This window comes from Oncorhynchus keta, unplaced genomic scaffold (assembly GCF_023373465.1).
Source record: "Oncorhynchus keta strain PuntledgeMale-10-30-2019 unplaced genomic scaffold, Oket_V2 Un_contig_19212_pilon_pilon, whole genome shotgun sequence".
In the NCBI taxonomy this organism is placed as follows: Eukaryota; Metazoa; Chordata; class Actinopteri; order Salmoniformes; family Salmonidae; genus Oncorhynchus; species Oncorhynchus keta.
In genome coordinates, this window is record NW_026281343.1 from 84441 (window position 1) to 156529 (window position 72089).

The following is a 72089-nucleotide window of genomic DNA, read 5'->3' on the forward strand; positions in this document are numbered from 1 at the left end:
GAGAGGGGAGAAAGAGGTCAGAGCACAGGGTAGGGCAGTGTGAGCAGAACCAGTGGTGTCGTTTGACTTAGCAAACGAGGATCGGATGTCGTCGACCTTCTTTTCAAAATGGTTGACGAAGTCATCTGCAGAGAGGGAGGAGGGGGGAGGAGGATTCAGGAGGGAGGAGAAGGTGGCAAAGAGCTTCCTAGGGTTAGAGGCAGATGCTTGGAATTTAGAGTGGTAGAAAGTGGCTTTAGCAGCAGAGACAGAGGAGGAAAATGTAGAGAGGAGGGAGCGAAAGGATGCCAGGTCCGCAGGGAGGCGAGTTTTCCTCCATTTCCGCTCGGCTGCCCGGAGCCCTGTTCTGTGAGCTCGCAATGAGTCGTCGAGCCACGGAGCGGGAGGGGAGGACCGAGCCGGCCTGGAAGATAGGGGACATAGAGAGTCAAAGGATGCAGAAAGGGAGGAGAGGAGGGTTGAGGAGGCAGAATCAGGAGATAGGTTGGAGAAGGTTTGAGCAGAGGGAAGAGATGATAGGATGGAAGAAGAGAGAGTAGCGGGGGAGAGAGAGCGAAGGTTGGGGCCTACCACCAGATGAGAGCTACGCCGCTTTTTAGGGATGTTTGGCTACTACTGTAGTTTCTGTAAACTTCTCTGCGGTATTTGCGCAATTGACCGATATGCTCAGTCCTGCTAGATCATTTGAATGGTCCCCTGATTGTCAGGTAGCTTTTGATACTGCTAAAGCACTCTTATGTAATACCCCTGTACTTGCTGCTCCAGATTTTGAGCAACCGTTTAAACTTGGGTTAGATGCTAGTGGTGCTGTTCTACTGCAGCAGGACAAGAGTGGAGTGGATCATCCTGTTTGTTATTTTTAGCTATCTATTTATCTATAAAAAAATACAAAAATAAAATAAATAAAGGGAACACTTAAACAACACAATGTAACTCCAAGTCAATCACACTTCTGTGAAATCAAACTGTCCACTTAGGAAGCAACACTGATTGACAATACATTTCACATGCTGTTGTGCAAATGGAATAGACAACAGGTGGAAATTATAGGCAATTAGCAAGACACCCCCAATAAAGGAGTGGTTCTGCAGGTGGTGACCACAGACCACTTCTCAGTTCCTATGCTTCTTGACTGATGTTTTGGTCACTTTTGAATGCTGGCAGGGCTTTCACTCTAGAGGAAGCATGAGACTGAGTCTACAACCCACACAAGTGGCTCAGGTAGTGCAGCTCATCCAGGATGGCACATCAATGCGAGCTGTGGCAAGGTTTGCTGTGTCTGTCAGCGTAGTGTCCAGAGCATGGAGGCGCTACCAGGAGACAGGCCAGTACATCAGGAAATGTGGAGGAGGCCGTAGGAGGGCAACAACCCAGCAGCAGGACCGGTACCTCCGCCTTTGTGCAAGGAGGAGCACTGCCAGAGCCCTGCAAAATGACCTCCAGCAGGCCACAAATGTGCATGTGTCTGCTCAAACGGTCAGAAACAGACTCCCTGGGGGTGGTGTGAGGGCCCGAAGTCCACAGGTGGAGGTTGTGCTTACAGCCCAACACCATGCAGGACGTTTGGTATTTGCCAGAGAACACCAAGATTGGCAAATTCGCCACTGGTGCCCTGTGCTCTTCACAGATGAAAGCAGTTTCACACTGAGCACACGTGACAGTCTGGAGACGCCATGGAGAACGTTCTGCTGCCTGCAACATCCTCCAGCATGACCGGTTTGGTGGTGGGTCAGTCATGGTGTGGAGTGGCATTTCTTTGGGAGGCTGCACAGCCCTCCATGTGCTCGCCAGAGGTAGCCTGACTGCCATTAGGTACCGAGATGAGATCCTCAGACCCCTTGTGAGATCATATGCTGGTGCGGTTGGCCCTGGGTTCCTCCTAATGCAAGACAATGCTAGACCTCATGTGGCTGGGGTGTGTCAGCAGTTCCTGCAAGAGGAAGGCATTGATGCTATGGACTGGCCCGCCCGTTCCCCAGACCTGAATCCAATTGAGCGCATCTGGGACATCATGTCTCGCTCCATCCACCCACGCCACGTTGCACCACAGACTGTCCAGGAGTTGGCGGATGCTTTGGTCTGGGAGGAGATCCCTCAGGAGACCATCCGCCACCTCATCAGGAGCATGCCCAGGCGTTGTAGGGAGGTCATACAGGCACGTGGAGGCCACACACACTACTGAGCCTCATTTTGACTTGTTTTAAGGACATTACATCAAAATTGGATCAGTCTGTAGTGTAGTTTTCCACTTTAATTTTGTGTGACTCCAAATCCAGACCTCCATGGGTTGATACATTTGATTTCCATTGATAATTTTTGTGATTTTGTTGTCAGCACATTCAACTATGTAAATAAAGTATTTAATAAGAATATTTCATTTTATTTTAGTGTTCCCTTTATTTGTTTTGAGCAGTGTGTGTGTGTGTGTGTGTGTGTGTGTGTGTGTGTGTGTGTGTGTGTGTGTGTGTGTGTGTGTGTGTGTGTGTGTGTGTGTGTGTGTGTGTGTGTGTGTGTGTGTGTGTGTGTGTATATATATTACACACACACGGTGAGGAGCACAAGTATTTGATACACTGCCGATTTTGCAGGTTTTCCTACTTACAAAGCATGTAAAGGTCTGTCACTTCAACTGTGAGACGGAATCTAAAACAAAAATCCAGAAAATCACATTGTATGATTTTTAAGTAATTAATTTGCATTTTATTGCATGACAAGTATTTGATACATCAGAAAACCAGAACTTAATATTTGGTACAAAAACCTTTGTTTGCAATTACAGAGATCATATGTTTCCTCTAGTTCTTGACCAGGTTTGCACACACTGCAGCAGGAATTTTGGCCTACTCCTCCATACAGACCTTCTCCAGATCCTTCAGGTTTCAGGGCTGTCGCTGGGCAATACGGACTTTCAGCTCCCTCCAAAGATTTTCTATTGGGTTCAGGTCTGGAGACTGGCTAGGCCACTCCAGGACCTTGAGATGCTTCTTACGGAGCCACTCCTTAGTTGCTCTGGCTGTGTGTTTTGGGTCGTTGTCATGCTGGAAGACCCAGCCACGACCCATCTTCAATGCTCTTATTGAGTAAAGGAGGTTGTTGGTCAAGATCTCACGATACATGGCCCCATCATCCTCCCCTCAATACGGTGCAGTCGTCCTGTCCCCTTTGCAGAAAAGCATCCCCAAAGAATGATGTTTCCACCTCCATGCTTCAGTTGGGATGGTGTTCTTGGGGTTGTACTCATCAATCTTCTTCCTCCAAACACGGCGAGTGGAGTTTAGACCAAAAAGCTCTATTTTTGTCTCATCAGACCACATGACCTTCTCCCATTCCTCCTCTGGATCATCCAGATGGTCATTGGCAATCTTCAGACGGGCCTGGACATGCGCTGGCTTGAGCAGGGGAACCTTGCGTGCGCTGCAGGATTTTAATCCATGACGGCGTAGTGTGTTACTAATGGTTTTCTTTGAGACTGTGGTCCCAGCTCTCTTCAGGTCATTGACCAGGTCCTGCCGTGTAGTTCTGGGCAGATCCCTCACCTTCCTCATGATAATTGATGCCCCACGAGGTGAGATCTTACATGGAGCCCCAGACCGAGGGTGAATGACCGTCATCTTGAACTTCTTCCATTTTCTAATAATTGCGCAAACAGTTGTTGCCTTCTCACCAAGCTGCTTGTTGATTGTGGAGAGGTTGGAGTCTGAGTGTGTGGACAGGTGTCTTTTAAACAGGTAATGAGTTCAAACAGATGTAGGTAATGAGTGGAGAACAGGAGGGCTTCTGAATGAAAAACTAACAGGTCTGTGAGTCGGAATTCTTACTGGTTGGTTGCTGTATATCTATCATTCTATTGGTTGCAAGAATTTTGTCAAATTTACATGGAAAAATTATACGTTTTGAATCCGGCGTCGTTTTGCATATCAGTTCATAAACCATGTGCCATGGAATCGGTACATTGCAAAACAGTTGGAAAAATACTTTCAATCTATATGGTACAGCTGTCAATATTTTGCTCCTTAAACGTATACTATTATAGGATACCTTTTTGTATGTAGTTTTTCCTTTTCACAATTTTTTTTAACCAATTTTGGACTTTAAAGCAGGGCCGACAAAAGTTCCTTACTCTACATTTATTTAAATTTACATCTAGCTGTTTCTGGTGGGATTTTGGCAAGATGCCTGCAAAGATGGCTGAATTTCCTGTAGACTGAAATGGACGATTCTGGGCAGTCATTCATTTTGATTCTGAGCCGAGTCTGACACCCGATTCCGGGCCAATTCAATCAGCGTCGGCACCCCGGAAGTGGGCCGCTTCCTCATTGCTAGCTGCATGTGTGATAAATCCATTAGTCCTGTTAATGATATAATTTACAAAGATTATACTTTAAAAATATATTTTTTGTAACAATTTTTTTTGTTTTATCAAATGGTATATTGGCGTTGTATTTTCTGTCTTTTCTGGTGGATTAAATTGACAATGCCACCCATTTTCTATGGCTTGTTTTAAAAATAGCGCTATTTTTACTCAAATAACTGAAAGTAAGGGGTTGTAATCTGAATAAAGGGGAAAAAGCCATTCTTGAACATGTGGTGAGACATTCTTACTCATTTTCTAGAGAACCAGTTTGGATTTAAGTATAACTTTTGTATGACTTTAGTGAGGTCTAATGTTTTAATATTGAACCATTTCTGCCCTCTGAATTTATATTCATTATATAAATAGGCCCTTTTAATATTGTCTGGCTTACCATTCCAAATAAAATAAAAATCTCATATCATTTTAAACTGTTCGCTAGGTGTAGGCAAGGCATAAGCAAATAGGTAAACTGGGATATGACTAAAGAGTTAATCAGGGTGATTTTTCCACATAGACAGGCATTTTTCTTTCTGTGGTGGCATGATCTTGTCTATTTTTGGTAGATTTCTATAATGTATTGGTGTGATATATAGTTACCGATTTATGTCCACATCAGTCAGACCATTTTGCTGGTAAACTACATGGTAATGTAAATGTTTCGTTTTTTAGTGATCCAATGCGTAATACAGTGGTTCTTCCTGTAAAAGTGTAAACTCTTATGGCCCGACCATTAGTGGTAGATGGTGGCATTCTGTCATTGACGATTTTTGAAAAATAGGCATGGTGGGCTTTTGGTTTCTCTCCCTCTAAAAACAGAAAAAAATAACAAACTGGCTTTATTTACCACAGTGTGAAAGAGTGATAGCCCCTCTATGTAAAGTGAGTTTTTGAAACACGGAGTCCTTTGCTGATGTGAAGAAACGGAATGAAAGTCCTGCGATTTGTCATCAAGCTGAGTGACTCACTCATTCATGGCTTTTGATCAAAATAAATACATTTTTATTTATTTTTTTATTTCACCTTTATTTAACCAGGTAGGCAAGTTGAGAACAAGTTCTCATTTACAATTGCGAAAAGGCCATGGTGGCAAAGTAAATACAATATAGCAAGTAAAACACTGGAATGGTAGTTTTGCAATGGAAGAATTTGCAAAGTAGAAATAAAAATAAATACCCACAAATACCCACCCAAATACCCACATTCTTTCTCAATCTTTAATAAAGAAATGTTTTGACCAAGTTAAGCTGCTCATGCATGATGTTAGTGTTCAAATATTTGTGACATTTAATTTATTGAAGATATGTGCCTACATGAGTTCTGAGACCTGATCTGCTATCCAACGATTATGATTAACACTGCATTATAATTATATAAAAGGCCATTCGATATTCTCAGACCAGATTTGCCCTAACAAATTTCACCTTAGATATTAATTCTTGAATCCTCTACATTTCATTAGCTCTACTGTCACGACTTCTACCGAAGTCATTGCCTCTCCTTGTTCGGGCGGTGCTCGGCGTTCGACGTCACCGGTCTTCTAGCCATCATTGATCCATTTTTCATTTTCCATTGGTTTTGTCTTGTCTTCCCACACACCTGTTTTCAATCCCATTCATTACCTGTTGTGTATTTAACCCTCTGTTTCCCCTCATGTCTTTGTCAGAGATTGTTTATTGTCAGGGTAGTGTTTTTAGTGTAGGTGCGCGACGGGTCTTCGTACCCATATTTGTTTATTTTCATTTTTCTATTTAGTGTTATGGAGCATGTTACTTGGACATTTATTAAAAGACTCCATTTTACACTCCGTTTGACTGTCCTGTGCCTGGCTTCCCTGCCACCTATACACACATCTGACATCTACAGGGACATTTTATTGATCTGAAAGTATTTTCATTTAGAAGCCAAGAGTTCCGAGAGCCGTGTCATACCAATTGTTATTGGATTATTCACTAATGGCTTTGGATCAAAATAAATAAACCAACATTATTTCTGGTATTCTTTTAATAAATAAAGTTTTGGCCAAATTAATCGGCTCATGTTGCGTGTGTTCAGTTATTTGTGAAATTCTGGTTACAATGAACAACATTTCTAACTATCACAGACCACATTTGCCCTATCAAAAAATGCATCAAGCATTATGTGCATTTTTATATTTGAGTCTAATTAAATTATATTTGTACCACTTTAGATGCTGTGTTTCTATTTACAGTAGTGGACAGCTGGAGGCATTTTTAAAACGTGTTTTCAAACACTTGTTGTTGACAAGTGTAGCAGGTGGGGCCCATCATGCAATGTTTCCATGATGGGCTATTAGTAGGACAATAAACTCTTCATAATTTATTTACAAAATGGTAGTTTAACCTCTTGGGCTGAGCCATCCTGGATCCGGTATCGTGACTACAGCCTCAAGCTCATTACCATAACGCAATGTTAACGATTTCTAAAAATCGCAAATGAAATGAAGTAAATATGCCTGCTCTCAAGCTTAGCCTTTTCTTAACAACACTGTCATCTCAGATGTTCAAAATATGCTTTTGAACCATAGAAAATCAATCATTTGTGTAAGAGTGTTGATGGCTAGCTTAGCATTTAGCGTAGCATTTAGCACGCAACATATTCACAAAAACCAGCAAAGGAATCAAATAAAATAATTTACCTTTGAAGAACTTCAGATGTTTCAATGGGGAGACTCTCAGTTACATAGCAGATGTCCAGTTTTTCCTGAAAGATTCTTTGTGTAGGACAAATCGCTCCGTTTTGTTACTGCACATTTGGCTAACGAAACGAAAATTCAGTCACCTAAACGTCTAACTTTTTTCCGAATTAACTCCATAATATCGACCGAAACATGGCAAACGTTGTTTGAATCAATCCTCAAGGTGTTTTGTCAAATATCTCTTCATTGATATGCCGTTCGTGGAAGCATGGTTTTTCTCAGAATCCCATGGAAAAATACCAGCAGCTGAGTTTTGCGCACCAATTTCCACGCGGGACACCGTGCGGACACTTGGCAAATGTAGTCTCATATGGTCAATCTTCCAATGATATGCCTGCAAATACGTCACAATGCTCCAGACCCCTTGGGGAAACGATAGAAAGGGTAGGCTCATTCCTGTCGCATTCACAGCCATATAAGGAGATAATGCAAAACGTAGCCTCAGAAATCCTGTTCATTTCCTGGTTGCAGAAACATCTTGGTTTTGCCTGAAGCTTTTGTTCTAGGGCACTCACAGTGAAAATCTTTGCAGTTCTGGAAACGTCAGAGTGTTTTCTTTCCAAAGCTATCAATTCCATGCATAGAGCATCTTTTCGTGACAAAATATTGCGCTTAAAACGGGCACGTCTTTTTATCCAAAAATGAAATACTGCCCCTAGAGTCTGAAGAGGTTTTAATAGCCTGGCTACTGTAGGGGAGAAAATTCCCCCCCCAATTTCAATTTATTCGATGCTTAAGTACTCAAGTTTGACATTTCTAACTCGACCTCATGCAACTGCAAAATGCTGGACAAAGCATACAGTATCTGTTCATCTTTATGCTTTCGTTAATAAAATAACTAGACTTTCAAAATGCAATGTTTATTTCAGCTACTGTACATCTCAGTTACATTTTAGTTGCACTTCCACCCAGCTACACCCAGCTACAAGCCAAAACGTCTTGATGGCCTTGACCAGTTCATCTTTGCTTGGTCGAGGTACGGATGAATGTTTTCAGTTGATGCCAAACTAGTTTGATCGGGTTTAAATCAGGAGACTTGCATGTAGAAATGAAAAATATACTCTAGGCCTACCGTAGGTGACATGAGTCTCACTAGTGTTGTGTAATCCGCTGTTAAAAGTGTTGTAGGACTTTTATTTATTTAACTATATAAAGGTGTACTTACCCTGATGGCGTCTTGACCCAGTTTATGCCCTCATTTTCAATGCAGACCCAGGCGGCAGTGTGTTTTGCATGGTTGCAAAGTAATTATAATATAGCAATTAAACACCGGAATGGTAGGATGTGAAGATGAATTTGCAAGTTGAGATACTGGGGTGCAAAATGAATGAATGAATACAGTATGGGGATGAGGTAGATTGGATGAGCTATGTACAGGTGCAGTGATCTGTAAGCTGCTGTGACAGCTGGTGTTTAAAGCTAGAGGGGGAAGTAAGTCTCCAGCTTCAGATATTTTTGCAGTTTGTTCCAGTCATTGGCAGCAGAAAACTGTAAGGAAAGGCGACCAAATGAGGAATTGGCTTTGGGGGTGACCAGTGAGATGCGTGCTACGGGTGGGTGCTGCTATGGTGAGCTGAGAGAAGGCGGGGCTTTACCTAGAAGAGACTTGTAGATGACCTGGAGCCAATGAGAGCATACAGGTCACAGTGGTGGGTAGTACAGTATATGGGGCTTTGGTGACAAAACAGAACGCACTGTGATAGACTGCATCCAATTTGTTGAGTAGAGTGTTAGAGGCTATTTTGTAAATAACATCGCCGAAGTTGAGGATAGGTAGGATGGTCAGTTTTACGAGGGTATGTTTGGCAGCATGAGTGAAGGATGCTTTGTTAAGAAATAGGAAGCGGACTCTATATTTAATTTTGGATTGGAGATGTTTAATGTGAGTCTGGAAGGAGAGTTTACAGTCTAGCCAGATACCTAGGTAGTTGTCCACATATTAAGTCAGAACCATCCAGAGTAGTGATTCTGGACGGGCGGGCAGCGATCGGTTGAAGAGCATGCATTTAGTTTTACTTGCATTTAAGAGCAGTTGGAGGCCACGGAAGGAGAGTTGTAATGGCATTGAAGCTCATCTGGAGGCTAGTTAAGTGTCCAACAAAGGGCCAGAGGTATACTTCTTCTGCTTAGAGGTGGATCAAAGAATCACCAGCAGCGAGAGCGACATTATTGATGCATCGGCCCAAGAATTTAACCCTGTGGCACCCCCATAGACTGCCAGAGGTCCGGACAACAGGCCCTCCGATTTAACATACTGAACTCTATCGGAGAAGTAGCTGGTGAACCAAGCGAGGCAATCACTTGAGAAACCAAGGCTGTTGAGTCTGCCGATAAGAATGTTGTTGAATGACTGAGTCCTTAGCCAGGTCGACGAATACGGCTGCACAGTAATGTCTCTTATCGATGGCGGTTAGGATATTGTATAGGACCTTGAGCGCGGTTGAGGTGCACCCATGACCAGCTCTGAAACCAGATTGCATAGCGGAGAAGGTACGGTGAGATTCGAAATGGTCGGTAATCTGATTCCCCCCCCCCCCCAGCAAATGAAAGGTAAACATCTTGCTCATCTACCCGTCATGTCCGATTTTTAATTTTGTATTTTTTAAATTAATTTTGTAATATTTTTTTTATTTACTTTTTTACAGCGAAAACACAACATATGTTAGACCACCACCAAATCAAAAGAAAAACACAGCCATTTTTTTCACAAAAACAGGATTAGAGATAAAATGAATCACTAACCTTTTGAAAATCATCAGATGACACTCATATTACATGTTACACAATACATTTATGTTTGGTTCGATAATATGCATATTTATATCCACAAATCTCGGTTTACATTGACGCCATGTTCAGAAATGCCTCCAAAATATCCAGAGGAATTATAGAAAGCGACGCCAGATAACAGAAATACTCATGATAAACTTTGACTAAAGATACATGTTCTATATATAATTAAAGATCCACTGGTTCTTAATGCAACCGCTGTGTCAGATTTTTTTTTAAAAACTTTACGAAAAAAGCCTACCTTGAAATAATCTGAGACTGCGCTCAGACGTAAATATATTTCTCCGCCATGTTGGAGTCAACAGAAATACGAAATTACATCATAAACATTCCCTTACCTTTGATCTTTCATCAGAATGCAGTGCAAGGAGTCCAAGGAGTTCCACAATAAATCGTTGTTTTGTTCCATAATGTCCAATACTAGTGTCCAATTAGCTGCATTTGTTAGCACTTTCAGCTCACGTGCCCAAAAGCTGAAGCTGGTCCAGGAAAACTCTGACGAAAACTTCATAAAGATATATTCCAGGTCGAATAAACTGGTCAAACTAAGTAGAGAATCAATCTTCAGGATGTTATTTTCATATATATCCAATAACGTTCCAACCGGAGCATAATAATATATAATATAATAATATATGCCATTTAGCAGACGCTTTTATCCAAAGCGACTTACAGTCATGTGTGCATACATTCTACATAAGTTTTCTTCTGCAGCCAAATGGAACGATGGTGACACCCACAGACAAATGCTCCACAGGGAAATGGCATTCTGTCGGGACAGTGACTATTTCCCCTCCCATTCGGTCAAAGTTCACACCAGAAGCTCCATTCCACGTTCTACTGAATGAGGACATCTAGTGGAAGGCGTAGGAAGTGCTACCAAATCCATATCTTATTTGGAAGTGGATAGGCGATGACTTGAAATTAGACATGTATTCAGAATTTCACTTCCTGTTTGGAAGATTGCCTGCCCTATAAGTTCTGTTATACTCACAGACATAATTTAAACAGTTTTAGAAACGTCAGTGTGTTTTCTATCCAATAGTAATAATAATATGCATATATTAGAAATCTAGAACAGAGTAGGATGCAGTTCACTATGGACACGCAATTCATCCAAAGTGAAAATACTGCCCCCTATCCCCAACAAGTTATTAACTTGGCTTTCAAAGACTTTAGAAAGGCAGGGCAGAATAGATATAGGCATGTAGTAGTGTGGGTCTAAGAGTCTCCCCCTTTGAAGAGGGAGATGACCGCGGCAGCTTTCCAATCTATGGGAAATGAAGGCTATTTCATAACAGAAATTGCCAAGAAACTGGAGATATCGTACACAGCGTTGTACAACTCCCTTCACAGAATAGCGCAAACTGGCCCTAACCAGAATTTAAAGTGTGAGGCCCACATGCATCTCGTATAACGCAAGTATAAAAACCATGGGACTACGCAGCCGTCATACCGCTCAGAAAGGAGACGCGTTCTGTCTCCTAGAGATTAATGTACCTTGGTGCGAAAAGTGCAAATCAATCCCAGAACAGCAAACGACCTTATGAAGATGCTGGAGGAAACAAGTACAAAAGTATCTATATCCACAGTAAAACGAGTCCTATATCGACACAACCTGAAAGGCCGCTCAGCAAGGAAGAAGCCACTGCTCCAAAACCGCAATAAAAAAGCCAGACTACGGTTTGCAACTGCACATGGGGACAAAGATTGTACTTTTTGGAGAAATGGCCTCTGGTCTGATGAAACAAATAGAACTGTTTGGTCATAATGACCATCTTTATGTTTGGAGGAAAAAGGGGGCTGCTTGCAAGCTGAAGAACACCATCCCAACCATTAAGCATGGGGGTGGCAGCATGTTGTGGGGGTGCTTTACTGCAGGAGGGACTGGTGCCCTTCACAATATAGATGGCATCATGAGGGAGGAAAATTATGTGGATACAGTATATCACAAGTGAGTACACCCCTCACATTTTTGTAAATATTTGAGTACATCTTTTCATTTGACAACACTGAAGAAATTAAACTTTGCTACAATGTAAAGTAGTGTGTACAGCTTGTATAACAGTGTAAATTTGCTGTCCCCTCAAAATAACTCAATACACAGCCATTAATATCTAAACAGCTGGCAACAAAAGTGAGTACAGCAAAACGTGAAGTCTGTGCAAGGGGTGTGTAGACTTTCACTGGTGACTAGTGTTTTCTGGGCATGGGGAATGTTTCACATGATCAAGGAACAAGCTTGTATTTGACTGGTCACCACAGCACTATTTCCTTGATGTAATATACAAGTTTATGAACTGAGATTTAATTGTGTTTTTTATTACAAGAATGTGTATTCGAAAGGATACTTCTCTCAGAACATTCATTTATAATTCAGTATAATTTAGATATCAAATTACATCTAGAGATAATGAATCCAGCAAATCCAGTTTAGTACTTTCTATTATATAGAAAATATTTAAATCGACTTGATTACCATTGTAATGATTTTACCATTCCAAATCGGAGGCGAGGTTTTGGCAGAAAATGTGATTCTACAAATATTTTAATTACTATTTGTACGAATCATTGAGAAATGTTCAGTGAGGCAATATGTATTCTTGGTGGGATTCTCCAATAGCAGATTGTTCTTCAGTTATAGCATAGTCAGTTCTCTCATATCACTGTACAAGGGATGGGGAGAGTTGTTGTGAGTGCATATAATTTCCAACTGGAAGCTGTCATGTAAGCATGAATGCTAACACCTGTTTTCAAAAGACGGTGTGTACTAACTTTCAAACCTTCATTATGGAAGTTAAAATCACAAATTTCAAGTCCATAATCCCACAAACACCATTGTTTGACACCGTGATGGTAAGCTAAGGTTCTATATTTTAATTCCTTAGCCTGAATAACAGTCCTTCAGTCTCATATATTGAAGGTTAGTTTCAGAATCATATAACATTAGTGAAGTGGCTCACCATTGGGGAAAGTCGGAGGCTACTTATTTAACCATGTATCCCTGCATTAACCTCTCTGCGCACCAAACCTGTTAGCAGGATGAAATTCGACAACATATGGTGATCGCTACATAAAGTCATATAAACATTCATGAAAATACATGTGTCTCACATGTTTCGAAATCCTAGAATTTTGCTAATCCAACTGCGTTGTCAGATTTTAAAAAGGATTTACTGCGAAAGAATACGATGCGATTATCTGAGGATAGATCCCCATAAAAAAACAACTCTTTCAACCAGCACAGGCGTAACAAAATCACAAACTGCAATAAAATAAATGTACCTTTGACGATCTTCCTCTGTTTGCAATCCCAATGCTCATTGTTACACAATGAATGGTCTTTTGTTTGATAAAATCAATTTTTATAGCCTAACACGAAACATTTTGTGAACCGCTTGTTGTGAATTCCGTCTCATTCCATTTTCGATGACACATTCGATGTAAATACACACACTAAACTTGACTTTTCCAGTCATGTTTTGTTTCATTGCAATCAACTGGTTTGTTTGGAACACAACCAAACTTGATGGGTCATTTCACGGGACGTATTGACTGAAAGAAACCGATTTGAAGACAACAAGTAATGACATCATTGTGCACCAATGATATGACTGCTGTTTCGTTGATTGACTGTATTTTAACACAATGACCACTGATCGTCTTGAAATCTAGCTGGGTAGATAGCCAATGAGCTGAGGTAAACGGCAATATGTAATGTTTATGTGTTGGAAGACCAACACATGTAGTAAACTCCGAGGTAAAGAGGGTCATTCGCCATTGAAGTTTCATACTGGAAGGAGCAACGCATGTTACGCACAGCGTTGTTTTGGTAAAGCGCATTTTCAGCTGTTTATATATCAATCAGTATGGTGACTATGTCAGGGAAAGCTAAATCTAAGTCTAGATATATAGATGTACACACAGATTGTTGGAGGATGATTCATTTAGCAATTCCCAAATGGAGGAATATTTTTTGGAACGGAGAGGACATTGTTTTTGGACCGGTAAATTCTTCTCATGCTAATGCCGTTTGAAATTAATAAAATATTATTTGATTTTTATTTAATTTTAATTTTAGTAGCAATATATAAAAATGTAATGAAATGTGTGATGCGTGTGTCTGCCACCCCAACCCACCCCCGCATGAAATAGCCTATTTGAGGCTGTTGAGGGGAGGGCAGGCCCACAACAATGGCCAAAGTGAAATGGAGACAGTAGATACAGCTGGTCTGTTGTAATATAATAAAGACAGTAGATCTAGCAGGTCTATAATAATATATTGAACCTTATGTTCCCTGTACTCGATATATATGTTTATTATACCTGTTGATACCGGGCTCATATGTGAAACTATTCTAACTGAACATTTTCTTTCACAGTGACACTGACTCCGAATGGGAGCCCCCAGTGCCAAGGTCTCCATCCCCCACTGAAGCTGGTTCATCCAGCTCCTGCCACAAGTGGTGTTCATTTGCCCAAATGTATTTCTGCAGGCATGGATGGGCCAAAAGGGCACAGCATGGAGGCGTCGACGTGTTCTTTGCAAAATGAAGTCCCACATCACCTGCACCACATGCTTGGTGACCCTCTGCTTTACAACAGAAAGAGACTGCTATGGCACCTGGCATCAGCAGCACAATATTGTGTAGAGGACTGAGGGTCTTCCAAATATTGAAAGTCTTATTTTGTAAATTTATATATTTTTTCTTAAATTTTTGGGGGGAGGGGGGGGTGTGTGTTAGAATACCATTTTGGTATTTTGTATATAGTTATTCCATTCAATGTATAACTTCACCAATTTTGCCACTTGGGTACATTTGGACTACTTGTGTGGGACACCTGGGTGACTTCATGATAAATGTCACGTAGCACACGCATTTTGGAAGTTATCATTCTGAAACTTTGCACAAGTACTGTTGCCCTCTTATGTTTTTCACCGAAATTGTCCCCATCCTCTATCTGAATGTTTGTTTTGTCTTGTTCATTTTAAAGATGATACAACAATAAAAAAAAATTCATTGTATTATCTAAACCAGATCTATTGTGTTATATTCTCCAACATTAAATTCACATTTACACAAACTTTTCTTTCAAATTAAATCAAGAATATGCATATCCTTGGTTCTGAGCCTGAGCAGTTAGATTTGGGTATGTCTTCAGGTGGAAATTGAAAAAAGTAGGGGGGTAGCTGTAAGAGGTTAAAGAAATGGGTGGGGCTGGCTTAAGAGGGTGTGAACAATGCTGAATTGGTGTAGACAAAGGAGAGCTCTCCAGCAGTAGTACCAATCATTCAAAGGCCATTTTCTCAAAATTGACGTTACAAGTTTATCAACTTTCAAAGCTCTTTCTCTGCTTTCTTTCAAAGTTAAAAAAAACATTTCCAATGTTGCTACATAAGACCAAATCAAGGTGGTCGGTCACATATGGACTTGATATTTTACCAAGTAGGGAAATCTGTCTACCACACTAACCTTGTCACAACACAACTGATTGTCTCAAACATATTAAGAAGGAAAGAAATTCCACAATTGAACTTTTAAAAAGGCACTATTAATTGAAATTACATTCCAGGTGACTACCTCATGAAGCTGGTTGAGTGTGCAAAACTGTCATCAAGGCAAAGCATCACTACTTTGAAGAATCTAAAATGTATTTTGATGTTTTTAACCTTTTTTTGGTTACTACATGATTCCATATGTGTTATTTCATAGTTTTGACGATTTCATTATTCTACAAAATAGTAAAAATAAAGAAACCCTTGAATGAGTAGGTGTCGACACTTTTGACTGGTACTGTATATATTTACAAAAATCATCTGGGGGATTGGAAATAAAGCTACAATCTGCAATATTAAAGCTGATCTACCCCCTAAAAAAATATGTAACGTTTTCTAAAGTATCTAATCTGATTACAATATTTTTGCTTGTAATGTAACTTATTACATTCACATTCACTTATTACATAGGGGGCAAGATGTTGCAATACATCTTCAGTTACTGTTAGTTTAGTTTAGCTTACTCTTTGTTAGTAACTTCAGGCGGTACTTAATTTTTTTAAAGGAAGATTACCCCTCTAAGATCTCCATCTCCTTGTGCAATGTTGGTGTTGTCCCCCTGTCATTTGTTGCTCCTTTAGCAACAGGTAAACTTTGCAAATCAGACACGTGCGCCTTCGACACTTATCTGTGCAGGCTATTTATGCGCATACCGGCAGTGCTTAGGAGCAAGACCCACTTAGAAGAACAGTCGCATGCACTGAACAAGGGGTATTTATTTGTATTTTTATACTAATTGTAATAGAACTAAAGAGAAAGTATTTATTGAGCAACATTGCAACTTTTCTTTAAGCTAGCCTACCTATGTATGGAGGAATTATCTGTGGACATTTAGGCTATCAAGTGGAGGACACTACGCGCAAGAAAAGGTTGCCACATTTTAAGGATTTCATCAAATGCATATTGTTGATTCGAAGTTTTCTTTTGAACAGTAATCATGTCAAATGTACGCATCAGGCTATATTTATGTTGGGATTTAACGTGCATTCGCGCGTTTCGACGGGCTGCAGAATAGGCTGACCAAAATAGGCATAGGCCGATTCTTTTTACTGTCGTCTTGTTCCTTGAGGCAAGTGTTGATGTTCAAATATTGGAGAGTTGAGACCAAATCATGGACGCTGGACAGAGTGGATTTCAGTTGTAACAAAAGACAGTTTTAATGAGTCAAAGATATCTTGTCCCGCAGTTTTACGTGCACGGATCTAGTTCATATAACTCGGCAAGGAGTCAGGTGAAAAAGTAGCCTTATACAAAGGTTACATTCATTTTTATGCATGGCATAAAGTAGGTGGAGTCTTGTCGTTTTGGTCTTCTGACTGGTCACAAAGAGTTGGAGGCGGGCCTTGCTCTAGCCAGAGCGGGCACCATTGGTGCATAGCAGAGTCTTGTTCTCTGAGCACTGTGCTAATCCTCTGTCATTCAGGGGCTGATGAAGGTAACCTACTTGGTGTAAAGATGGATACTAGTCCTACAAGAAGTATTGATGGACAGACATGTGTGGGGGAGAGCCCTGCCCGCAATGGGGAGTCCAGGCACCGAGGCAGCACCAGGGGCAGCTTCCACGCAGTTGCCACATGGAGCTCATCCTCCCAGTCCTCCCAAAAGGAAGATCTGGGGAGCAATGTTAGTAAGATACTTAATTCTATTGTCAACTCCCAATACAATGACCATCACAGCACCACAGCAGATCCCAAGGGCCAACTGTGGGTGTCAGCAGAACCTGACACAACCACCACCAATACCGCCACTACCACATTCTCCAAGGGAGCATAAGTCATCACTTCTACTCAGGCCTCAGAGACGGAGGAGAATGACCATGTGGACCAGTCCACCTACTTTCAGAGGCAGTTTGGGGCGCTGCTCCAGCCAGGGGTCAACAAGTTCTCCCTGCGCATGTTTGGTAGTCACAAGGATGGCAGCGGAGCAGGCCAGGGTCAAATCCTTTGGAGTGTGGATCATCCACCCCTACAGTGACTTCAGGTAACTCAGAGAAGTGGGAGTGGAACAGGGATACATAGAGAGCACAGAGGATTGGAAAAATAAAAAGAAGCCTAGACTGGCAAGACCAATGGGGGAGGCCAAACAGATTTTTCAATGACTCAGATTAATAATCCAGTTCAAATTAAACCATCCATGGTGCAATTTTGGTTCAGATTAGATAGAACCATCCATGATAACATGCTATTTCTTGTCCATAACTTCTAAACATTTCATAGCAACTAAAAAATGCTTTATTATTTAGGCCTATCACAAACTAGTTACATCAAGGACAGTGTTCTGGACACAGATTACACCTCGTCCTGGAGTCAAAAGCAAGACAATGCTTTTTAGTCTAGAAAAAGCAAGATCAATGGAGAATCTCCATTGAAAAAGCTTTTTAGTCCAGGAGTAGGCTTGACTTCTGTACTGGAAACTGTCCCCAAGTGTACAGTAAGTAGACAGATGTTAGAGGGTAAAAATCTGCTATGATTTATTTTTCAAGGTCAGCCTGCACTGTCGATAAGAAGATAAAGGGATTTGATTAGTGATACAGTATATTGAATGAGATCATCTGGATTAGAGCAGAACCCTGCATACCTTTGTCTCGCCCTGTCTGTAAACCTAACCCTAAAGTAAATGTTAAAATCCCATGCATGTACTAATCCAAACTCCCACAAAAGTTGCAATCAGCTTTTAAGATTTTTATCCAAACACTTTTCAAGGAACATATAGTAAAGCCAGTCAAAGGCTGTGGCTTTGGGGTTAATGTCTATATATACACATCATACATTTTCCACACATACTCAACACTATATAGGTCAATGCCAGACAGTGAGGTTAAATCCAGGCTAAGGGATTATTGCCAACAAGAAGAAACCCCATCATTTCAATCTTGCCCTGTATTATGTCATAAATACTGAGACAGATGAGAGGAAGATTACTGTAGGTCTGCCCTCTGCAACCTTATGTTCAACCTTCACTTTAATGGGAGTGGGTTTTGAAAACATACATCTACACATCCAATTGATTTCTTTACCAATGTTATCAATCTAAAAAGGAAATACTGTTCTGAAACAGTATTTGAGCACACGTGCTCAAATAAGGGCAAGTGAGAATATACTGTCTTGTTGTGGATTTACAGTACAACTACGAACAGCTAATTTTAAACTGCCATTACTTGAATGCAGGTAAAAACAACTTAGAGGAAGGGAGGCCGGGGGAAAGTATGCCGGTAAGGTCTGGTATGGTACGGTATGGAGTAACGGCAAAATAAAAAAATAAATAGTGTCCGTACAGGGTAACGTACCGGTAAGACATGAGCCTATTACAATAATTAAAACAAAGATGTCAAGAAAACTATTAGGCTATTACACTATAATTTATCATTACTGCCTGTCAGCCGCATGAAAACTTTTTCCAAAGTAACTTCAATTAAGAAAACTATATTTTACTAGCTTTGGTGTAGATCAACTTCTTCCAGTGTGATGTAATTGGTAGCTTGGTAAACTATATTTTCAGAGCAGCTTCCCCAACACTGCTTTTAAGCCAATAGAAAATGTTTGTACACACACAAGTGTGTGCCCACAGATGAGGTCCCGTACCAGGAAGAAATTAAATCTACTTTCACCACTGCTTACATCCCAAGTGGCACTCTATTCTGGCACTCTATTACATTTTATAGTGCACTTCTTTTGACCGTAGCTCAAAGGGCCCTTGTCAGAAGTAGTGCACTATAGGGTGCCATTGGATGCAGGCATTCAAAGCGATCCACTGAGTGACTGAGACCACATTGGACAGCAATTACACCCAAACCAAGTACACATTGCAAACCTAGACATGAGACAATGAGAGCTTATGTGACGACATGCAGTCATCTCTTTATGTACTGTAGACGTCTTGGAGTGTTCCGAGCTTTAGTGTACTAACTAGTGTATTATTAAACCAATTTATATTGTACTGTAGCCGACCCTCTGTTTCTCTTCATGGAAGTTTGCTGAGGATGCTGTAGGCCTACTTGGTGTAATGTACATTTTTAATGAATGGCTTTCCTTTTACAGCAGGGAGTGTCTGTGTTAGGCTCAGTAGCACTCAGAAACAACTCATTGGACATCTATCACTGTTCTGAGTGGATGGGCTTGCTTGGCCTTTATCTTTGTGACACTATTATGTCAAGGGGTACTCCTGTCACTTGAGTTCAAATTTCACTCAACATACATTTAAATTTAGTGGCAACAAGTGTCTGACAGTTACGAGAGCATTTAGAACAGGGGAAATGCTGATGTCATACAATAGATATGGGTATTTCTATAAATAATGGGGCCAATGTGTGACATTGGGATCAACATTTCCAAATGGGTAGAATAAAAAAAAGAAATGTATGCAGTTCCACATGAGTATTTCGAGGAATATATGTAAATTGACCCATAACTCCACCTATACAACAACATACATCCTTTAAGCAGGGTTTCGGTGACTTTTTCAAACACTTAATTGTAATTTAAGGACCTCAATATTATACAATTGTATAATTTATTTAATTGTACATATAAGGCCTAATATAGAACCCCCCCATCCCCCCAAAAAAGTATGTAAAAATTGTACAAGAAGTAGGCCATCGCCACTTTAAGAATGATTACTTGCATTGATATTCAAATTATTATTACATTCTAAAAGATGTGAGAATAATGTGGACTTGCCTGACTAAATAAATTGGATTAATTTTTCTGTAGCCTATGTGTGTGTGTGTGTGTGTGTGTATATATATATATATATATATATATATATATATATATATATATATAAAGTGGGGCAAAAATGAGAGAGGCCTGTAATTTTCATCATAGGTACACTTCAACTATGAAAGACAAAATGAGAAAAAAATCCAGAAAATCACATTGTAGGATTTTTAAAGAATTTATTTGAAAATTATGGTGGAAAATAAGTATTTGGTCAATAACAAAAGTTTATCTCAATACTTTGTTATATACCCTTTGTTGGCAATGACAGAGGTCAAACGTTTTCTGTAAGTCTTCACAAGGTTTTCACACACTGTTGCTGGTATTTTGGCCCATTCCTCCATGCAGATCTCCTCTAGAGCAGTGATGTTTTGGGGCTGTTGCTGGGCAAAACGGACTTTCAACTCCCTCCAAAGATTTTCTATGGTAATTTAGCTAGTTAGCTTGCACTTGCTAGCTAATTAGCCTACTTAGCTAGCTTGCTGTTGCTGGCTAATTTGTCCTGGGATATAAACATTAAGTTGTTATTTTACCTGAAATGCACAAGGTCCTCTACTCCACCAATTAATCCAAGCATAAAACTGTCAACCAAATCGTTTCTAGTCATCTCTCTTCCTTCCAGGCTTTTTCTTCTCTTGACTTTATATTGCAATTGGCAACTTTCATAAATTAGGTGCATTACCGCCACTGACCTCGTTCATCTTTCAGTCACCCACGTGGTTATAACCAATGAGGAGATGGTACGTGGGTACCTGCTTCTATAAACCAATGAGGAGATGGGAGAGGCAGGACTTGCAGTGCGATCTGCTCAGAAATAGAACTGATTCTATTTTTGCCTTTGGCAACGCAGACACTCATTGGCGCACGCGAGCAGTGTGGGTGCAACAGTTGAATAACATAGATTTCTACATGTATTTTGCAACGCTCGTGCATGCGACGCGAGCGGTGTGGTTAGCCTGTTAGGGGACCTGGCCACTCTACCGTACTGCCTTGCCCATCCAAAAACATTGAAATAATGGTAATTTAGTTGACCGAGACGAGTGCCGACAGAATAGAGAAAGACGCATCAATTTCAGTTAAAGCTTCCGAGTGAGCGAAACAGCGCCCCTCTGTATCAGTATGTGTATGTATCTGATGCTGTTTGGACCAAAAGAGTATGCCATGTCATACTATTTCTGTCCAGACAGCATCAGACACATGTGCTACATATTAGAGGGGCGCTGTTTTGCTCGCTCGGATGCTTTCTCCGGTGTTATAGTTTTAGCAGAGTGGATGAGGTGAAGCGAGAGGGCTCACTCTCGCCTAAATCTGTCCAGTATAAACCCAAATGCGTTTCTATGGGAATAATATGCAGACCCAAGCTTGTCGCTTGGACAAATATTCCATTGTTTGGGCGGAGACATGAGCATCTCGTCATTATATATTGATCTCTGGTTTCAACGTCTTGCGAATTGGAAAGGAAAGTTGGCGGGAGCACAGTGCAATGTTAGGATGCTGGATTGCCCTAAAGTTAATAGATGATTTGCCAAAATTCTACAATTACCTCTGTCTAAATAAAATCATTCAAAATACTTCCCCAGGGAGCATGACTTAACCTCAGAGGATCATTCGCTTCTTACATTTTTTTTTGTGGTGGATTGTTTCAAATCACAAGTGTGTTTGGGAAGCCCGAAATGTGGGTAGTGCACGTGACAATAGGTCAAGCTGATTGAGTAGCACCTGTCAGTGAAACGCTTCTAAAATATGTGTGAAGATAATGTGTATTGAGTATAATAAAAAAGGTTGCCTCAAGAAGAGGATGGAACTGTGGCGAAGATAGTGCGTCTCCAGAATGCATGCATACAGTACTGTATGTAGGAAAGTGCCCATTTGGCAATGTATTATTCCTGATTGTTTTAGCTCACCACTAATTTTTTCTTCGCCTCAAACAAGTCAACAAAGTCTGATTTTTTTAACATCCATTGGGAATGATAGTTCCTCAGTATTTGAAAAATCACTCCCTGCCTCGATAAACACCAAGCCGCGATGTGAAAGAGCAATATATCATGATCTGATGACCCCATATATCCAGTGGAAACGTCATTAAAAAACAGCTTTCTGTCCGGAGTTCACCGGCCAGTTCACCGGCGCAGGAAAGTTTGAGGTCACGGCGGAATAGGCTAGTTGATATAATGTTTACTTGTTGAAACTTCTGGAAACTTCTTGATGCACCCATCCCGTTAGCGGGATCATTTTCGTCAACCACCGTTGAATTGCAGAGCGCCAAATTCAAATTAAATCACTAAAAATATTTAATTTTCATGAAATCACAAGTGCAATATAGCAAAACACAGGTTAGCTTGTTGTTAATCCACCTGGCGTGTCAGATTTCAATAAAGCTTTTCGGCGAAAGTATACCAAGCGTTTATGTAAGCACATCTCTCTCAGTATGCAAAATATTACAAACAGCTAGCAGCCAATAAGATTGATCACGAAAGTCAGAAAATAAATAAATTAAATCGCTTACCTTTGATGATCTTCGGATGTTTGCACTCAAAAATATCAAAAATACCTCCATTTGGTTGGCGCGTTATGTTCAGAAATCAACAGGCTCGAGCGGTCACGACATCGCAGATGAAAATTCCAAATAGTATCTGTAATGTTCGTAGAAACATTTCAAACGTTTTTTATAATCAATCCTCAGGTTGTTTTTGCAATATATAATCGATAATATATCAACCGGGAATGTAGCTTCTTCAATAGGAGAGAGAGAAAATGGCTGCTCCAAGCTGTTGCACATACAAAACGCTGCTGGCACCCAGCCATGTGATCTTTCTCGCTAATTAAAAAAAATAAAAGCCTGAAACTATTTCTAAAGACTGTTCACACCATGGGGAAGCCATAGGAAAAGGAATCTGGTTGATATCCCTTTAAATGGAGCGAAGGCAGGCAATGGAACATGGAGCTTTCAAAATAGAGGCCACTTCCTGGTTTGATTTTCCTCAGGTTTTCGCCTGCAATATCAGTTTTGTTGGACTCAGACAATATTTTGACAGTTTTGGAAACTTTAGAGTGTTTTCTATCCTAATCTGACAATTATATGCATTTTCTAGATTCTGATTCTGAGAAATAGACAGTTTAATTTGGGTATGTTTTTCATCCAAAAATCAAAATACTGCCCCCTGCACTCAGGAGGTGTTAACTACAGCGTGAGCTCTTGATACAATGTTGAACTTCACAAGCCATAGCGCAAGTCAAGACAGATAGAAAGGGACAGACAGACGGAGAAGAGATTCATTTGATTGAAATAACCAACATTTACATCAGGATATTTTCTACTGTTTTTATCTTGTCGGCTTTAGTCCTATGTATTTTACTTAATGAATGATAGAGTATAGGCCTATAATTTCCATCTCTGAGTTACAGTATATGCTCTCATTTATTTAGCCACCAGCAGACAAACCAGAACACGCCATACACTCACCTAGATGAGCTGGATCACAGTCCAGGGGTGCAGAATTGAGACATGAGCCAACTGAAGGTGAGGCTTCTACCCCACCAAGCTCTCCAGCTCGTGTCCCTAATCCTACCCCTGTCAGAGCCAATAGTTACTCACGGGTGGGTCGGCTGTGTGATAGAGGAATTTTTAAATTCTCTTATGTTTTATTGCCAAAGCCAATCAAATTCGCACTCATTTCTAATTCATGATAAGTTGTAAGTTTATCATTTGCATGAATTAGCAAGAGACCAGTCTTAAAAAACAAGTTCAGCATTTATTCTTGATGAGTACTGACCCAAAATACAAAGAACATTACATTTTAAATCTGAAGAAGACATAAAATGACGTCATCAGTTACACCCCCTCTCCCAGTCTTACAATGGCGCAGTATTCAGTCCTGGAGATAGTTTCACTCCCCTCATAAACTACATTCCAACCTGCCTAAAGGATATACTTCTCTCTGCTAATGGAATCCAACCAAAACATTCTTATCTGTTTGAAGTACTATCTTATCCCTGCTTCAAAACTTTCCCAGGAGACACAGACACAATTAATTTCTGCTTACATTTTCAGTAACAGTACAATTAAGAACCCATACTTTTCAGATCATAACAAATATAGTATTAGCATGAATGGTTCTAATCATTAAAGTATACATTTGATCATCTAAACTATATTTTCCTCTATCACTGTGCAAGCCACCGGACTGGCTTACTCTGTAAGCAAGAGCAAGAAACTTGTCGTCTGCTTGTATAAAAAAAAGGAAGATGACAACTGAAGTAAAAATAAAATGTCATGCTTTTTCAAATGTTATGACTTGACTGTTAAGAACTTAATGTTACATTTACATTACATTTAAGTCATTTAGCAGACGCTCTTATCCAGAGCGACTTACAAATTGGTGCATTCACCTTATGACATCCAGTGGAACAGCCACTTTACAATAGTGCATCTAAATCTTTTAGGGGGGTGAGAAGGATTACTTATCCTATCCTAGGTATTCCTTAAAGAGGTGGGGTTTCAGGTGTCTCCGGAAGGTGGTGATTGACTCCGCTGTCCTGGCGTCGTGAGGGAGTTTGTTCCACCATTGGGGGGCCAGAGCAGCGAACAGTTTTGACTGGGCTGAGCGGGAACTGTACTTCCTCAGTGGTAGGGAGGCGAGCAGGCCAGAGGTGGATGAACGTAGTGCCCTTGTTTGGGTGTAGGGCCTGATCAGGGCCTGGAGGTACTGAGGTGCCGTTCCCCTCACAGCTCCGTAGGCAAGCACCATGGTCTTGTAGCGGATGCGAGGAAGCCAGTGGAGAGAGCGGAGGAGCGGGGTGACGTGAGAGAACTTGGGAAGGTTGAACACCAGACGGGCTGCGGCGTTCTGGATGAGTTGTAGGGGTTTAATGGCACAGGCAGGGAGCCCAGCCAACAGCGAGTTGCAGTAATCCAGACGGGAGATGACAAGTGCCTGGATTAGGACCTGCGCCGCTTCCTGTGTGAGGCAGGGTCGTACTCTGCAGATGTTGTAGAGCATGAACCTACAGGAACGGGCCACCGCCTTGATGTTAGTTGAGAACGACAGGGTGTTGTCCAGGATCACGCCAAGGTTGTTAGCGCTCTGGGAGGAGGACACAATGGAGTTGTCAACCGTGATGGCGAGATCATGGAACGGGCAGTCCTTCCCTGGGAGGAAGAGCAGCTCCGTCTTGCCGAGGTTCAGCTTGAGGTGGTGATCCGTCATCCACACTGATATGTCTGCCAGACATGCAGAGATGCGATTCGCCACCTGGTCATCAGAAGGGGGAAAGGAGAAGATTAATTGTGTGTCGTCTGCATAGCAATGATAGGAGAGACCATGTGAGGTTATGACAGAGCCAAGTGACTTGGTGTATAGCGAGAATAGGAGAGGGCCTAGAACAGAGCCCTGGGGGACACCAGTGGTGAGAGCGCGTGGTGAGGAGACAGATTCTCGCCACGCCACCTGGTAGGAGCGACCTGTCAGGTAGGACGCAATCCAAGCGTGGGCCGCGCCGGAGATGCCCAACTCGGAGAGGGTGGAGAGGAGGATCTGATGGTTCACAGTATCGAAGGCAGCCGATAGGTCTAGAAGGATGAGAGCAGAGGAGAGAGAGTTAGCTTTAGCAGTGCGGAGCGCCTCCGTGATGCAGAGAAGAGCAGTCTCAGTTGAATGACTAGTCTTGAAACCTGACTGATTTGGATCAAGAAGGTCATTCTGAGAGAGATAGCGGTAGAGCTGGCCAAGGACGGCACGTTCAAGAGTTTTGGAGAGAAAAGAAAGAAGGGATACTGGTCTGTAGTTGTTGACATCGGAGGGATCGAGTGTAGGTTTTTTAGAAGGGGTGCAACTCTCGCTCTCTTGAAGACGGAAGGGACGTAGCCAGCGGTCAGGGATGAGTTGATGAGCGAGGTAAGGTAAGGGAGAAGGTCTCCGGAAATGGTCTGGAGAAGAGAGGAGGGGATAGGGTCAAGCGGGCAGGTTGTTGGGCGGCCGGCCGTCACAAGACGCGAGATTTCATCTGGAGAGAGAGGGGAGAAAGAGGTCAGAGCACAGGGTAGGGCAGTGTGAGCAGAACCAGCGGTGTCGTTTGACTTAGCAAATGAGGATCGGATGTCGTCGACCTTCTTTTCAAAATGGTTGACGAAGTCATCTGCAGAGAGGGGGGGGGGAGGATTCAGGAGGGAGGAGAAGGTGGCAAAGAGCTTCCTAGGGTTAGAGGCAGATGCTTGGAATTTAGAGTGGTAGAAAGTGGCTTTAGCAGCAGAGACAGAGGAGGAAAATGTAGAGAGGAGGGAGTGAAAGGATGCCAGGTCCGCAGGGAGGCAAGTTTTCCTCCATTTCCGCTCGGCTGCCCGGAGCCCTGTTCTGTGAGCTCGCAATGAGTCGTCGAGCCACGGAGCGGGAGGGGAGGACCGAGCCGGCCTGGAGGATAGGGGACATAGAGAGTCAAAGGATGCAGAAAGGGAGGAGAGGAGGGTTGAGGAGGCAGAATCAGGAGATAGGTTGGAGAAGGTTTGAGCAGAGGGAAGAGATGATAGGATGGAAGAGGAGAGAGTAGCGGGGGAGAGAGAGCGAAGGTTGGGACGGCGCGATACCATCCGAGTAGGGGCAGTGTGGGAAGTGTTGGATGAGAGCGAGAGGGAAAAGGATACAAGGTAGTGGTCGGAGACTTGGAGGGGAGTTGCAATGGGGTTAGTGGAAGAACAGCATCTAGTAAAGATGAGGTCGAGCGTATTGCCTGCCTTGTGAGTAGGGGGAAGGTGAGAGGGTGAGGTCAAAAGAGGAGAGGAGTGGAAAGAAGGAGGCAGAGAGGAATGAGTCAAAGGTAGACGTGGGGAGGTTAAAGTCGCCCAGAACTGTGAGAGGTGAGCCGTCCTCAGGAAAGGAGCTTATCAAGGCATCAAGCTCATTGATGAACTCTCCGAGGGAACCTGGAGGGCGATAAATGATAAGGATGTTAAGCTTGAAAGGGCTGGTAACTGTGACAGCATGGAATTCAAAGGAGGCGATAGACAGATGGGTAAGGGGAGAAAGAGAGAATGACCACTTGGGAGAGATGAGGATCCCGGTGCCACCACCCCGCTGACCAGAAGCTCTCGGGGTGTGCGAGAACACGTGGGCGGACGAGGAGAGAGCAGTAGGAGTAGCAGTGTTATCTGTGGTGATCCATGTTTCCGTCAGTGCCAAGAAGTCGAGGGACTGGAGGGAGGCATAGGCTGAGATGAACTCTGCCTTGTTGGCCGCAGATCGGCAGTTCCAGAGGCTACCGGAGACCTGGAACTCCACGTGGGTCGTGCGCGCTGGGACCACCAGATTAGGGTGGCCGCGGCCACGCGTTGTGGAGCGTTTGTATGGTCTGTGCAGAGAGGAGAGAACAGGGATAGACAGACACATAGTTGACAGGCTACAGAAGAGGCTACGCTAATGCAAGGAGATTGGAATGACAAGTGGACTACACGTCTCGAATGTTCAGAAAGTTAAGCTTACGTAGCAAGAATCTTATTGACTAAAATGATTAAAATGATACAGTACTGCTGAAGTAGGCTAGCTGGCAGTGGCTGCGTTGTTGACACTACACTAATCAAGTCGTTCCGTTGAGTGTAATAGTTTCTACAGTGCAGCTATTCGGGGGCTAGCTGGCTAGCTAGCAGTGTTGATTACGTTACGTTGCGTTAAAAGAACGACAATAGCTGGCTAGCTAACCTAGAAAATCGCTCTAGACTACACAATTATCTTTGATACAAGGACGGCTATGTAGCTAGCTATGTAGCTAGCTACGATCAAGCAAATCAAACCGTTGTGCTGTAATGAAATGAAATGAAAATGTGATACTACCTGTGGAGCGAAGCGGAATGCGACCGGGTTGTTGAGTGGGAAGTTAATTCGGTAGACGTTGGCTAGCTGTTAGCTGTTAGCTAGCTAGCAGTGTCTCCTACGTTAAGGACGACAAATAGCTGGCTAGCTAACCTCGGTAAATTAAGATAATCACTCTAAGACTACACACTCTAAACTACACAATTATCTTGGATACGAAGACAGCAAAGACTATGTAAGACTAACTATGTAGCTAGCTAACACTACACTAATCAAGTCGTTCAGTTGAGTGTAATATTTTCTACGGTGCTGCTATACGGTGGACGTTAGCTATGTGGCTAGCTGCTGGGCAGTAGACTACGTTAGGACGACGAAATACGATAATTACGCAATTATCTTTGATACAAAGACGGCTATGTAGCTAGCTAAGAAGAAATTGCTAAGATTAGACAAATCAAACCGTTGTACTATAATGAAATGTAATGAAAAGTAATGAAAAGTAATACTACCTGCGGACCGAAATGCGAATGCGACCGCTCGCTCCAACCCGGAAGTAATCAAACTGTTATGCCGTTATGTTTGCACTTTCTATTGAAAAGGATGATGTTACGGAGTCTAGTTGATAGGAGTTGTTGATCGACCAGCAGATCACAGTGTATCAATTTGTCCATATGGCAGAGTCTAGGCTCTAGCCATAGTTGGAATTTTACATTTTTATCATTTTACTTCAGATTTGTATGAGTAACCACGTGACAATGATTTTGAGAAACGAAAAGATTATTATGGAAATAAAAACTGTTCCACGAAAATGTGCATATATAAATATTCATAACTGGCATGCAGAGTGGTAGAAATGGTAGGATAAATTGTAAACTTCCCCAAACCTGAAACTCACGAGTTGCGTATGGTCTTTACTATTACACCCATTTTAAAAATGCGTGCAAGTGCGCACATAGGAGGTCCCGTGAAAAAATGGGCCCGTCTATGGAAATCAAATGAATGCCTGTCCAACTGATTTTGGGGGAAGTTGTGTGCCAATGAAAACTATTTTACCCCATAACCGGCCGTCATTGTAAATAAGAATTTGTTCCTAACTGACTTGCCTAGGTTAAAGGTTAAGTGAAAAAAAACAAACATAGAGTTATGAAATGTTATGTAGTTACACTGCATTTTTGAGACCTCTTATGCAAAAAAAACTGTCCAACAACTATATCCAGGATTCTTACAGGGTTCAAGTTAGATGTGTGATTTCAGTGATTAATGCTTAATATATGATATAACAACAATTTACATTGCCATAAATGCATTGACAGAACAGGAATGTTTTTTGACACAGCTATAACAAGTTGCTCGGTGTAGTTAAGCCTCTCTGGTACCTACGTTTATAGAAAGAGCCATAGTGAATTTCTCTATTCTGGATCCTGAAGTTTGACAGTAACATTACATACTGTGGAAACACAATACTTTAATTTGATGTGGAAATACAAGATGTAACAATGGACTTCTCTCTCAGCCTGTTCCCAGATCTATTTGTGCTCTTCCCAACTCCCTGACCTCAACCCCCGTCCTATCCAGGTTCTATTGGGACATTGTGATGCTACTCCTGATGATGTGCAACCTGGTCATCCTCCCCTGGGGCATCACCTTCTTTGAAGACCAGAAAACTTTGCCCTGGATCTCGTTCAACGTCATCTCTGACACCTGCTTCCTGGTCGACCTGGTCCTCAACTTCCGCACGGGCGTCCTAGAGGGAGACGACCAGATCATCCTGGACCCCAAGGTTACATTTCACTCATTTTCAAAACAGCTGGAAACAAAGGGGGATATTGGCAAATGGGAGAACAGTAAGAAGGGTGGACACAGGTATTTCAAATCAAATTTTATTGGTCACATGTTGAGAATACAACAGGTGTAGATTTTTACTTTGAAATGCTTACTTATGAGCTCATTCCCAACTGTGCAGAGTTAAAAAATACAATTAATTGCTAAACAAAAAATGAAATAGTAACACAATTAAAACAATAAAGAGGCTATATACAAGGAGTACCAGTGCCGGGTAAAAAGTAGTTGAGATAATACAGTATGTACATGTGGATACATAAGGATAAAAGTGGCTAGGCAATCAGGATATTTAATGTAAATTGTCCAGGTAGCCATGTTACTAACTGTTCATTCGTCTTAAGGCTTGAGGGTAGAAGCTGTTCAGGTGCCTTTTGGTCCCAGACTTGGCACTCCGGTACTGCTTGCTGTGCGGTAGAAGAGAGAACAGTCTATGACTTGGGTGGCTGGAGTCTTGGACAATTTTTAGGGCCTTCCTCTGACACTGCCTGGTATATAGGTCCTGGATGGTAAGGAGTTCGGCCCCAGTGATGTACTGGGCCGTATGCACTACCCTCTTTAGCTCCTTACAGTCAGATGCCGAGCAGATGCCATACCAAGCGGGGATGCAGCCAGTCAAGATGCTCTCAATGGTGCATCTGAACCCCAGTCTCCGGTGGGGAGTATGTGTGCCTGGCCGGGAGTGTTATTGCTAGTGACAGGCTTTGCTGCATTAGCCTCTCAAGTCCACTGTGTTTTTACTACCAATATCTATTTACACCTTGTCTAGAAATTATTATTATATATGTTTTATTTGTTATTATTCATTTTGTAGCTAGGTGAAACCCTTTGCACCAATGCATTTTATTGTATGAAATGTGCTTAACAAATACAGTTTGAGTGATTTAATGAAGGTCAAATCAATCAGTCTATCAATAATTTAATCATAGGTGATCCGTATGCGTTTACCTGAAGACTTGGTTCGTGGTGGACTTCATCTCCTCCATCCCAATGGACTACATCTTCCTGATAGTGGACCTGGAGGCCCAGATGGAGGCTTCGGATGTGTACCGCACGGCCCGTGCTCTCCGTATCGTCCGCTTCACCAAGATCCTCAGCCTGCTGCGCCTCCTGAGACTGTCCCGCTTCATCCGCTACATCCATCAGTGGGAGGAGGTGAGGGAGAGGGGGAAGGATAGAGTTTTATTGTGGACTGTGAGCATATTTCATGTAGGATAAGGCTATATACTTAAACGCTGTGTACTTACACACTCACATTGTAAAATCACTCAGTCAAAGATTCACTCATACTCATACTGTCTAGAAATGGATCCAATAGTCATAGTCCTGAGGCATGGTCCTAGGTCCTCCGTGAGAGAGAAAGAAAGAGAGAAAGAGAGAATTAGAGAGAGCACACTTAAAATTCACACAGGACACCGAATAGGACAGGAGAAGTACTCCAGATATAACAAACTGACCCTAGCCCCCCCGACACATAAACTACTGCAGCATAAATACTGGAGGCTGAAATTATCAATTTATTTCTCATTAGCTGAAGGAGATGATGCTTTATTTGATTGTATATTATGTGTATTATGGCACATGTAAATACAATTTATTTAGCTCTTATGCGAAAAAAAAATGGCACTTATGAATTGAAAAAGGACATTGCTAATGACCAATATGTTGACAGACAGAGACAGATAGACACAAAATGAAGGTGCCTCGTTGAATAAAACATGAGGGGGTGGTATACACTCAGTGGCCAGTTTATTTGGTTTGCCGTTCACGAAAATGGTTCACTCCTACAGACAGTGAGTCACGTGGTCGTGGATTGCTATATAAAGCAGGCAGACGGGCATTGAAGCATTCAGTTACTGTTTGATTGAACAAAAATAGTGACCTAAGCAACTTTGAGCATGATTTGATCGTCGGTGCCAGGCGCACCAGTTTCAGTATCTCAGAAATGGGCTTTTCACGCACAACAGTGTCTAGGGTTTACCGAGAATGTTGCGACAAACAACAAATATCCAGTCAGCAACAGTCCTGTGGGCAAAAACAGCTTTATGATGAGAGAGGTCAAAGGAAAATTAAAAGAATCTTGCAAGCTAACAGGCGGGGCATAAACAGGCAAATAATGGCACAGTATAACAGTGGTGTGTGTTCAATCTAATACTTACAACTCGTATTAAGTTAAGATATTATACTGAATGAAATGAACCAGACTCAGAGGTAAACTTCATGTCTTTACTCCATCACTATCTGTGTAATCCCCACATTACTTTACTGACGTGGTGACGTCCTATCTCAGTATGTCATGCCAAGACACAACATCCCTCCTTTACATGGATATGAACGTCAATGTCACCCTGACATACACAACAGCACTTATTCTTTACCTGTATAGCAACCTTTATCTTATCAATAAACAACTGAAATCTGTTCAATGTCTTATTATTTCTGTTCTCCTAATGGACTTCCCTTTCTTTTGTGACAAAACATTTTTCACATTTTCTTTTTCACAAAATAACTCAAATATTCAGAGTCTTGGCATCAGGATAATTATTTAATGACAAAGTCTGTTAACTTCTGTGGCAGTTGAATTTGTCTGTGAGGCCTGACTGGCATGGGTGTCTGGTCTTTGTAGTGATCCCTCACAGATGGTCTCTGGTTTGGATTCTATGTACTGTCTCAGATTAGTTGTCCTTAGATTGTGGATCCGGCTCCTCAATTATATACCTCTTCACGAATGTTGTATTCCTTAAATACCTGGCTCCAGTTTGAGATTGAACAACCACATTGTTTCCCTCTTTATTGATCACCATGTGTGGTATCTTGTTGAAAGTTGTTGTGAACTTGTCTGTTTTGTCCTGTTGTAGGAGAACCTGATCTCTGATGTCCACATCAGAGTGTTTGGCTCTGCGACGGTTGTCTGCATAGATTTAGGATTTTCCTTTCTGCTCGGCATCATAGTCCCGTGTCTCCAGGTAACTCCGTGGTGTAGCTATATCTGGGAGCTTTCCCCTCATTTTCCTTTTGAAAAGGAGCTCAGCTGGGCTCCTGCCCATGGTAGAGTGATCAATGGATCTATATACTGTCACGTACTTGCGTAGCTCCCGCTTTCAGTCCAGCCCCTCAGCTTGTGCAATGCGAATCCATTTCATGAGGGAAGCATTTTGCCACTCCACTTCACCATTGCCTGTGCCCATTTTTGCATTGTTTTTACCTGCTGTATCCCATTTTCCTGGCAGAAGTACTGGAACTGCGATTACATGTACTGTGGGCCACAATCAGACCGGATTGTTAGTGGTAGACCATGACGACTGAAAATAGTCTCCAATCACCTTTTCTGTTGTAGTTGCATGATATCATATTCATAATATCTGCTGTAGTAGTCTACAACTACTAGTATTGAGTGTACTGTTGGTAGTGAACCCAATAGGTCAGTGGCCAATGTCAGGTAGCGCTGTGGGTCTCAGCAGTTTTGGCACATCTGGTCGTGGTACAATCTGACAACCATGGCATGACTTGAAGTGTCTCTTTGCAGCCTTGTTCATGCATGGCCACCATACCTTACTCCTGAGGTTCAATGCTCACTGATTTTGCTTTCCGATGCACAACAGAGCAATACAATTCCACCTCTGGTCATTCTCACAGACTCCACAGCACACAATGCATTCTTCACCATTTTGTAAACATAGAACGGATTCCCAACGTACATCTCCTTATCCCTAAACCCTACTCCCACTACAAACTGAGAAGTTGGAGTGTGAGCCTTCTGCTTACTAAACTGCATTTCAACTGACACTTTGGCTATCTTACTCCGACGTTTAGCGACAGTCATCCATCCAGAATTCTCATTCTCACTCCTCTCACTGGTAGATGCATCAGACTCAATCTTGACATCTAACATTTCCCATGCATTCCTACAACCAACAATAGTCTGGTTAGTGCTGATCACCCAATCCCATAGGCCCAACATGTCATCTTCCTATCATGCATTTTGTGTGGGTGGGGTTTAAGGATCACAAGTGCTGGTCCGCTAGTACCGCTAAAGTGAATTTTCTGCATTCATCCCAATACCCTGTTCTTTCCCCATTCATTTTCCCTATAGGAACGGCTGAATGAACCTGAGGTAACTCATTTTTGGATGTTAGAAAAGTTTCAAATACCTTGCAATTGCGGCACCCGGACCATTTCCGAGGTGGACTGTTTCCGGGCGAGAGGTATTAGCTTCCGCTCATGAGGCGAAATGCTACAATTGTGGTGGCGAGCATGCGCCAGAATTCATGAAGTGCTCTGTTAGGGTGATAGAGACCGAGGTGGCAAGAATACGGGCATGTCGCCTATCTGGAGGTGGTGAGAAGAGTGGAAGAAGGGAGTAACATTGAAGAAACCATGGTAGTTGGATTAGAGACATCACTAAATATTACTCGCCAACAGGATCCTGACATAAAAGGGTGGACTTTGTATTATTTATTGCATTGGTTATAAAGTGCACAGCGCAAACAACGATGAAATCTGAGAAAATAGGCATTGTTGTGAGTGCAGCTGAAGGTTTTTTGGGACTCAGGGATTTTACAGCAGAGGTATTACAAGGAATCCCGTCGATGAATGTTGTGTCCATACAGGCACCTGGGCCTGTGTAGGGATGTGATTTGGATTATCACTGAAGGAGTGGGGTGGGGATGTTTTGGATTTATTTGATTTTTGTATTGTATAAGATGTTTATTTTTATATTTCGTTCACTACCCATAGAGTAGGTGGTAGCAGTACACCAATAGGTGTAGACTGCCATGAAACCTTAAAGAAGAATAAAAAGCTAAAGAATGGGAAATGTAGCTGTTCAATGTAAAGGAAGGAAAATATGTGCCAAGTGTTGGAGGCAAACATGATTACGGTGAATGTGGGAGCAATGTGAAGGTTACGTGTTGTAAATGTGGGGGACATATGGTGTGGTAGAAGTTAGTAGGGATTTTTTTTTTTAAACATTTTTTTCATGGTAGTACAGAATTGGACAGATCCTGAGTGATCGTACAGATCATGAGTGATTGTAGGTGGCGGCATGCACTTAAACGATTGTTTGGGGACCGCCAAGCTATTACAGAAGAAGAATCTGCTGCTGCTGCTGCTGCTGCATCTGCTCATTATTTTGTAGGGAGGTAAAGAAGCACATCAAGACGAAGCTGTGGGATGCACTGTTGAGCGCCACATCCCAAGGGGCTTGTGCTGATTGTATGGAGATTGTGACAGCCTGTTAAATGGTGTACCTTGAGAAGGCAAGAACAAGATGTATGTCAGGAGAAGTGCCGTATTATCATGTATGAGCTTTTGTACCAAATACATTACGTTGTTACAGGTGTCAAGCTTATAGGGATGTGGCAGCAGTGTGTAGGAGGGACGTTCCTAGATGTGAGAAGTGTGCAGAAGGGCATGAGACAAAGGAATGTGTAGCATTGGGGAAAGTAGTGGAATGTGTTAATTGTAGGGGTGCCCATGGGGCTGGGGTTCAGAAATGTCCCGTGCGAGAGAGACAGGTTGAGGTTTCCAGGGTCAGAGTAGAGCAGAAGTTGTCATATGCTGAGGCAGTGAAGACAGTAGAGGAAGATGGGTCAAGGGGGAGGGATCCTGAAAGGAGTGGTGTGAGTAGTAGATCTGTACCAGTACAGAGGGATAGGCCATCAAGTGAATGTGTTTCAGTAAGATTGGATTTTTAGCATTTATAGTTATGGTTATCAATTGTACTGCAGTGATGGAATGTAAGTCACAGACCATTTAAGTTGTGGTGGTAGTTGCAGAGAGGTATTTGGGTGTACGAGATTTGACATCAAGAGTTACAGGGTGTGTGTTAAGTGGTGATGTCCCATCCTTTCCTTGGGGCTGCAGGTAGGCTAGTGGTTAGAGTGTTGGGCCAACACACTTTTCATGGCATGGAAAAGTTGCTTGATCAAATCCCTGAGCTGACAAGGTAAAAAATGTGTTGTTCTACACCTGAACAAGGCAGTTAACCCACTGTTCCTAGGCTGTAATTGTAAAAAAAAGAATTTATTCCTAACCGACTTGCCTGGTTAAATTGAAAACAAATACAATTTAAATTCAGGATGATGAGGTAGGAATACATGCATTTAATTAGTGCAGTAGGGTGGTGTAAATTGTATTTGATATAATTTTGAAATTTGTGAGCGTAGTGTTAGAGGGTATGGTATTTATTTGTTACATTTTATCTATCAAGCGAAGTGTAAATTAGGGAGTTGTACTCCAGTCTGGTAGGTGGCGGTAATGCAACAAATTGGATGCCTCATAGAAACCTCATAGAAGAAGAAGAACGTAATTTTGTAACACAGGTTCGGGATTCAACACCAAGGTACGAAGACCACTTTTGCAACAAAAACATTGGTGATTTTGTTATTTTCATAGCTACATTAATATACCATGCAAAACGTAACAAAAATAATACGATTATTATGAGACTTGGAGCAGTTTTATGCATCAGAAGTCGATTGTCGTAGCCTGTTTAGCATGCTAGCTAGCTACTGTAACGTTAGCTATCACAAAGTGGAGGTCATGGTGGGACGTTTGCAGGTCCTGGTAGTGCTGTGCCAGGGGAAATGTGTTTGGCTTTTAGCTAGATATTTGACGATGTCTCCTTACACACCTTTGAACATTTGGCCTGTGAAAGGTTACAATTTCAGTGCTATGCATCCTTATCTAGCTAACACCTTATACACCTTTGAACATTAGGCCCGTGAAATGTTACAATTTCAGTGCTATGCATCCTTATCTAACTAACACATCTGATTAGCTAGCTAAGTTAATGTATTGAGTTGACAATGACAACAGTATTCTTTGTTCAGTGGCGACGAAAAGAGTTGCCTGACATAAGCAATCGGTATGCTTCCTTGGCATGGATTTTATGATGGACATTGATGCTATTCATGTAACGGCGCCTAATGTTTTTGTGTTGTATTTGGGTCGTGTCACATTGCCATTGGGTTTTGTAATGTTGTTGCTTGAGCTTTTGTAATGGCGATGGAACTGAAGCCTGCCCTGGATGTTGACCAATGAATATAATTATATTGTGGCTACATTTGAAATGATTTGAACTATCGACTTGACTGCTTCCTGTCCTGCAACCAGGTATCAGGATGCTGTCCCTGTCCCGGTTGGCTTTGGTCTGTGTTGCGGCTCGGGGCCCAGTTGCTGTCTGTCAAGGCAGAGTGACGTCCATCACACGATTTAACAGCACAACTGTTGAGGTATCCTTCCACAAGCTGTGTAAAGTGCAAACTTGACAGTTCCAGACTATTGGTAGCAAATATTCTATATTGTATTTAGACTTTTAGGCCTAATGTTTTGCAATCTCTTTAGGCACCACCAAAGAAGACAACATTTGGACCCCTGGCTGACCAGGATAGAATTTTCACCAACCTGTATGGCCGACATGACTGGAGGTACCATTACAAACTGTTCTCTATACACAATAACACTCTACACAATGTCAGAAATGCTGGCCTTTGGGGTATGAGAGCTTGGACCATCATTTTTCATCTGTACAATTATATAACATTCCATGCATATTACTTAATCAATCAGTCGTATAGTATTCTTAGGAATTAGGTGTCATATTATTTCTCTCTCCCTATGTCGCTCCAGGCTAAAGGGAGCTCAAAGTCGTGGTGACTGGTACAAGACCAAGGAGATCCTGCTGAAGGGAGTGGACTGGATCCTCAACGAGATCAAAGTTTCAGGGCTGCGGGGGAGAGGTGGAGCAGGGTTCCCCACCGGCATGAAGTGGGGCTTCATGAACAAGCCCAGTGATGGCAGGTCAGTGGTACTGCCTATGTTGCTCATGTGATGCTCCGTTGTGACGTTTCCCCTAGGTACTGATCTAGGATCAGCTTTCCCTCCCCCAATACTAATCTTAACCATTAGTGGGGAGAATGCTAAGCTTACCCAAAATCCGAATCCAGGTGCAACTTTACCCTACACCCCCATTTGACACTGCCAACTTTGACCTGAGAAAGGAATCTAAAACTCCTATCCCCCCTTCATCTGATCCTTAGACCAAAGTACCTGGTGGTGAATGCTGATGAAGGAGAGCCTGGCACCTGTAAGGATAGGGAGATCATGCGTAACGACCCCCACAAGCTGGTGGAGGGCTGCCTGGTGGCCGGGAGGGCCATGGGAGCCCGCGCTGCCTACATTTACATCAGGGGAGAGTTCTACAATGAGTCCTCCAACCTGCAGGTGAGAGCGTGGACTGCATTTAAAGGGAAAACAAATTCATAACTACAATGGTTTAGAGGTTGATCTCTAAACAGTTATGCTTACTCTTCTTAGATGTGGCACACTTTTTCACCTTTTCCAATGTTCAACACATATATGGTTCCTTTTAAGGTATTTGATTTTGAATGATGTCTTCTTTGATCTTGGCCATCTCCACCCGGCACAGCCAGAAGAGGACTGGCCTCTCTCGGTTTCTTCCTAGGTTCTGGCCTTTCTAGGGAGTTTTTCCTAGCCACCATGTTTCTATACCTGCATTGCTTGCTGTTTGGGTTTTAGACTGGGTTTCTGTACAGCACTTTGAGATATCAGCTGATGTAAGAAGGGCTTTATAAATACATTTGATTTGATCCTGGTTTTGACCTCAGGTGGCCATCAACGAGGCATATGCAGCTGGTCTGATTGGGAAGAACTCCTGCGGCTCTGGCTACGACTTTGACGTGTTTGTGATGCGTGGGGCTGGTGCCTACATCTGTGGAGAGGAGACGGCACTCATCGAGTCCCTTGAGGGCAAGCAGGGGAAGCCCCGCCTGAAGCCCCCATTCCCTGCTGACGTTGGTGAGTTTCTGAGGTGGAGAGGAAGATGGATCCCCCCATGATGTAGTAATACCAGAATATGGAACTAATCATGGCATGGCAATGATATCTTTTTGATGATAATAGGTCAATTTAGAGGTTCAACAGAACACCCTCTACATCAATAACATCCAAATATCCTTTAACTTTTCTTCTAAAAGTTTAGTTCTAAACTGGTTGACCATTTTGTTCCCTCCAAGGTGTGTTTGGTTGCCCAACAACTGTCGCCAACGTTGAAACGGTAGCCGTGGCGCCCACTATTTGTCGCCGTGGTGGCACGTGGTTCCTAGGCTTTGGCAGAGAGAGGAATTCAGGCACAAAGCTCTTCAACATCTCAGGTCATGTCAACGCCCCCTGCACAGTGGAGGAGGAGATGTCTATTCCTCTCAAGGACCTCATCGAGAGACACGCAGGTACGTCCTTACCGTACACCACGTGAGCATTTAAAACTGAGCTGCACCTCTCTTCCCAATGTATAACAACCACCTCACCATTGTTGCTACAGTTAGCAAACATATCAGTTCAAAGAAATCCAATATATGTACTGTATGTTGTCTTAAATTAGTAATAAAGCAATCCAGAGGATTTTAACATTATCAGGTGGTTTTGTATCAAAGCCCTCAATCAGGTTTCCTAGTAAACACTAATGCCACAACAGACCTTTCTCAGTATTAAGGTACAGTATATATATCTTACTTGTTCATTAACACACATGTGCAGCCTCAAACTGACCAAAGTGAATGTCTCTCTCTCAGGTGGTGTGCGCGGTGGCTGGGGCAATCTGTTGTGTGTGATCCCTGGAGGCTCTTCCACACCCCTCATCCCCCGTTCAGTGTGTGACACCGTGCTGATGGACTTTGACGGCCTGGTCCAGGCTCAGACTGGCCTTGGCACTGCCGCTCTCATCGTCATGGACAAATCTGTAAACTCTCATCCACACTGTATGGGCTGGTTTCCCAGACAGTGATCAAGCCTAGTCCTGGAATAAGAAACACTTTCAAAAGAAAATCTCCATTGAAAAGGATATTTTGGACAGGTCTAGGGTTAATCTGTGTCTGGGAAACCGGCCCTGTATGTATAAGTATCAGTATAACACTGATGAGAAAGTGATTCTTACATATGGTGTAATTGAAATTAGATCTGACACATTGAGATATGTTGTTGAGAGATGTACTCTCATTGCAGACTGACGTCATCAGAGCCATCGCCCGCTTGATTGAGTTCTACAAACATGAGAGCTGTGGCCAGTGCACCCCCTGCAGGGAGGGTAAGGAAAGCTACTTACTTAAATATTTTGATCCATACGTTGTGCCTTTTAAAGACTGCTACAAGTCTGTTTGTCTCTCTTTCTACCCTATTCCCATATTTATCTTACTTATTTTCTTCATCTCTCTTTCCCTCTGTGAAGGAGTGGACTGGATGAACAAGATGATGTGGCGCTTTGTGAAGGGTGATGCGCGGGCGGCTGAGATCGACATGATCTGGGAAATCAGCAAGCAGATTGAGGGGCACACCATCTGTGCCCTGGGTGATGGAGCCGCGTGGCCCGTACAGGTAAATACATGAGATACTGTATACAAAGTGCATTCAGAAAATATTCAGACACCTTTTTTCACATGTTGTCATGTTACAGCCTTATTCTAAAATGAATTAAATAGTCCCCCCCCCCTCAATCTACACACAATACCCCGTAATGAAAGCAATAACAGGTTTTGACATTTTTGCTAATGTATAAAAAAAAAATACAGAAATCACATTTACGGAAGTATTCAGACCCTTTACTCAGTACTTTGTTGAAGCACCTTTGGCAGCGATTACAGACTCGAGTCTTCTTGGGTATGACACTACAAGCTTGGCACACCTGTATTTGGGGAGTTTCTCCTATTCTCTGCAGATCCTCTCAAGCTCTGTAAGGTTGGATGGGGAGCATTGCTGCACAGCTATTTTCAGGTCTCTCCAGATATGTTCGATCGGGTTCAAGTCCTGGCTGTGGCTGGGCCACTCAAGGACATTCAGAGACGTGTCCCGAAGCCACTACTGTGTTGTCTGTGCTAGAGATCGACTGATTTATGATTTTTCAACGCTGATACCGATTATTGGAGGACCAAAAAAGCAGATACCGATTAATTGGATGATGGTGTTTTATTTCTTTGTAATCATGACAATTACAACAATACTGAATGAACACTTATTTTAACTTGATATAATACATCAATAATATCAATTTCGCCTCAAATAAATAATGAAACATGTTCAATGTGGTTGAAATAATGCAAAAACAAAGTGTTGGAGAAGAAAGTAAATGTGCAATATGTGCCATGTAAAAAAACGCTAACATTTAAGTTCCTTGCTCAGAACTTTTGAAAGCTGGTGTTTCCTTTTAACATGAGTCTTCAATATTCCCAGGTAAGAAGTTTTAGGTTGTAGTTATTATAGGACTATTTCTCTCTAAACGATTTGTACTTAATATACCTTTGACTATTGGATGTTCTTATAGGCACTTTAGTATTGCCAGTGTAACAGTATAGCTTCCGTCCCTCTCCTCGCTCCTACCTGGCCTTGAACCAGGAACACATCGACAACAGCCACCCTCGAAGCAGCGTTACCCATGCAGAACAAGGGGAACAACGACTCCAAGTCTCAGAGCGAGTGACGTTTGAAACGCTATTAGCGCGCACCCCGCTAACTAGCTAGTCATTTCACATCGGTTACACCAGAATAAATGTTTTGTTTCCGGATACGACCATATTAATGACCAAAGGCTCGTATTTCTGTGTGTTATTATGTTATAATTAAGTCTATGATTTGATAGAGCAGTCTGACTGAGCGGTGGTAGGGAGCAGCAGGCTCGTAAGCATTCATTCTTCGCAATTCTTCAAGCATTGCGCTGTTTATGACTTCAAGCCTATCAACTCCCGAGATTATTGCAAAGAGCTGCTGGCAAAAGCACGAAAGTGCTGTTTGAATGAATGCTTACGAGCCTGCTGCTGCCTACCACCGCTCAGTCAGACTGCTCTATCAAATCATAGACTTAATTATAACATAATAACACACAGAACTACGAGCCTTTGGTCATTAATATGGTCGTATCCGGAAACTATCATTTCTAAAACAAAACGTTTATTATTTCAGTGAAATGCCTGATTCACATTATAGTGCCAAACTAAACTATACTGGGCTGGCCTGGTTACACAATAATGCCTCATAGTGAAAATATCCAAGCCAGCACAGTATGGTTCGGGTCAGTCCTATAGAATGAGCAATTATTGTGTATTGGTGGTACGTAATACAGGGTTCTATGGACTGCCTGCATCTGTCCGTAGAGACTGCTATTTAAACAGACTGTATTTGATTTGGTAATAGTGTAGTTGGCTAACTTGCCCTTTTCTTAACTCACTGCCTCAGTCTTCTTTCTCTCTATAGGGATTAATCAGACACTTCAGGCCTATCATGGAGACCCGAATTGCAGAGTTCCAGCAGAAGGACCAAGCCAGAGCTTAAATCACTCCTTCGTTCCCTTCCTCTACCCTTCATTCACAAATGATTTAAATAAGAATGCATTGCCTCATTCATTGTGAATAATTGCCTTCCCGTTTTTGCCTTTGTCTGAAGTCGCCAATAAAGCTGTATGTAACTAAAATAGTTAAACAATTTAACAGTTGTGCTGTATATGTATTGTTCATTTAAGACTTACAAAATTCAATCTTGGAATTGGTATTTGTTTCTTCATTTTGATCAATCGGTGTTTGTCTCTCCTGTCGTTTAACAGAAGGAACATTGTTGAGGAGCATGGGTACATGCAATTGCAGCTGTTGATGATACAAATTAACTACTGTATGAATATCAGTATCCTTGCAATTGCCTTATGAGGTCATTTACATTTCTCACAGCAGAAATAGATGAATCCAGTCTACCATGTCAGAGTCAAACAGACCAAGAACAGTCTGGCATGTGATCTGACTGAATCAGAGCCCCCCCACCCCCAATTAATTTTTTTTTTTTTATATATATATTTTTTGATTGAGCTCTTCAGATAGTATATGAACATTTCATAAGCATTTAAAAAAATATATATATATTACAGAATTTAATAAAAAAAAATGCAACATGTTCTCTCAGCCTCATGGCAAATGTGTAAAATAGCATGAGTTTAGCTATAAAACTGCAAATGTTTCTCTGCCTCGTTAACTTTGCTGGCCCCGCGAAATGGAGGTACGCCACTGTTAGGACCGCATGGTCTATTAAGCACTTACAATGCCACAGTATGATTCATAATACCCATAAAACCTAGCGGTCAAACAGGAAAATGGTTCCAATAGTTTTTTTTTCACCATTAAATTTTAGAAACACTTAATAAGGGTTGTGTTTTCTGTAGGCTTGCCCTATAACGTGACCTTTTGATAATCGTGTAAATCTCTCCGGCAAGGTGACATAAATATATTCGGCTTTCCTCTGATTCGAAAATGCTGTTTAGCAGAAGAAGTAGACATCGTGCAAGACGACAAATCCCTGCATTCTCCGGCAGTCGTTACTAGCTTCCTTGATCCAAAACGAAAGATATATTGAACATTTTAATTTACTGTTCCATATTAACCTCTTCAACCTATGTCATTATTGGATTTTAAAAAATGTGCCCGTTTTAAGCGCAATATTTTGTCAAGAAAAGATGCTCCACGATGCATATAATTGGCAGCTTTGGAAAGAAAACACTGACGTTTCCAAAACTGCAAAGATATTATCTGTGAGTGCCCCAGAACTGATGCTACAGGCAAAACCAAGATGAATCTTCAAACAGGAAATGAGCAGGATTTTTGACGCTCTGTTTTTCATTGTCTCCTTATATGGCTGTGAAAGCGCCACGAATTAGCCTGCCCTTTCTATAGTTTCTCCAAGTTGTCTGCAGCATTGTGACATTTGTAGGCATATCATTGGAAGATTGGCCATAAGAGACTACATTTAAATTTGCCCGGTGTCCTTTGTTGAAATTGTTGCGTAATCTCCAAGCTGCTCGCATTCATCCATGTGATTGAGACAGAGAGGAGACTTCCAGGAATGATATATCATGAAGAGATATGTGAAAAACACCTTGAGGATTGATTCAAAACAACGTTTACCATGTTTCAGTCGATATTATGGAATTAATGTGGAAGAAAGTTTGGCGTTTGGATGAATGAATTTTCGGTTTTTTTTGGTAGCCAAACATGACGCAGAAAACGGACCGATTTCTCCTGCACAAATAATCTTTCAGGAAAAACTGAACATTTGCTATCTAACTGAGAGTCTCCTCATTGAAAACATCCAAAGTTCTTCAAAGGTAAATTATTTTATTTGAATGGTTTTCTGTTTTTTGTGAACATGTTGCCTGCTGAATGCTAAATGCTATGCTAACGCTAAATGCTGTTACACAAATGCTTGTTTTGCTATGGTTGAGAAGCATATTTTTGAAAATCTGAGATGACAGTGTTGTTAACAAAAGGCTAAGCTTGAGAGCTAGCATATTTATTTCATTTCATTTGCGATTTTCATGAATAGTTAACGTTGCGTTATGGTAATGAGCTTGAGGCTGTATTCCCGGATCCGGGATGGCTCGACGCAAGAAGTTAACTAATGTCTTATTTGTCTATTTAGTCTTGTACAGAATACTTTCCTAGTAGCAGTCAGATATTTATAGTGTGCCATGAATACTAGGCTAAGTTTTTTTTTTTGCAAAGAAGCTATATTGCTAGCTGCCTACAGTACCAGTCAAAGGTTTGGACATATCTACTCCTTCCAGGGTTTTTCTTTGTTTACTATTTTCTACAGTGTGGAATAATAGTGAAGACATCGAAACTATGAAATAACATATATGACATGTAACCAAAAAAGTCTTGAATCAAAATATATTTGAGATTCTTCAAAGTAGCCACCCTTTGCCTTGATGACAGCTTTGCACACTCTTGGCATTCTCTTAACCAGCTTCATGAGGTAGTCACCTGGAATGCATTTCAATTAACAGGTTTGTCTTGTTAAAAGTTAATTTGTGGAATTTCTTTCCTTAATGCGTTTTAGCCAATCAGTTGTTTTGTGACAAGGTAGGGGTGGTATACAGAAGATGGCTCTATTTGGTAAAATAACAAGTCCATATTATGACAAGAACAGCTCAAATAAGCAAAGAGAATTGACAGTACATCATTACTTTAAGACATGAAGGTCAGTCAATGCGGAACATTTCAAGAACTTTTAAAGTTTCTTCAAGTGCAGCTGCAAAAACCAAGCATCCTCTTATGAGGACCACCACAGGAAAGGAAGACCCAGAGTTACCTCTGCTGCAATGGATAATATTTTTTGCAGGAATCTCCTTGTGAAAGATTTTGCTGAAGATTCTATCTCTGCTGGGCTGGGCAACCTGCTTTTGCGATCTCGGATTGCAGCCCAAATAAATGCTTCAAAGAGATCAAGTAACAGACATCTCAACATCAACTGTTCAGAGGAGATAGTGAATCAGTCCTTCGTGGTCGAATTGCTGTGAAGAAATCATTACTAAAGGACACCAATAAGATGCACATTGGACCGGTGGAAATCAAATCAAATTTTATTGGTCACAAACACAGTTAGCAGATGTTATTGCAAGTGTAGAGAAATGCTTATGCTTCTAGAGCTGACAGTGCAGCAGTATCTAAGAGATAATATCTAACAATTCCACAACAAAACCAAATATCTAACAAATTCCACAACAAAACCAAATACACACAATATAGTAAAGAAAAGGGATAAGAATAAGTATAAAATATATGGATGAGCAGTGACAGAACGGCAAGATGCAATAGATAGTGAAGGAGACAGTATATACATATGAGATAAGTAATGCGAGATATGTAAACATTTTTAAAGTGGCATTATTAAAGTTAATAGTATTCAATTTATTTAAGTGGCCAATGATATCAAGTCTGTGTAGGTAGGCAAGGCCTCTCTGTGCTAGTGGTGGCTGTTTCACAATCTGGTGGCCTTGAGATTGAAGCTGTTTTTCAATCTCTGTCCCAGTCTTGATGCACCTGTACAGACTTCACCTTCTGGATGGAAACTGGGTGAACAGGTAGTGGCTCAGGTGGTTATTGGCCTTGATCTTTTTTGCCTTCCTGTGACATTGGGTGTTGTAGGTGTCCTGGAGGGCAGGTAGTTTACCCCCAGCGATGCGTTGTGCAGACCACACCACCCTCTGGAGAGCCCTGCGGTTATGGGCGGTGCAGTTGCCGTACCAGGCGGTGATGCAGCCCGACAGGATGCTCTCAATTGTGTAAAAGGTAATGAAGGTTTTTGGTGGCAAGCCACATTTTTCCGCCTCCTGAGGTTGAAGAGGTGCTGTTGCGCCTTCTTCCCCACACTGTCTCTGTGAGTGGACCATTTCAGTTTGTCAGTGATATGTACACTGAGGAACTTAAAACTTTCCACCTCCTCCACTGCTGTCCCATCGATGTGGATAGGGGGGTGCTGCCTTTGCTGTTTCCTGAAGTCCACGATCATCTCTTTTGTTTTGCTGACATTGAGTGAGAGTTTTTTTTCTCCTGACACCACACTCCGAAGGCCCTCACCTCCTCCCTGTAGGCTGTTTCGTCGTCGTTGGTAATCAAGCCTACCACTGTAGTGTCGTCTGCAACCTTGATGATTGAGTTGGAAGGCGTGCATGGCCACGAACTCGTGGGTGAACAGGGAGTACAGGAGGGGGCTGAGAATGCACCCTTGCGTTGAGGATCAGGGTAGTGGAGATGTCGTTCACCACCTGGGGGCAGCCCATCAGGAAGTCCAGAACCCCGAGGCCTCAAGCTTAATGATGAGCTTGGAGGGTACTATGGTGTTGAATGCTGAGCTATAGTCCATTAGCAGAATTCTAATGTAGGTATTCCTCTTGTCCAGATGGGTTAGGGCAGTGTGATGGCGATTGCATCGTCTGTGGACCTATTGGGGCAGGAAGCAAATTGAAGTGGGTCTAGGGTGACAGGTAGGGTGGAGGTGATATGATCCTTGACTAGTCTCTCAAAGCACTTCATGATGACAGAAGTGAGTGCTACGGAGCGATAGTAATATAGTTCAGTTACCTTAGCTTTCTTGGGAACAGGAACAATTGGTGGCAGGCTTTAAAAAATATATATATTTCATTTTTATTTAACCAGGTAGGCTATTTGAGACCAAGTTCTCATTTGCAACTGCAACCTCGCCAAGATAAAGCATAGCAATTTGGCACATACAACAACACAGAGTTACACATGGAATAAACAAAACATACAGTCAAGAATACAGTAGAAACAAAATAAAACAAAAGTCTATATACACTGACTGCAAATTAGGTAAGATAAGGGAGTTAAGGAAATAAATAGGCCATGGTGGCGAGGTAATTACAATATAGCAATTAAACACTGGAATGGTAGATGCGCAGAAGATGAATGTGCAAGTAGAGATATTGGGGTGCAAAGGAGCAAGATAAATAAATACAGTATGGGAATGAGGTAGATAGATGGGCTGTTTACAGATGGGCTATGTCCAGGTGGAGTGATCTGTGAGCTGCTCTAACAGCTGGTGCTTAAAGCTAGTGAGGGAGATATGAGTCTCCAGCTTCAGTGATTTTTGCAATTCTTTCCAGTCATTGGCAGCAGAGAACTGGAAGGAAACGCGACCAAAGGAGGAATTGGCTTTGGGGGTGACCAGTGAGATATACCTGCTGGAATGCGTGCTACGAGTGGGTGCTGCTATGGTGACCAGTGAGCTGAGATAAGGTGGGGCTTTACCTTGCAGAGACTTGTAGATGACCTGTAGCCAGTGGGTTTGGCGACGAGTATGAAGCGAGGGCCAACCAACACGAGAGCGTACAGGTCGCAGTGGTGGGCAGTGTATGGGGCTTTGGTGACAAAACGGATGGTACTGTGATAGACTGCATCCAATTTGTTGAGTAGAGTGTTTATAAATTACATCGCCAAAGTAGGATGGTCAGTCTTACGAGGGTATGTTTGGCAGCATGAGTGAAGGATGCTTTGTTGCGATAAAGGAAGCCGATTCTAGGTTTCATTTTGGATTGGAGATGCTTAATGTGAGTCTGGAAGGAGAGTTTACAGTCTAACCAGACACCTAGGTATTTGTTGTTGTCCACGTATTCTAAATCAGAACCGTCCAGAGTAGGTGGGCAGGTGCAGGCAGTGATCGATTGAATGCATTTAGTTTTCCTTACATTTAAGAGCAGTTGGAGGCCATGGAAGGAGAGTTGTAGAAATTGAAGCTCATCTGGAGGTTAGTTACTCTAAACCTTCAAGCTGCATACTGGACCCTATTCCAACTAAACTGCTGAAAGAGCTGCTTCCTGTGCTTGGCCCTCCTATGTTGAACATAATAAATGGCTCTCTATCCATGTGTGTACCAAACTCACTAAAAGTGGCAGTAATAAAGCCTCTCTTGAAAAAGCCAAACCTTGACCCAGAAAATATAAAAAAATATCGGCCTATATCGAATCTTCCATTCCTCTAAATTTTTTTAGAAAAGGCTGTTACGCAGTAACTCACTGCCTTCCTGAAGACAAACAATGTATACGAAATGCTTCAGTCTGGTTTTAGACCCCATCATAGCACTGAGACTGCACTTGTGAAGGTGGTAAATTACATTTTAATGGCATCGGACCGAGGCTCTGCATCTGTCCTCGTGCTCCTAGACCTTATTGCTGCTTTTGATACCATCGATCACCACATTCTTTTGGAGAGATTGGAAACCCAAATTGGTCTACACGGACAAGTTCTGGCCTGGTTTAGATCTTATCTGTCGGATATCAGTTTGTCTCTGTGAATGGTTTGTCCTCTGACAAATCAACTGTAAATTTCGGTGTTCCTCAAGGTACCGTTTTTGGACCATTATTGTTTTCACTATATATTTTACCTCTTGGGGATGTTATTCGAAAACATAATGTTAACTTTCACTGCTATGCGGATGACACACAGCTGTACATTTCAATGAAACATGGTGAAGCCCCAAAATTGCCCTTGCGAGAAGCATGTGTTTCAGACATAAGGAAGTGGATGGCTGCAAACTTTCTACTTTTAAATTCGGACAAAACAGAGATGCTTGTTCTAGGTCCCAAGAAACAAAGAGATCTTCTGTTGAATCTGACAATTAATCTTAATGGTTGTACAGTCGTCTCAAATAAAACTGTGAAGGACCTCGGCGTTACTCTGGACCCTGATCTCTCTTTTGAAGAACATATCAAGACCATTTCAAGGACAGCTTTTTTCCATCTACGTAACATTGAAAAAATCACCATTTCAAGGACAGCTTTTTTCCATCTACGTAACATTGAAAAAATCAGACTTTCTGTCCAAAAATGATGCATAAAAATTCATCCATGCTTTTGTCACTTCTAGGTTCGACTACTGCAATGCTCTACTTTCCGGCTACCTGGATAAAGCACTAAATAAACTTCAGTTAGTGCTAAATACGGCTGCTAGAATCCTGACTAGAACCAAAAAAATTGTGCTAGCAGTGCTAGCCTCCCTACACTGGCTTCCTGTCAAAGCAAGGGCTGATTTCAAGGTTTTACTGCTAACCAACAAAGCATTACATGGGCTTGCTCCTACCTATCTCTCTGATTTGGTCCTGCCGTACATACCTACACGTACGCTACGGTCACAAGACGCAGGCCTCCTAATTGTCCCTAGAATTTCTAAGCAAACAACTGGAGGCAGGGCTTTCTCCTATAGAGCTCCATTTTTATGGAACGGTCTGCCTACCCATGTCAGAGACGCAAACTCGGTCTCAACCTTTAAGTCTTTATTGAAGACTCATCTCTTCAGTGGGTCATATGATTGAGTGTATTCTGGCCAAGGAGTGGGAAGGTGAACGGAAAGGCTCTGGAGCAACAAACTGCCCTTGCTGTCTCTGCCTGGCCGGTTCCCCTCTTTCCACTGGGATTCTCTGCCTCTAACCCTATTACAGGGGCTGGGTCACTGGCTTACTGGGGCTCTCTCATGCCATCCCTGGAAGGGGTGCGTCACCTGAGTGGGTTGATTCACTGATGTGGTCATCCTGTCTGGGTTGGCGCCCCCCATTGGGTTGTGCCATGGCGGAGATCTTTGTGGGCTATACTCAGCCTTGTCTCAGGATGGTAAGTTGGTGGTTGAAGATATCCCTCTAGTGGTGTGGGGGCTGTGCTTTGGCAAAGTGGGTGGGGTTTTTCCTTCCTGTTTGGCCCTGTCCGGGGGTGTCCTCGGATGGGGCCACAGTGTCTCCTGACCCCTCCTGTCTCAGCCTCCAGTATTTATGCTGCAGTAGTTTGTGTCGGGGGGCTAGGGTCAGTTTGTTATATCTGGAGTACTTCTCCTGTCCTATTCGGTGTCCTGTGTGCGTTCTCTAATTCTCTCCTTCTCTCTTTCTTTCTCTCTCTCGGAGGACCTGAGCCCTAGGACCATGCCCCAGGACTACCTGACATGATGACTCCTTGCTGTCCCCAGTCCACCTGGCTGTCCTGCTGCTCCAGTTTCAACTGTTCTGCCTTATTATTATTATTCGACCATGCTGGTCATTTATGAACATTTGAACATCTTGGGCATGTTCTGTTATAATCTCCACCCGGCACAGCCAGAAGAGGACTGGCCACCCCACATAGCCTGGTTCCTCTCTAGGTTTCTTCCTAGGTTTTGGCCTTTCTTGGGAGTTTTTCCTAGCCACCGTGCTTCTACATCTGCTTGCTGTTTGGAGTTTTAGGCTGGGTTTCTGTACAACACTTTGAGATATCAGCTGATGTACGAAGGGCTATATAAATACATTTGATTTGATTTGAGTTACCACAGTGTTCAATGAAGGGCCAGAAGTATACATAATGGTGTCCCCTGCGTAGAGGTGGATCAGAGAATCACCAGCAGCAAGAGTGACATCATTGATGTATACAGAGAAGAGAGTCGGCCAGAGAATTGAACCCTGTGGCACCCCCATAGAGACTACCAGAGGTCCGGACAACAGGCCCTACGATTTGACACACTGAACTCTATCAGAGAAGTAGTTGGTGAACCAGGCGAGACAATCATTTGAGAAACCAAGGCTGTCGAGTCTGCCAATAAGAATGTGGTGATTGACTGAGTCCTTGGCCAGGTCGATGAATACGGCTGCACAGTCATGTCTCTTATCGATGGCGGTTATGATGTCGTTTAGGACCTTGAGCGTGGCTGAGTTGCACCCATGACCAGCTCTGAAACCGGATTGCATAGCGGAAGGATTCATTACGGTCGGTAATCTATTTGTTAACTTGGCTTTTGAAGACCTGAGAAAGACAGGGTAGGATAGATATAGGTCTGTAGCAGTTTGGGTCTAGAGTGTGGGAAGACCGCGGCAGCTTTCCAATCTTTGGGAATCTCAGACGATACGAAAGAGAGGTTGAACAGGCTCGTAATAGGGGTTGCAACAATTTCAGCACATAATTTTAGAAAGAGAGGGTCCAGATTGTCTAGCCTGGCTGATTTGTAGGTGTCCAGATTTGGCAGCTCTTTCAGAACAGCTCTTTCCAGATTTTGCAAGTCTTTCTATCTGGATTTGAGTGAAGGAGAAATGGTGGGGTCTTTGGCGGGTTGCTGTGGAGGGTACCGGGCAGTTGACCGGGGTAGGGGTAGCCATGTGGAAAGCATGGCCAGCCGTAGAGAAATGCTTATTAAAATTCTCAATTATAGAAGACATACCCAAATCTAACAGCCTGTAGCTCAGGCACAGAACCATGGATATGCATATTCTTGGTACTATTTGAAAGAAAACACTCTGAAGTTTGTGTAAATGTAATGTAGGAGAATAACACACAATACATCTGGTTTAGATAAAACAATGAAAAAAAACATGTTTTCTTTTTCTTTTTGTATCATTATCTTTCAAATGAACAAGATAAAACAAACATTAAGATAGGATGATGGGGACAATTTCAGTGAAAAATATAAGAGGGCAACAGTACTTGCGCAACGTTTCAGAATGATAACTTCCAAAATGAGTGTGCTATACATGACATTTATCATGAAGTCAACCAGGTGTCCCACACAAGTTGCCCAAATGTACCCAAGTGGCCAAATTGGTGAAGGTATACATTTTGAAACAAATAAATATATACAAAATACCAAAATGGTGTCCTAACACCCCCCACCAAAACATTAAAAAATTGAGAGAGAAAAATTGGGGAAAAAACAATTATCGATAAAAAAAATTTTTTTTTTTAAATATATACATTTACAAAATAAGATGGGTAACTATTTACACACTTTCAATATTTGGAAGACCCTCAGTCCTCTATCAAATCTATTTATATAGCCCCAGCCTAAAACCCCAAACAGCAAGCAATGCAGGTGTAGAAGCACGGTGGAACAGTTTAGGGTTCCATAGCCGCAGGCAGAACAGTTGAAACTGGAACAGCAGCAAGGCCGGGTGGACTGGGGACAGCAAGGAGTCATCATGGCAGGTAGTCCTGAAGCAAGGCCCAAGGGCTCAGGTCCTCCAAAAGAAAGAAGGAGAGAAAGAGAGAGCAGACTTAAATTCACACAAGACACCGGATAAGACAGGAAAAGTACTCCAGATATAACAAACTGACCCTAGCCCCCGACACATAAACTACTGCAGCATAAATACTGGAGGCTGAGACAGGACGGGTCAGGGGACACTGTGGCCCAGTCTGATGAGACCCACGGACAGTGCCAAACAGGAAGTATATAACCCCACCCACTTTGCCAAAGCTCTACACAATATTGTGTTGCTGATGCCAGGTGCCATAGCAGTCTCTTTCTGCTGTAAAGCAGAGGGTCACCAAGCATGTGGTGCAAGTGATCGGTGGACTTCATCTTGCAAACAACACAGCGATGCCTCCATGCTGTGCCCTTTTGGCCCTTAGGCACATCCATACCTGCAGAAATAAATTTGGGCAGATGAGCACTTGTGGCAGGAGCAGAAGGGACAGAGGTAGAGTAGGTAGAACATGGTGCTGTGGTGCTGCAGCTAGCAAGCTCCTTGATGAGCAGCTCTCTGAAGGCTTTCTGTGAGAGGAAGGGCTTTCCTTGTGTAGGATGAATGCATTCACCACAGCAATGTCGATGAAATGATAAGACAATGAAATGTTACAAGATGTTCTATGTAGAACATTGTAATAGCCTATTCGCGCATCTGATAGGTCGATACCTCCCATGCTCTTGTTGTAGTCCGTTACTGCAGTTGGAATGGGGACATTTTTGGTGGCCCATGCCCCGGCACCGTCCTTCACACGTCTGACAACATGATCCCCACTGAAGGACTTGTGGATTGTTGTGCACATCACCACCTCTCTGGTATCCATCCACTTTACAAAAAGCAGGCCATCTTCACAGATCCATCGCATGGTCCCCTGCTCAGCCAGCTCAGTCGTTCACCTTCGTCTTTGGAAAGCCCACCCTGTTGGTATGAATGGTGCCACAAGCCCACACATCCAGCTTCCTAAGGTCTGCAAACAGGGTAGGGCTTGTGTAGAAGTTATCCACAAACAGTTTGCAGCCCTTCCCTAGCAGTTGAAAATCCAATAACTCCATTACAGAGCCATAGCTAAGTCCCTTACCGGTAGCAAACCTGTTCCGCCCCTCATAGACAAAATTGCATGTGTAGGCACACACAGAATCAGCCAACACAAACAGCTTGTAACCCCACTTGGTTGGTTTGTTTCTCATGTACTGTTTGAGGCTAATTCTGGCCTTTGAGGCTACCATCAAATAGGCTATTTCATGTGGGGGTGGGGTGGAGCCGCAGACACACGCATCTCAACCATGCTCCCTCTAATCCATAATATGTAGACTTGAGAGGAGGTAGCATAGTCGCTGTGTTGCGATGTGTGGGTTTGCTGTTACATTCTACTCCATTCTATATATATAGAATGGAGTAGAATTTAACAGCAAACCCACACATCGCAACACAGCGACCATGGTTCCCCTCAGTGTATATATATATATATATAGAATGGAGTAGAATGTTTGTATGGGGCTTTATGGGGCTCTAGGCTCTAAACTCAGATAATCGCATCGTGTTCTGTCGCAGTAAATCCTTTTTTAAATCTGACAACAGTTGGATTAGCAAGATTCTAGGCTTTCGATACATGTGAGACACTTGTATTTATGAATGTTTAATATGACTATTTATGTAGCGATCACCGTATGTTGTGGAATTTCAGCCCGCTAGCAGGTTCCGTGTGCAGAGAGGTTAAATCGCTCTCCCTCGAGAACGGTAGACCCAATTTTAAAAGCGTTTCCGCCCTTGAGAAGCAGAGGAAGATTTTATGCCAAACTATGTGTAACTGTTTGTTTAGTGGTCAAAACGATAGTTGTTTGGGAAAGTAATAAATTGCCTTGCTGCTGGCATGATTTACAGACACTTGATAGTGAGGCGATGGGTTACAAAAACTGCTATAGTTAGAGATTGGTAGCCCCAATTTGAAATCCAACTTTTTCTATGAAGAGCAGAGAAGCAGGGGCAGATTTTAGCTTGCGGAACTTTTCATAAAAAATGCTCAGAAAGTGGTCAAAACGACCATTGTTTGGGGAAGTTGAAAAACACGTGGTAATGCAGTTACAAAAACCGCTGTACCGTAGTTCTGTGTGGAATATTTTGATTCTGCACACAGCCATGAATAGCGGAGAAGTAGACAAATATCCCATTCATTCTAACTTCTTGTCTAACTTTTTGCAGTATTGGTCAAAATAGACACTGCTTGCCAAAATGTTACAGAAACTGATGTTGGTGCTGTTACTTAAACTCCTGTAACTTTTGATGCGAGTATCATTTTTGTATCCAAACTCCAGATTTGAGTAGCAGAGAAGTAGACGAAGCTGGAACACTTGACATGTCTTGTCTAAGTGGTTGCAAAGTGGATTTATTAGCTGATTTGTGTCAAAAATGGCTTGATTTCACTTACAAAGAATGTCACTTGGAAGTGATGATGTCGCAATGGGGCACTTGAGTTTCTTGAGAGATCCAATGAAAGCGGAAGGAGGACGTAAAGAGGACAAGAAAGTGAAAAAACGGAAACAGTATAACAGATATCAAAAATTCTATACAAACAACTTGATAGAGACCGTTGCGAATTTGTTGATATTGGAACGGCATTTCTAGCTTAAACCTCTTAAAGCTACCCCTCCCCCTTTTCCAATTTCCGCCTGAAGACATACCCAAATCTGGGTCAAATCAAATACCCAACTGCCTGTAGCTCTGGCCCAGAAGCAAGGACATGCATATTCTTGGTACCATTTGAAAGGAAACACTCTGAAGTTTGTGTAAATGTGAATTGAATGTAGGAGAATAGAACACCATAGATCTGGTAGAAGGAAATACAAGGAAATAAACATTCGTTTTCCGTTTTTATTGTTGCTGCATCGTCTTTCAACTGAACAAGAACATCCAAACATACAGATAGGATGCTGGGGGTGGTAAAACTGGAGAACATAAGATGGAAACAGTATTTTTTTTATTTTTTAGAAAGATATCTTCAGGAATGAGTGAGCTACATGACTGTTAGAGGAAATCGTAGTTAAGATGATTAATTATGTATACATTATTGATTAGAACCATTGATATTCTAATACTATTATGCTATGATATGAAAAGTAAAAGTTATTGGTTAAGCTGTTACTGAAAATGTAAGCAGAACTAATTTGATTGTCTGTGCCTCTTGGGAAGGTCAAGGGGGAGAAAAAGCTTTTCAGACCAGATAAGAATGTTTGGGTTTTGTTCCATTGGTGAGAGAAAAGTATATCTTTTAGACAGGTTGTAATGTCTGGTTTATGAGGGGAGTAGAAAGCATCTCCGGACCTAAGCAAAAAAACAACGGGGCTATCGTGGGAAACTGATGATGTCATTTTGAGTTTATAACCTGTGGAAATCTGTGTATGTGGTTAGTACTCTCTGGAATTAAACGCTCTTTAACCTGGCTTTTAAGACTGGTCTCGATCTACTTCATGCATAATTAATGACTTACAACTCATTAAATGAATTAGAAATGAGTGCTAATTGGTTTTGGCAATTAAAACATTAAAGGAATTTAGAATTCCTCTATCAATGACATTGAGCATGTAGTCACCCAGGTGTCCCACACAAGGTGCCCAAATGTACCCAAGTGGCCGAATTGGTACAGTGATACATTTGGAAGCAAATAACTATATACTAAACACTCAAATGCCATTCTAACATAACCCCCCCCCCCCAAAAAAAAGGGTAACTATTTACACACATTCAATGTATAATGTACAATATTGTGAAGACCCTCAGTCCTCCACACAATATTGTGCTTCTGATGCCATGCCCAATAGCAGTCTCTTTCTGCTGTAAAGCAGAGGGTTACATTACAGCTGGTGCAAGTGATGGGGCATTTCCTGTGACAAAGGGCACAACGACATCTCCCTACTGTGCCCTTTTTGCCCCGAGGCACATTCATGCCTGCAGAGATTAATCTGGGCAGGTGAACACTACTGTTTGGAGCAGAGGGGCCAGACGTAGAGGGGCCAGAAGGTGCTACGGTGGACTTGCTGTAGCTTGCAAGCTCCTGGATGAGCAGCTCCCTGAAGGCTAGCTGTGAGATGGGGGGAATGTCCACAGCTCTGAGCCATTTCCTTCTGGAGGATGAAGGAATTCACCACAGCAATTTCAACAAAATGGTAGAAAAATGTCTTGTACCACTTGTGACGGCCCTGAATTTTTCTGAACCGTCTCAGTGCAGCTCCTTCCAATAGGGCGCTTTCCCTTTAATTCCCAATTAAATAGCCAGCATCAGCTGCGCGAAAGGGGGGTTGTGATGGAGACGTGCATGAGGATGTGTTCAACCCTCAGTTCCGAAGCTTCTCTATTCCGTTTATTTTGTTGCCGTTAAACGTGTGTTTTGTAGCTTAAGAGAGTTTACCCAGGATCGGATCCACTCTTTGCGTCCCTGGACTACACCTCTCCGTTCTTCGTGGCCTTTCTCCGCTGGAGATCTATTGGCGGATTGGATTGTCTGACTGACCGACTGACTACCACCTTTTTGTATACGGTATTTCATTTGTTTGGATGTGATGTATACTGTGATTTATGTAGTTAGTTGTAGTTGAGGACTTAATTAAGAGTTGATCCGCTTTAAAGTTCTGTGGTAAAGTAATTGTTATATTGATTGTATGTTTAGTACTGGGTTTACGCTACACTGAATGAACGGACAAACATCGCGTGACAAAAGTCACTTGAGTTCACTGAACTCCTTTACCGGGCTGGACTCTTTTTAGGCCCGAGGTACAGGACATTTCTGGAGGAACCAGAACTCATTGTGATATTATGTGTGTGTGTAATCATTGTTGTTGCTAATACAACCCACGCAACAGAATATAGTTGTTTTTGAAGTTCTTTTCAATGTTTTAAGGGTTTATGAAAAGTTTATTTCCATCCTGACTTTTACATAAGTCCTTTGTATTGGTGTAGACTTGACGGACCAGATGGGACTAATTCCCACCCAAACTAAAAGGAGAAACCAATGTTTTCTCTGGTAGGCACAACCTACCTGGCACCCCTATAAATAATAACCTCAAGTCAAAACCGTTACATAAAAAATGGCACCCCAAATGGGACAGCTCAACATTGAGAACTAACCAAAGCAAATATTTTGTGTGGAATTAAAACAATGGATTCACCCCAAGATAATGTGCTCATCCATGTCATACCTGTCAATGGGAATACACAGGGCCATTCTGACCATCAAGCTGACAATACAAATCATAATGTGAATGGAGATAATGGAGTTGATTTGGGCCAGAGCCCTGGGAATCTGAATGCTCGGCCTGAGCCACAGGCCACAGGCGGTCTAACCAGTTACTCACTTATTGACATGGATCTGTGTGGAAGTACTGAGCTAGTCCTCCCTCTGACACCCAACCTTCCTCCATTGTCTGGTTTATCTCCAGAGGTTGTAGTCTTACAACTTCAAGGTGACATCCTTGATATTCGTCGGACTCAACAACATCTCCAAACTCTTATCCACCATAAATTCAAATGTCTGAGGGAAGAGCAACAACAGAGTGCCATGGAATTCAGAAACTCACTGAGCACTCTAACCCACACGCTGACAGAGCTCAGTGAGAGTGGAAGACGGGAAATGACTGGTGCCATGGACAGGCAGTTTGACTACCAACGAAACCAACTCACTGCCACTCTCCAATGGCGCCTGCAACATCACCACACTGAGGTCCTCAAGGACGTTAATTCTGTTTTTTCTCCCATGGTTAACACTGTAGACCACTTGCAGACAGAGCTCTCTAATTGTGTTAAAATGTTGGATGACGTGTCTGTGGACATGGCCTCCATTAGGCACAACTCCTTACACAGAGTTTCCCTGGTGTCCACTTCAGTTCAGACCACTGAGGGCCAAGCTGGCACCTCTGAACAGCCAAGACCAGGCCATGCTGCAGCCACCCCTTGCAGGATGCAATCCACCATGCATCCTGGTGTTCATTTTCATTGTCCGATAACGCACTCCCCCTCTACTTCCTCAATCCCTCCTAGCTCGTTTGTTCGTGGTGATTTGAGTAGACTTCATCTGGGGGCGATGCCCATTAAATTGCAATTTCCCACCTTTGGGAAAAAATATGACAGTCCTGATCCGCTAATGTATCTAGAAAGATGTCGTGACTTTCTTGCCCTCAATCCCCTGGCTGACGAAGAACTCCTTGCCACATTGAGGAATGTGTTGCATGGAACAGCTCGAGACTGGTGGGATGTGGCACGTCTCACCACTACCTCCTGGGCTGACTTTGAGGCCAAGTTTTCCTCTGCATTTCTGTCTGAGGACTACACAGAGGAATTGGCAGACAGAGTCAGAAATCGAGTACAAAGAGAGAAAGAGAGTATCCGTGACTTTGCATACGGTTACCACTCCCTGTGCAGAAGGTGGAAACCTGGCATTGAGGAGGAAGAGGTCATTAAATTGATCTTGAAGAACATCAACCCACTACTAGCCAGTCAACTCCGAGAACGAGTCACCACTGTCGATGGACTGGTTCGCTTGGGACAGCAGTTTGAGAAGGACAGAGAATGCCAACAGCAATATGACCAGAGAAAGAAACAGACACCCAAGACAGACTATCAACAACAGCCCGAGTCTCCAACCAAGACCCCTCTCATGTTTTGTTGGAGATGTAGCCAAAAGGGACATTCTTCAGCTACATGTCCAAGACCGTATCAAGTAAACCCTTCCAGAAACCACAAATCACAACAGGCCAACACACCTAACTCTCTTCGCAGCAATGACCATCCTTCTCTGGTTGCTTTAACCAGAGCTGAAACCCCAAGAGTCACTGCCTACGCCCCCCCATCGACATCCCCTTCCTTTCAGTTAATACCGCACCAACTGGTGTTACCCCTGTCCATAGGCCCATGGACAGGAAGAGCCATCTTGGATACCGGGTCATCCTACACACTGCTCAATGAGAAACTGTGGAAGGAGGTTAACGGTCCACAATACAACTTGAAGCCGTGGACAGAAGGTCCACTCTATCTGGCTGATGGTGAGGCTAGACGACCACTTGGATGGAGTGAGGTAGAGTTCCGCCTGTGTAACCGCTCCTATATGATTCCTTCTGTTATCCTACAAACCAGGAACCTTGCTTTTCCTGTCGTGTTGGGAATTGATTTCATGTACTTCAGTGGTGTCCAGATTGATATCGCACACAATTGCTACTGGTTTCCATACAATCCGAGCGAGAAGCATTTCTTCCAATCAGAAGCTATGAAGTTACATGATTGGGGTTCAAATGTGGCAGTCTTCTCTGCCATTGCTCCGGTACCACTAACCCTCGATAAACCTTCTGACGATCTCCTTTTACAGGCTGTGAGAAGAGCTCAGCTGGAACAGCCAGAGGAGTTAAGGCTGTTGGAACAGCTGCAGAATAATGCTGATGTATGTACTTCAAAGCTGGGACGCACCAGGCTCCTGAAGCACAAAATATTCCTTACACAGGAAATGCCGATCAAGCAAAAGCCATATCGTTTGTCCCCAGCGAAGCTAATCATCCAAAAGGGACTCATAAATGATATGTTAACCCAAGATATAATAGAACGTTCCTCCTCTCCCTGGGCTGCTCCTGTTGTCCTCATCCCAAAAAAGACTGGTGGTCTTAGATTTTGTGTGGACTATAGGAAGACCAACAATGTTTCCCAGACTGATGCCTATCCTCTTCCCACCATCCATGAGATCCTGGAGTCATTGTCTGGCGCTGTTGTGTTCACTACCCTTGACCTCAATAGTGGTTATTGGCAGGTTGAGATGGACCAGGAAAGCAAGGACAAGACTGCGTTTGTCTGTGCCGAGGGCTTGTTTTCCTTTAAGGTGATGCCCTTTGGATTAAAGAATGCCCCTGCCACTTTCCAAAGACTCATGGAGATTGCGTTAGGTGAGCTCAAAGGGAAGATCTGTTTCGTCTACCTGGACAATATAATTATCTACTCTCAGAACAGAGAAAGACACTTTCAAGATCTTCAAGCAGTGTTGGACAAGCTAAGAGAAGCTGGTCTGACCTTAAATATGAAGAAGAGCAACTTCTGCCAAACCTCCCTGAAGTTCCTTGGCCATATTGTGTCTTTCGACGGCATTCATGTGGATCCTGAAAAGACAAAGGCTGTACAAGACTTCCCTGTGCCAACCACACTCAAGGCCCTTCAACGGTTCCTTGGTATGGCTGGATGGTACCATCGGTTTGTGTCTAACTTCTCCCAGGTGGCAGAACCCCTCAACGCGATGAAGCGAAAAGGAGCGAAATTCCAATGGACGGCAGAGTGCCAGACTTCCTTTGAAACCCTGAAACGACATCTCGTCACACCTCCCATTTTAGGTCATCCCAACTTTGATTGCCCTTTTGTTGTTTACACTGATGCAAGTGATGTTGGACTTGGTGCTGTCCTAGTCCAACAGACTGGACTTGGCACTGAAGAAGTGCTAGCGTTCGCCAGTCGGACATTGAATGGAGCAGAACGGAACTACTCCACAACAGAGCAATAGTGCCTTGCAGTGGTCTGGGCTTTGGAAAAGTGGAGGTACTACTTGGAGGAAGACACTTCACTGTGGTCACTGACCATTCCTCCCTTGTGTGGGTGTTCAAGACCAACAAACCAAGCACCAGACTCATAAGATGGGCTCTACGGTTGCAAGAGTTCACATTTGCAGTGGAATACAGGAAAGGAAAATACAACACTGTTCCAGATGCCTTGTCCAGAGCTCCTGCTTGTGATAACGGTGGCCCTGATCTTACATGTGCTACTGTCCTGTCAAGCAGTCGAGACTCGCCCAAAACAGACTTTCCCATCTCTGATGAGGCCATATGGAAAGCTCAACAGGATGATCCAGAAGTACAGGCTTTGTACCAGACTATCCTGGAAGATGGAGAAAAGATGGTCAATCCTACCACAAAGCTGACCATCATTGAAGATAAAGTCTACCGAGTCGTACAACTACCTCACAGAACACTCTACCAAATGTACATACCGGACACTCTACGCCTACAACTGCTTCAACATTTCCATGAAGACCCATTAGCTGGTCATTTGGGCAGGTTCAAAACCTACAAGCGGTTGCAAGCGTTACTGTACTGGCCACATCTGAGCATGGATGTGAAGTCACACATCCGAAACTGTCAGGTTTGTCAAATGTACAAACCAGAAGGTAGAAAGCCTGCTGGCAAGTTGCAGCAAACGGTGGTTACCCGACCTTGGGAAATGTTAGGAGTGGATTTGATGGGTCCATTTCCTAGAAGCTCCAATCAGAATGTGTACATGCTTGTTTTTGTTGATTACTATTCAAAGTGGGTGGAACTCTTTTCCCTGCGTCAGGCCACAGCAAGGACCGTCTCTAACATCCTTACGAAAGAGATCCTGACTCGCTGGGGAGTGCCTGATTACATCCTGTCTGATCGAGGTTCCCAATTTGTCTCTGATCTCTTTGAGGAGACCTGCCAAAGATGGAACCTGAGGCAGAAGTTGACCACGGCCTATCACCCACAGACCAATCTCACTGAGAGAGTAAATCGAACCTTGAAGACAATGATTGCTTCCTATGTAGGGACCCAGCACAAACACTGGGACAAGCACTTTCACGAGTTTCGATTTGCCCTGAATTCTGCTGTGCAAGAGTCCACTGGAGTCACACCTGCAGAGCTGAACCTAAGTCGTCCTCTCAGAGGACCCTTGGATATGGTGCTACAGCCCCAGCAGCTTACACCAGACGCTGCTTGCTATGACCAGGTAGGCCATCTCCATGACTTGAGAGCTCTTGTCTCAAAGAACATGATCCAGGCTCGACTCAAGCAGAAGAGAAATTATGATAAGAACAGACGAGACATGCAGTTCCAGCTTCGTGATCGGGTGTGGCTTCGCTCTCATCCTTACTCGAAAGCTGAACAATTCTTCTCGGCCAAGCTCGCTCCTAAATGGCAAGGACCATATAGGATTGTGGAGCAGATGGGCCCTTTGAACTACCAGTGGTGAAAGAGGACACAGGTGAAGATATGCGCGTTGTTCATGTCTCACGCCTTAAGGCCTGTTACCCCTCGGCTGAGGAATTGGAGGCGATTGAGCGCCGCAAGATCCTGGATATCTTTGAAGAGGAAAGTGAGGAGACTTTTCTCGGATTCCCAGACCCAGAAGTCTCGCACCTTAAGGCCTGTGACTCCTCAGCTGAGGAGCGTGAGCTCCAAAAAGTAATGAATATTTTTGTAGAGGAAAGTGATGAGGAGACCTTTCTCGGTTTCCCCGACCAAGATGTGCCTTCCAGGGCAATGGTCGGCTTTTTCCAGGGGAGGGGGTGTGTGACGGCCCTGAATTTTTCTGAACCGTCTCAGTGCAGCTCCTTCCAATAGGGCGCTTTCCCTTTAATTCCCAATTAAATAGCCAGCATCAGCTGCGCGAAAGGGGGGTTGTGATGGAGACGTGCATGAGGATGTGTTCAACCCTCAGTTCCGAAGCTTCTCTATTCCGTTTATTTTGTTGCCGTTAAACGTGTGTTTTGTAGCTTAAGAGAGTTTACCCAGGATCGGATCCACTCTTTGCGTCCCTGGACTACACCTCTCCGTTCTTCGTGGCCTTTCTCCGCTGGAGATCTATTGGCGGATTGGATTGTCTGACTGACCGACTGACTAAAACCTTTTTGTATACGGTATTTCATTTGTTTGGATGTGATGTATACTGTGATTTATGTAGTTAGTTGTAGTTGAGGACTTAATTAAGAGTTGATCCGCTTTAAAGTTCTGTGGTAAAGTAATTGTTATATTGATTGTATGTTTAGTACTGGGTTTACGCTACACTGAATGAACGGACAAACATCGCGTGACAAAGGTCACGGCCTGAGGTACAGGACATTTCTGGAGGAACCAGAACTCATTGTGATATTATGTGTGTGTGTAATCATTGTTGTTGCTAATACAACCCACGCAACAGAATATAGTTGTTTTTGAAGTTCTTTTCAATGTTTTAAGGGTTTATGAAAAGTTTATTTCCATCCTGACTTTTACATAAGTCCTTTGTATTGGTGTAGACTTGACGGACCAGATGGGACTAATTCCCACCCAAACTAAAAGGAGAAACCAATGTTTTCTCTGGTAGGCACAACCTACCTGGCACCCCTATAAATAATAACCTCAAGTCAAAACCGTTACACACTTCATGGTCTTGTGGAGAACATTGTAGTATCCTATAAGCGCATCAGAGAGGTCTACACCTCCCATGCTCTAATTGTAGTCCTTGATGGCTTCAGGAATGGGGACATTTTTGGTTGTCCATGCCCCAGTAGCGTCCTTCACACGCCTGACTTTGTGGATACTGGAGCACATGACCACCTCTCTGGTGTCCATCCACTTCACAAAGAGCAGGCCATCTTCACGGATCCATCTCATGGTACCCCGCTCAGCCCGCTTAGGCATGTCATTCACCTTGGTTTTTGGAAAGCCCACTATTCGGCAGAATGGTGCCAGAAGCCCACACATCCCGCTTCCTCAGCTCTGTAAACAGGGTAGGGCTTGTGTAAAAGTTGTCCACAAAAAGTTTGTAGCCCTTTCCCAGCAGTTCAAAATCTAATAACTGCATTACAGAGTCATAACTAAGTCCCTTACCGGTCACAAAACTGCTCTTCCCCTCATAAACAAAAAAATTGCATGTGTATGCACACAGAATCAGCCAAAACAAACCGTTTGTAGCCCCATTTAGCTGGTTTGTTGCGCATGTATTGCTTTAGGCCAATTCTGGCTTTTGAAGCTACCATCCTCTCATCGATGGAAATGTTCTGGGCAGGCTGAAAATAGGTTTTGCAAGCCTCAACAATGCTGGGGTAGAGAGGTTTTATTTTGCACAGCCTATCAAACCTTGCTGTGCCTCTTCTTCTCGTTGTCCTCATCAACTTCTGGGTCACTGATATGAAGCGCCCGTGAGATTGTCAGAAACCTCTTGCATGATATGACCGTGGATGGGAAAGGCAGTTGATAATATAATAAATAATATATGCCATTTAGCAGACGCTTTTATCCAAAGCGACTTACAGTCATGTGTGCATACATTCTACGTATGGGTGGTCCCGGGGATCGAACCCACTACTCTGGCGTTACAAGCGCCATGCTCTACCAACTGAGCTACAGAAGGACAGGCTGTCTTCAGATAGGCTGTTTTTTTCCATATTACTTATATACCATCCAATCTTCTCAGGTGGTCTTCAGTGCATGGGGGGTACTGTTGGGCTAAGGGACGATTTGTGATTGGGTAGAACGGTCTGGGAGGATGTCCTTTTCCCTTTGGTACAATGATGAGACATCTCATCACTGATTGGTTCTGTGAGCAGGAACAGCTGAATGGCAGAACCGCTGGCCATTACAGATTATGGCCGTTATCTCAAATACACTAAACACACATGCAAAAACACACACACACACACATCTGTGCAAATGTTGTAGGTTCTAAAGCTATCGTGGAATTGCTCAGATCCATACCCGCAACATACACTGTGTGTAAAACTGCAGTACGTGCGTCGATTTCCCTGAAGAGAGAGCGTGTGTGTGTGTGATTGCTCAGTGGGTTGCTCAACAGGGCTGAAGCGAGACACAACCTACCCTGAAGTTATTAATCAATAATTGCATCTCAAGCAGGGCCTTTACAATCAACCATCTCCCTCTCTGGACCTGAGTGACCTTTCTTGACACACACACACACACACACACACACACACACACACACACACACACACACACACACACACACACACACACACACACACACACACACACACACACACACACACACACACACACACACACACACACACACACACACACACACACACACACACACACACACACACACACACACACACACACACACACACACACACACACACACACACACACACACACACACACACACACACACACACACACACACACACACACACACACACACACACACACACACACACACACACACACACACACACACACACACACACACACACACACACACACACACACACACACACACACACACACACACACACACACACACACACACACACACACACACACACACACACACACACACACACACACACACCTCGTTCTTCCTCATCCACCCTGTGGACTTCCTCCTCTCCTTTTTAAGGAAAGTAATGAATTCCAGAAAAGGCCTCATGGTGCTGAGCCTCTGAGGTCAGCTCCCAACAATCTGTGTCTCTTCTCTCAACAGGACCCCCTGGGGGAATTTGAGCCAGTCTTTGTGTTCCTCTGTTAGGAGTGTGTGTGTGTGTGTGCGTGCGCGTGTGTGCGTGTGCGCGCGTATAGCTCCTCAGGCCCCAGTCGGGTCAGTTCTCTACATTGCCCTTCTGTGTGGGACGTAGTCTCTGATGCAGCCTGTAGTCTTGGGACAAGGCCCTGCGCGGGGTGGCCGGGGAGCAGAGCTGGGGGGCCGACAGAGCCTGGCCTGGGGTGGAGGTTGACATATGGTGGGGGTGTACAGTCCTGCCTGGCTGGGTCCTGCCGCAGCTTACAGAGTGCCTGGTGGAGGAGGTGCTGTCCTCGGGTAGAGCTCCTCCAGGATCTCCTCTTCCCTGGTTCTCCAGCTGAGCCTCACACACCTCCAGCAGGGACACCACCTGCTCCCTCAGGGGGAGGGACTTGAACCGGCGCTGGGCCAGGTAGAAGAAGGCCTCTACGAATGCCTGCAGACCCATCCCCGCTTCTCTGGAGCCAGGCAGCATGCTGGCCCAGCGTCGTGTGACGTCGATGTAGAGGATATCCACAGTCGCCATGGAGAAGTGACTGTTGCTCAGTTTACAGTTCCTGATGAAGGTTCTGAAGCCAGTGGGCCCCAGGCGCATGTTGCCCTTGACGCCCAGGAAGCGCAGGAAGAGGGCAGTGATGCGCTCCACGGTCCGCAGGTAGCTGAACTGCTTGGTGTACTTAGGGAACACCTGCTTCAGACACATAGGGTAGGACACGCCCCTCCTCCCCAGACCCCCTCACTGGTGACCCCGACAGCTCCTCCTGCTCTGGGTAGGACGTTAGTGATTTCTTCTGAGCAGGGTCCATGAGACGAAGTGTGTCCCTAATGACTCCCACCTTCACCTCCTCGTCTACTGGGCTGGGGACGTACTCAAACACCCCCGGGGACACTTCCTGCTCGTGTTCTATTCTCATACTGGGGTTGGCGTTGACCTCCAGTCAAACTGGCTTTAGGTTCTTCATCAGGAGGATGTCAAGATCTGGAAACAAGTGGGTCCTGGTTTGCCGGGCGGTATGTCGGCCTGGTAGTAAACCTTGAGCTCAGGAACCAGGGTGATGATCGTCTTGATGACCAGAGAGATGATGTCTGACCACACCTTCTTAATGTCCACTCCTTTAGAGGCCAGGCGGTAGAGCACGCTGGAGAAGGTGCGCTTGCTGCCCGACGACAGGCTGTCGGAGTGGACGAAGTTCCCACTCTGGACGTTGAGAGAGTAGTTGGTCAGGTGCATGAACACGTGGCTCAGGTTCTTCTGACTGGGCTCCTGGTATGGCTCGGTACAGAAACGCGACAGCCCCTCTTTTGCGATATAGATCTCCAGTGGCTCCAGGGACTTGACCAGCACGTAGAGACGGATGTCGAACTTGAGCTTGTCGATGAGCAGGGGCTTGTGGATGTACTCCTGGACCACGGACTGCTTGGTATGAGACCCCGCTATGACTCTGAGGTCGCCGGGGTCACGGATGAGGTAGATGCCATCTCCCTGGGACCCTCCGTCCGGCTTGATGATGAAGGTGGGCTTCTGGGACACGTCACCGTCCTTGGCCAGACTGATCTGTGTGGAGAAGAGCTGGTACTCCTCGGGCAGGATCCAGGAGCGGGGGTAGAAGTTGTACTCCTCAGGGAACAGCTCCTGCATGGTCCTTACAGCTCGGGTCAGGTTGATCTTCCTCAGCATCTCAATCATACCTGGGAACTTGTTGACCTGTCCAGAGATGATGTTGTCATTGTCATGGAAAGAGACACCATGCCAGTAGATGTCACAGGCAGACCGTCTACCCACAGGGAACTTTCAAATGCATTGATAGCAAGTGAATATCGTCCGATCATCGGGACTAGACTGCCGTGCGGCAGATGTGCCCCTGCCTGGCTGTCACTGTGCCTTGGTCGGCGGAAGAGTCATTTTGGCAACTATATTGATAGAGGGGAGCAGTTTTCCAGTAATCTTTCAGGGGTTTTAGCTTCACAAGACCCATGTACATGACCATTGACATGAAACAAAAAAGATCTGAAATGGAAATGGGCTTCCATCCCTCTTTCTTGCCTGCCTGCTTCTTAGCACCGTACTTATTAGTGTTCAACACCAGGGAATCAACAACTGCCGAGGTGAAAAACAGCTGAAAAAGTTGCATGGGGCTGTACTTAGACGTCATGTCCAGCTGAGGTCCTGATGGCCTCTTTGGTCTGAATACTGGAGGTGGTGGCACCACATCCTCCTCCAGCACAGTCATCTGATTGCAGGTTCAGCCCTTCCCCACCTCCACTTCTTTGTCACAGACTTCACACCTTGCAGGGCGGGGGTAGGTGTGGAGCCAGAGACCGCAGGGGTCCAGCTAGATGATCCAGCTCCTGTCGGGGATGGGCACCTTGCCAGTGGGGGCTCCCAATCAGAATCGGAGGGACTTTGAAATAAAGACACAGAAACACAGATTATATTAGAGTAGGGAATGTAAATCACACAGATGAGGTTCAGACACACGCAAAGGGAAAGCCATGTGGGCACCTCAACAAACATTTCATGTTTAGCTAAACATTATATTTAGGAACACACACGCAAAAGGAAAGCCATGTGGGCACCTCAACAAACATTTCATGTTTAGCTAAACATTATATTTAGGAACACACACGCAAAAGGAAAGCCATGTGGGCACCTCAACAAACATTTCATGTTTAGCTAAACATTATATTTAGGAACACACACGCAAAAGGAAAGCCATGTGGGCACCTCAACAAACATTTCATGTTTAGCTAAACATTATATTTAGGAACACACACGCAAAAGGAAAGCCATGTGGGCACCTCAACAAACATTTAATGTTTAGCTAAACATTATATTTAGGAACACACACGCAAAAGGAAAGCCATGTGGGCACCTCAACAAACATTTCATGTTTAGCTAAACAACATTATATTTAGGAACACACACGCAAAAGGAAAGCCATGTGGGCACCTCAACAAACATTTAATGTTTAGCTAAACAACATATTTAGGAACACACACGCAAAAGGAAAGCCATGTGGGCACCTCAACAAACATTTCATTACTTATATATACATGTCAAATATTTCAAACTACATGAGAATTACTTACCAATCGAGAATGGCATCCTCACCATACATAAACATGTCCTCAAATTGACAGTCCAAACTTGACACACAATCTGATAGATCTTCTTGGACTTCTGTGTCACTTTGTCGTTCAATCTCGGTAATAATATCATGTAGATCCGTATACCTGGACTTTGCCTTTGCTTTTACAGATTTACTGGCCATAATTACTTCAATAAAAGAGCGGAAAATTATCTTGACTCAAGACTGCGTCGCGCAAAGAAACTGCCTCCTTCTGGTAGAAATTCCAATGGCGAAAGAGTTTCATTCAAGAGCTGGTCTTCCCTGATATAAACAATTGCTATTTGCATTTACCTCAGTCCATTGGCTATTTACCAAGCAAGATTTCAAGAGGATCAGTGTTGATTGGGCAGAAATACAGTCATTCAAAGAAGCACAGGTGAGATCATTGGCGCATAATTAGGTCATTGTGTCCTGGGTTCAAATCACCTCCTTTCAGTCAATACGCACGTAAAAAGAGCCATCAGGTATGGTTGTGTGACAAACATTTACATTTACATTTAAGTCATTTAGCAGACGCTCTTATCCAGAGCGACTTACAAATTGGTGCATTCACCTTATAACATCCAGTGGAACAGTCACTTTACAATAGTGCATCTAAATCTTAAAAGGGGGGTGAGAAGGATTACTTATCCTATCCTAGGTATTCCTTAAAGAGGTGGGGTTTCAGGTGTCTCCGGAAGGTGGTGATTGACTCCACTGTCCTGGCGTCGTGAGGGAGTTTGTTCCACCATTGGGGGGCCAGAGCAGCGAACAGTTTTGACTGGGCTGAGCGGGAACTGTACTTCCTCAGTGGTAGGGAGGCGAGCAGGCCAGAGGTGGATGAACGCAGTGCCCTTGTTTGGGTGTAGGGCCTGATCAGAGCCTGGAGGTACTGAGGTGCCGTTCCCCTCACAGCTCCGTAGGCAAGCACCATGGTCTTGTAGCGGATGCGAGCTTCAACTGGAAGCCAGTGGAGAGAGCGGAGGAGCGGGGTGACGTGGGAGAACTTGGGAAGGTTGAACACCAGACGGGCTGCGGCGTTCTGGATGAGTTGTAGGGGTTTAATGGCACAGGCAGGGAGCCCAGCCAACAGCGAGTTGCAGTAATCCAGACGGGAGATGACAAGTGCCTGGATTAGGACCTGCGCCGCTTCCTGTGTGAGGCAGGGTCGTACTCTGCGGATGTTGTAGAGCATGAACCTACAGGAACGGGCCACCGCCTTGATGTTAGTCGAGAACGACAGGGTGTTGTCCAGGATCACGCCAAGGTTCTTAGCGCTCTGGGAGGAGGACACCACTGAGTTGTCAACCGTGATGGCGAGATCATGGAACGGGCAGTCCTTCCCCGGGAGGAAGAGCAGCTCCGTCTTGCCGAGGTTAAGCTTGAGGTGGTGATCCGTCATCCACACTCATATGTCTGCCAGACATGCAGAGATGCGATTCGCCACCTGGTCATCAGAAGGGGGAAAGGAGAAGATTAATTGTGTGTCGTCTGCATAGCAATGATAGGAGAGACCATGTGAGGTTATGACAGAGCCAAGTGACTTGGTGTATAGCGAGAATAGGAGAGGGCCTAGAACAGAGCCCTGGGGGACACCAGTGGTGAGAGCGCGTGGTGAGGAGACAGATTCTCGCCACGCCACCTGGTAGGAGCGACCTGTCAGGTAGGACGCAATCCAAGCGTGGGCCGCGCCGGAGATGCCCAACTCGGAGAGGGTGGAGAGGAGGATCTGATGGTTCACAGTATCGAAGGCAGCCGATAGGTCTAGAAGGATGAGAGCAGAAGAGAGAGAGTTAGCTTTAGCGGTGCGGAGCGCCTTCGTGATACAGAGAAGAGCAGTCTCAGTTGAATGACTAGTCTTGAAACCTGACTGATTTGGATAAAGAAGGTCATTCTGAGAGAGATAGCGGGAGAGCTGGCCAAGGACGGCACGTTCAAGAGTTTTGGAGAGAAAAGAAAGAAGGGATACTGGTCTGTAGTTGTTGACATCGGAGGGATCGAGTGTAGGTTTTTTCAGAAGGGGTGCAACTCTCGCTCTCTTGAAGACGGAAGGGACGTAGCCAGCGGTCAGGGATGAGTTGATGAGCGAGGTGAGGTAAGGGAGAACAAAAACATTTTTTTTTTACGTTTTTTTTTCACAAAAAAAGTGATTTTTTTCAACAAAAAAAAATCGCAAAAAAAATTTTTTTTAACGTTTTTTTTTCACAAAAGTGATTTTTTTCAACAAAAAAAAAACTTTTTTTCAAAAAAAAAAAAAAGTTTTTTACGTTTTTAAAAAAAATAAAAACTTTTTTTCAAAAAAAAAATCGCCAAAAATTTTTTTTTAACGTTTTAAAAAAAAAAAAAAAATAACGTAAAAAAATTTTTTTTTTGCGATTTTTTTTTCGAAAAAAATTTTTTTTTGAAAAAAAAATGTAAAAAAATTTTTTTGCCATTTTTTTTAAAAAAATTTTTTTGCGATTTTTTTTTTTTTTTTTTAATTTTTTTCTCCAAAAACGTAAAAAATTTTTTTTGCGATTTTTTTTGAAAAAAGTTTTTTTTTTTTCAAAAAAACGTAAAAAATTGTTTTTTCAAAAAAAAACTTTTTGTGAAAATGGTTAAAAATTCTTTTTTTTCCAGAAATTCAGCATGTCCGGGGTCACCGTTTTTTTTTTTTTCCAGAAAATTCGGCATTCCGGCAAAACCGTTTTTTTTCAAAAAAAAACGTAAAAAAAAATTTTTTCAAAAAATGGTTAAAAATTATTTTCGGGGTCCTTTCCAGAATTTTTGTCCGGGGTCACCGTTTTTTTTCGAAAAAAAAAAAAAAAAAAAACTTTTTTTGAAAATGGTTAAAAAATTTTCGGGGTCCTTTCCAGAATGTCGCAAATTCGGCATGTCCGGGGTCACCGTTTTTTCCCGAAAAAAAAAAAAAAAAAATCACTTTTTTTTGAAAATGGTTAAAAATTATTTTCGGGGTCCTTTCAGAATGGCGCAAATTCGGCATGTCCGGGGTCACCGTTTTTAAGTCCCGAAAAAAAAAAGAAAAAAAAAAAACTTTTTGTGAAAATGGTTAAAAATTATTTTCGGGGTCCTTTCCAGAATGGCGCAAATTCGGCATGTCGGGGTCACCGTTTTTAAGTCCCGAAAAAAAAAAAAAATAACTTTTTTTTGGAAAATGGTTAAAATTATTTTCGGGGTCCTTTCCAGAATGGCGCAAATTCGGCATGTCCGGGGTCACCGTTTTTAAGTCCCGAAAAAAAAAAAAAAAAAAAAACTTTTTGTGAAAATGGTTAAAAATTATTTTCGGGGTCCTTTCCAGAATGGCGCAAATTCGGCATGTCCGGGGTCACCGTTTTTAAGTCCCGAAAAAAAAAAAAAAAAAAAAAAAAAAACGGGGTCCTTTTTTTTTGAAAATGGTTAAAAATATTTCCGGGGTCCTTTCCAGAATGGCGCAAATTCGGCATGTCCGGGGTCACCGTTTTTAAGTCCCGAAAAAAAAAAAAAAAAAAAAACTTTTTGTGAAAATGGTTAAAAAATATTTTCAGGGTCCTTTCCAGAATGGCGCAAATTCGGCATGTCCGGGGTCACCGTTTTTAAGTCCCGAAAAAAAAAAAAAAAAAAAAAAAAAAACTTTTTTGAAAATG

At 43.1% G+C, this 72089-nt stretch overlaps 1 protein-coding gene, 1 long non-coding RNA gene and 1 pseudogene across 7 annotated transcripts; 1 reads left to right on the forward strand and 2 right to left on the reverse strand.

The window, feature by feature from the left end:
• Positions 1 to 16045: 16045 nt before the first annotated feature.
• LOC118381981 (NADH dehydrogenase [ubiquinone] flavoprotein 1, mitochondrial) lies at positions 16046 to 42319 on the forward strand. Of its 5 annotated transcripts, none has more exons than XM_052504456.1 (13): positions 16046 to 16128; positions 29507 to 29711; positions 30700 to 30925; positions 36887 to 37005; positions 37118 to 37200; positions 37403 to 37573; positions 37813 to 37996; positions 38401 to 38590; positions 38809 to 39021; positions 39364 to 39530; positions 39794 to 39875; positions 40017 to 40162; positions 42032 to 42319. In XM_052504456.1, the coding sequence occupies exons 1-13, from the start codon at positions 16061 to 16063 to the stop codon at positions 42107 to 42109; spliced, it is 1932 nt and encodes a 643-aa protein (XP_052360416.1). In that variant the 5' UTR covers positions 16046 to 16060; the 3' UTR covers positions 42110 to 42319. The 5 variants fall into 5 exon arrangements, with proteins under 5 accessions (XP_052360416.1, XP_052360417.1, XP_052360415.1 ...); XM_052504457.1 differs by lacking the exon at positions 16046 to 16128 and adding an exon at positions 16207 to 16286; XM_052504455.1 differs by lacking the exon at positions 16046 to 16128 and adding an exon at positions 17315 to 17397.
• Positions 29729 to 33959, reverse strand: LOC118381982 (uncharacterized). 2 transcript variants are annotated; one of them, XR_004825218.2, is made up of 4 exons: positions 33922 to 33959; positions 31026 to 31116; positions 30719 to 30903; positions 29729 to 30177 (listed from the first exon to the last, which is right to left on the reverse strand). It is a non-coding gene; the product is annotated as an uncharacterized LOC118381982 (long non-coding RNA). The 2 variants fall into 2 exon arrangements; XR_008106083.1 differs by lacking the exon at positions 33922 to 33959 and having other exon boundaries at positions 31026 to 33876.
• Positions 42320 to 65397: 23078 nt separating the features above from the next.
• Positions 65398 to 67587, reverse strand: LOC127920377 (tubulin polyglutamylase TTLL11-like; annotated as a pseudogene).
• Positions 67588 to 72089: the final 4502 nt, after the last annotated feature.

Bases quoted from the DNA above. Each gene is read 5' to 3' on its own strand.
- LOC118381981 (XM_052504456.1), top strand. From the start codon at position 16,061: ATGCGCATACCGGCAGTGCTTAGGAGCAAGACCCACTTAGAAGAACAG. The intron at 16,129-29,506 runs GTATTTATTTGT...CGTCCTATCCAG, and splicing joins TCGCATGCACTGAACAAGGG to GTTCTATTGGGACATTGTGA. The intron at 29,712-30,699 runs GTTACATTTCAC...ATTTAATCATAG, and splicing joins AGATCATCCTGGACCCCAAG to GTGATCCGTATGCGTTTACC.